Source organism: Coffea eugenioides, chromosome 4 (genome assembly GCF_003713205.1).
Source record: "Coffea eugenioides isolate CCC68of chromosome 4, Ceug_1.0, whole genome shotgun sequence".
Lineage (NCBI taxonomy): Eukaryota > Viridiplantae > Streptophyta > Magnoliopsida > Gentianales > Rubiaceae > Coffea > Coffea eugenioides.
This window is the reverse complement of record NC_040038.1, coordinates 17051996-17124084: the sequence shown is the minus strand read 5'-3', so window position 1 is coordinate 17124084 and position 72089 is coordinate 17051996. Positions and strand designations below refer to the sequence as shown.

The 72089-nt window shown below is 34.6% G+C and overlaps 3 protein-coding genes across 7 annotated transcripts in view; all 3 read right to left on the bottom strand.

Moving 5' to 3' along the window:
- LOC113768681 (protein MOS2-like) overlaps nucleotides 1–8342 on the bottom strand; it is a 10908-nt gene extending 2566 nt beyond the window's left edge. For 2 of the 4 annotated variants that reach the window (XR_003468109.1, XR_003468110.1), the window contains exons 1-4: nucleotides 7924–8342; nucleotides 6991–7067; nucleotides 4817–4855; nucleotides 1975–3685 (exon numbers count right to left, since the gene is read on the bottom strand). Coding sequence is in view for 1 of the 4 variants with exons in the window: in XM_027313134.1 (XP_027168935.1) it covers nucleotides 2104–3540 (1437 nt within the window). In the remaining 3 variants the exon portion in view is untranslated. Of the gene's footprint in view, nucleotides 1–1908; nucleotides 3686–4816; nucleotides 4856–6990; nucleotides 7068–7369; nucleotides 7388–7923 lie in introns of those variants that run through there. The other 2 variants (XR_003468111.1, XM_027313134.1) reach the window with 2 other exon arrangements.
- Nucleotides 8343–35707: 27365 nt separating this feature from the next.
- LOC113769480 lies at nucleotides 35708–38177 on the bottom strand. 2 transcript variants are annotated; one of them, XM_027313933.1, is made up of 8 exons: nucleotides 37741–38177; nucleotides 37561–37657; nucleotides 37153–37231; nucleotides 36931–37060; nucleotides 36684–36835; nucleotides 36430–36550; nucleotides 36091–36319; nucleotides 35708–35998 (listed from the first exon to the last, which is right to left on the bottom strand). In XM_027313933.1, the coding sequence occupies exons 4-8, from the start codon at nucleotides 37006–37008 to the stop codon at nucleotides 35868–35870; spliced, it is 711 nt and encodes a 236-aa protein (XP_027169734.1). In that variant the 5' UTR covers nucleotides 37009–37060; nucleotides 37153–37231; nucleotides 37561–37657; nucleotides 37741–38177; the 3' UTR covers nucleotides 35708–35867. The 2 variants fall into 2 exon arrangements, with proteins under 2 accessions (XP_027169734.1, XP_027169736.1); XM_027313935.1 differs by having other exon boundaries at nucleotides 35708–35995.
- Nucleotides 38178–39339: 1162 nt separating this feature from the next.
- Nucleotides 39340–41376, bottom strand: LOC113769152. The gene is made up of 2 exons (XM_027313625.1): nucleotides 40247–41376; nucleotides 39340–39883 (listed from the first exon to the last, which is right to left on the bottom strand). Exons 1-2 carry the CDS (start codon nucleotides 41374–41376, stop codon nucleotides 39340–39342), a joined length of 1674 nt encoding a protein of 557 aa, XP_027169426.1.
- Between the last annotated feature and the right edge of the window lie 30713 nt (nucleotides 41377–72089).

Here is a 72089-nt window from a genome sequence, read left to right as displayed (position 1 = left end):
TCTAAGATCTCCTCCCCCCAAGTCATGTTCCATACATGAATATAGGTTGTAATAGCTTTAGGGCAGATTGAAATGAAATGAAGCAATTTTCAAAAGATGCTTCCCTTTCTATCTCTCTCGCTCTCTGACATAATGCATGAGTTCTCTGCCTTTTCATCTCCTTCCTCATCTTCCTCTCTAATTTTTGTACCAACACTTGAGTCTATTTTCTGCACATAATAGACACCTAAAAGATCCAGTGTGCTCGCATATAATCCACACCTAATTTCATTGCTGAAACCTAAAGATCCTGCATCACAAATTCTGTTAACCCTCCCCTGACCCTAGCATTATAGTAAGGACTAGCATAATGAACATTAGAAACTTAAGCAGCTCATTGAGGATATTTTCTAGCCATGCTGCTTTAGTTCCCGCACTGTATCTTTAAACATTTGAAAGCTAAGATTACTCTCTCCACTTGAATTTTTTTTGTCTTTTAGCTAATACATATTTGTCACTATTCTCCATGCCCAAACCCATGCACCTGCCAATCCCACCCCCCCCCCCCCGGCCCCCCAACAAAAAAAAAAATTTTGGGTTCAAATCAAGATTCCAGAATTTGGAGTGCTAAAAAGCAACAAGAATTAGCACCAAGAAACTACACAACTTACAAATCTCTATAAATGTTTCAGTCTCATCGAACCACATGTCTGTTATACAATCAGTAAAAGGCAATAGTTATTAGAAAACTGCTTGCTAGCTTCAACTAGAAGAAGACAGCTGATTCATTATCATATCTTCCGAAATTTTAAGTTATTACCCAGCATATAAAGCACACTCCTTAAGGATTGCAAGCAAAAATTCAGATACAAACAGGGCAAGGATCTGGCTCTTTACAGACAAATTGATGGAAACATTTCCACGTAACATAAGGTGGAAGAAACAATTTGCGTATGCCATAGATAACCATCATAGTCTAGTTCACAAAAGTCAAACCAAATATGACAAGAATTACCGTCCTTTTCCCTTTAGCAAATCAGTTCGCTTCAGATGTAGTATCACAACAAAAAAAAACATTACTAGCCTTACATAAAAATTCCTCCTTTGGCATCTTAACTTGTAATTACATTCATAACGATCCTCATAAGAAAGTCTAGATCCCAAGAAATTTAGTGACCACCTTTTTGATGATTGTACAGAACCCAACATTACCTAAATATGAACCAACAAGCAAGCATTTATTTCTTTAAAATGAAGTCACAAAGTATCATATCCATAGTACCATGTAGGCTACAGATCAGTGTAACTATTATCGCAAACTAAATTCACGGCCAAAGAAAATGTCAAAAGCAAAAATGCACCAGTTCCAACGAAAAAAGAGTAAACAGCATAATTCATACAGCAACAACTAACAAGCTGGTTTGTTGTTCCCATATGCAAGTCCACCAGTGAAAAAGCAGCCGTCCACAAAACATTAACTCAAAATTTAAGCTATTAAAATCAATAAATAAATGGAGAGATCTTTCCCAACAATACCCTGCACCTTGCTGTTACCATCATTCAAATGCAAATTGATAAACCCCAACTGAGATCTAAAGCAGCACCAAAGAAGATCAATAACTATAACAAATGGTAAATGATGAAGTTAGCTAAGTAGAACTCCACATGGTGAAGCAAACAGCTACCTAGAACTGCTATACCTATCTCTACGAGAGAGACACAGATTTCAGTTTCAGACAAAAAACAACTGAGTCCCAAACCATACTTAAATCATTTGTATGCAAATACAATTCTTAATCTTTACACGGAATATATTTGAAGCCTACAATCCTAATTAGTATAAAATACATAAGCAAACCACTTCTAATTTAAACATTCAATAATTATGCTGAAGATGAGATTCACATTAAACATTACTCTAGTTGAAAGTGCATAAAAATTCTCTCTCACGCTTAGAAACAAAGGAGACAGCAAAAGAATGTTGGCAAAAAGTACCTTGAACTTTGAAACACAGTATCAATCAAGAAAATGTTGCATCTCATGATGCGAGTCAATTGATAACCAATGTAGTTTGGAAGCACATTACTAATCAAGCAAATGTTGCATCTCGTTACTAGGAATCAACTAATAACCTACGTAGCTTGGGTCGCCAATATACTCCGCAATTTGCTCAAGGCGAACATTAAGCAATTCATGTGAATCAGCATCCCTAACCACACCTGTTTCCTTCTCTGTATCCCTTTCCACTAGACTTCCATAGACACCCTTATGTTTACCATACAAAACTAAAACCGGTCCTCCACGCCTTGGAAGTGCTGTCTCCAGTAGCTCCTGATCCACCTCTTGTATCAACTCCCTGTTCTCATCCATGGATATGTCACAAGTTGTTGGCCCAACCACATCCACGACCTCCCCTTTTTTCAGGTACAATCTTCCACCTTTTAAATTCTTGCTTATAATCCTCACTCTGATATGGTTAGTCAACCAGGATGACTTATCGCTACCCTTAATCTCCCCCCTTCCCCTCTTACCATCCTTCTTCCTATCTTTCATTTCTCTATCTCTACTATCCGTCCAACTGCTCACCAAATCTTTATCCCTACCTCTGCCAATTTTCTTATCACTAACATCACTTTTCTCTCTAATCCTCAACTCCTTCAGCTTCCTCAAACACCTCTCCTCCTCAACTGATCCCAAATCGGCTAAATCACTAACATAAACACTTACATCCTCCTCACTCTTTAAAAGCCTCAAAATCGCAACTTCCGCACTGTGTTTCACCTCAAGTATCCTACCTTTCATCCCAACTTCCCTTCCACCCACAATCCTCACTTCTTTCCCCACATAAAAGTCCTTTTTTTCCCTTCCCTTCTCCTTACCATCTCTGTCACTTCCTTTTCTCCTACCATTATTAGTCCCACCACCATTTTCACGATTGGCTTCAGCTGGTAATTCCGGTAATCCACCAGTAAACCCTAACCCTTCCTTGCCAGTTCGTTTCTTTAACACCACTATGTCCACATCCTTTTTTGCATTCTTTCCGATACCCTTGCCTTCAACCCAACCATACCCACCTAACAATGCCCGACCAAATCCCTCAACGGGCATATCCTCAAACTCCTCAAACCCAGCATCCTCTGGTAACCTCTTCAAATCCTCCCTCAATTTATGCAACACGGGGTCTCCGTTAGATGCCGAACCAGGAAATTCCTGTGGGTTCGCTCCAGCCCCATTACCCGAATTACGCAGGTTAAGGCCGTAGGACATACTCTCAGAAGTAGGGTCAGACGAGCCAGATTCAACAACTTCAAATTGGAGCATTGGTTGATCTTGAGCATCAGATTGGAGTGGTAGCTCGAGGTTCTTCATCCTCTTAGTCGGCCTCCATTCATTGGGCTTAGGAGGAATTACCCGATTATCCCGATTTTTGGCGGTTGGGGCCTTGGAGGAGTCGAATTCGGTAACGAATTCTTTTGACTCTTCGGAGTCGGTGGCGGCGGCAGAGGGTTTCTTGAGGGTTGAATTTGGGGGCTTTGAGGAGAGGGAGAAAGAGAGCTTCATCTTAGCAAACAATTGAAAGAAGATTCTAAACTAAATTCTCCAATCCCGCAAAAACCCCCAAGGTCGAGGCTGCCAGAAAACCTGCAAATAAAGGCAAGGACTACCTGCCGATGACTCTCCGATGCAATTGATGCAGTAATTTCGCCTGCAATTATATAGGGCTTAAGCAATTTAGGTATTTTCTTGGCTAACCAAGAGTGAGAGGAGGGAATAAAAAACTAAAAAAGAGAGAATTGGAGCAGTAGCAGCTTCGTGGATGTGCTTTTTCTTATACTAGTTTTTTGGGCCACGCGCTTCGCGCGAGCATGCTCAGGTCCAATTTTTAATAAAATCAAATAAAAACATGTAATATTAGCAACATATTGGTTATAAACTCTCTTTATCCATAATACATCGAGCTATTTGAAATCAAAATCACTAATTAGTAAGCACATGATCGGTTACTTCAAGAATCAGTAGTTCAAAGTTCAAGGTTCCAGTGGTAATCAAATTCTAGTACTGAACAAGTTTCACCTGTTTTCTGCTGCCTCAAATTGCACTCCATCACAAAAAAAGTGTTGACATTAGTTCAAATTGCAAAAAAGATTATTAGATTATTCAAGATACAGCCATTAACATGCACAAATTTTGATACAAATTTTGTGCTCAACTATCTCAAAAAAGGGAAAAAAATATCATCTTAATTGTGATTCAATCAACTGACAACCCTTAAACAGCATGTCAAACCAAAACCATGCAAATCCACAATTTTAAAACAAGAAACTCTAACTTGGGCACTTGAGATACAAAATGTTCAAGTCATTGGCCACGCATACTCTTTACTAGGTCATTCTTTTCAAATGGCCAAAGAAGGTCTTTCAAGGCCATACTGACCATCCAATCAACATTAAAATGACACCTAAGACAACTAATGCAAGAAAAATAGCAGGAATTCCCTGAATCTGTCAATAAGCTGCGTAAAATAGTTGCAGCATAAAATCTAGTACGATAATACACTTCATTGCAGAATCTCTATCAGTTCTAACAAAAGAACAACAAACAGAAAAGCCTAAACATCCACACATGCACAATGTTATGCGTTCCAAATGCAATAATAAACAAATCCAGAAAGAAGAACAAAAGAGAATTAACGTATTCACCGCCACCTTTTAAACCAATGAAGAAAGGAGAATTGCCAGAAACCCAAACACAAGTTGCTTTGCAAACAACAAATAATTCAGAAGTATGCCTAGTACAGAAGTGGACAAAAGTTTCCCAATCCAAGAACAAAACAAACCTCAGGAGATCCAGGGGCAATTCCAATGAAAGCCTGCCACTGTTCAGAAGAATCACAATTTATAATTGATCAGATTATTGGATAAATTAGCTATTCTGTCTAACATCTTTACAATAGTCACTTGCAAAGAAATGCACAAAAACTAACCAGAATTTTCACGATTTTTTTTTAAAGTTTAGCATGTATTTCATGTAAAAAATGAGGACCAAGAAAAGCATGTCATCCAATGATTAATGATGTACGGATGTCCGGATGACCAAGCCTGACATCTTTGATGCTTCAAACTAATATGCAAGCTCAAGTGCTTCATGGCCAGAGCCCAGATTAAGGCAGTCCAAATACAAGTCAAGTGTAGATTTTTCCTGGCTATATATATAGCATGGTAAATTACATCTCCAGTAATTCTATACTACTCTAAATGGAGCACTGATATACACAGAAAATATACTTAGAAAGCTGACCACTATAGCCATTTTACTGTTGAAGAATTGCAGTAGCTTGATCTGATTGATCCAATGACTACCTTAGGAAATCATAAAATATAGGAATTAGGAATCCCCATTTCCGCAGGAATGCTATTATCAATAACCTTCACAGCTTTCAGAATTTGATTGGCTTGTGGCACAAGTGATTTCTTGACTTCTCCAAAAGGTCTCCAGAAGAAAACACATGAGAGTAGTAGTCACCGCATTTCTTCCTTCTACAGAAATCTTCCTAAATGACCCTAAACCAGCTGACCATCCTGGCATGCCTCCTTGTTCAGCATAACAAAAATCAGTTTTCTCAAAGTTGTCATTATTTCCTGTCAACTTAGGTGTTGGATTCGACACAAATAGAAGTTTGGTTCAACTTTCATAGATCTATGTTGATTATAACAGCAAACAGCCGATTGTCTTTAACAAGAAGAATGCATCAAGTTTTCTCATCGCAGCGATGTTGATGCTTATGTTTGACCAATCATCCTCAGGCACCATTCACATGACATTTACTTAGACTTGAACTACAATGGTCGTGGCTTCTAACTATTTTGCCACAGTAGTCTTAACAAACATACATCAGATCAGTCCTTTAAAATCAAACTTAATAACTGTAGTAAGGGTTGTTCTAGAACTATCCATACACTAAGCCAAGCCTCAAATTCTCATCACAAATGGCCCGTAGGAGAGAGTAATTCTTGCATCTAAATATTAGAGATTCACAAACATGCTCCAGCAAACTATTTTTGCCACACACTATTCTCTATTTACATACTCCACTTTCTGCATTCTAACTATTAGCTGCACCACCCATAGACATCTAATTCTGCCCAGGCACAAATGGCAAAACTGAAATGGAGATAGTACACCATTGATGAGCATAGTAAGTGACAACAACTACACCCTCATGTAATGAGAGAATGGTTAAAGAGAGAGGAATGTAATAATAAAATCTTGTTTGCTGTTGTAATTTGCATAAGATACTTACCATTTGAAAAAGATGCACATTCTTTTTGGCCTATTTGAAGCAAAATAATTATGCACAAAATTCGTGGCAAAACTAACAATATTTTGTATGATGATGTCAAGACTCAAATCCCACCCCCCCTTCCAATAAATTTCATAAACTTTCATTCTTGGCTATAGAAAGTATTGAAAAAGACTTAGTGGAAAAGATTTGGATTCAATTCCAATGCCTACAACTACTGTTTTTGATTTATTATATTCACTGTGAGGTTTTTTGTCCAACCATCATATGTTGGTATTCATTGCTCTTAATCAATCCTTCAATTTTTCATTTAAAACGTCATATCCTTGGAACTTGTGTTTGGGATAAATAACTGATGATATCATATATTATATAGCTAAAATCATTATTTCATCCAAAATGGTGCAAGCTTGAAGAGTCAGAAATATATTCACGCTAGTACGATATTGTCCTCTCGACATCTTAATTCTTAACACAAAATACTGCACAACTATCAATATAACTTTTCACCATAAGAAAGAAATTATCAACTGATGGAAGTTTCATGCCTAAGACAACTCTATATGACATATCTAAGATAATCTAAAATCCAGATGATAGTTATATGCATGTGAAGTATGAAGCCATAGGTTGATATTTTTAGCATTTAAAAAATTTCAGATTTCAGAAACATAGCACATTAAATTACGCAAATTGGCAAGTTTACTTACCAATTTTGAAGGTCAATTAAGAATCACCGAATCACCAAAGGTTGCTTGAAGCACATGCACTTAGAGATTTTCAAACCCTGCATAGATCATACCAAAATGCTTTAGCGCATAAATTGGTCAGAACACAAATCATGGGATTAAACATTCAATCAATTACATACAGGTACGTGCGATTAAAGATTCATTTAATCACACACAAGTAAAGCTTCAGTATGTGTTTAGATGGTCATTTTTAGGCATTTTTTCTTAAAGCTACGTAATTCCATGGGCAATGCATATCTCTGGCAAAACTGGTTTCGTAGACAAACTTCAATATTATACTGAAAAAGAAGTACGTTTTGAAAAAGGAAGAGTAAGAAGAGTGAACAAGCGTACAAACCTTGCCAATCTCACAAAAGATGGTAGCCAGGAAGAGAGAGGGATCGACCAGTATTGAACAGTGGCAAAAGATTTTAACCACCAAGAACACGAGATGGTGGAGGACGAAGAAGGCGAGGGGAGGGGTGGGTGCATACCAAGAGTTTGTGAAGGAAGAGGCTGCCTACTACGTTTATTCTCAAGCGAAGGGTGCCAAGTGTCAAATAATCAACCAACGCTTACTGGGAAAGATGTCCAAATACTTAAAATTTGCGGGGAGCTTGCACCAATATACCTACTAGCTAGAACCTAAGAACAATCAAGTGAAAGTCTGCTTAATATTCAAAATACAAATTGACAAACAGCTAACATGCACAGTACTTAGTAGACCAAAATCTTCAATCTTACAACCAAGAAGCTACAAGAATAACCAAAAAAAAAAAAGTACTCTTAAACAACTACATCAGTGAAATTCATATTCAGCAGAAGATAATTGTAACAAAAACAAAGAGTGATAGCAGCAAACATGGAATCAAAATTCAGCCTTCAAAATGAAGATTAGATATACACAAATACCTCATCAACAGTATATAGAGAAACCTCTCTAAAACCTTTTGTTTTATGCTGGACCATCCACCGATTGGATTAACAAAGAAAGCTCAGCTCTTCCCTCCCTACATTCCTTGCAAATAAACGGGCCTAAATGGAAAACACAGAAATTCAGGTACCCTCAGGTCCACTACATTAAAGTGGGGAGCAAGCCCGAAATGGCTGATAGAATGCCCTGTAGTAGGAGTGGGAGTTGAGGAAAAGATTAGGCTAAGAACTAGAGAATAAGGGGGCCGCCGGGGGGGGGGGGCAAATTGTGTTGAAGCAGGGCAGTTGACCGAAAGTGGAGATGGCAAGAGACGGAGAGGAAAAGGGAAAGGGAGAGAGGAGGATGTCGCAAGGTGCTGCTGGAGGAAGAAGAGAGAAAGCGGAGGCAAAGTAAGGAGGCTGCTTGTATTTTGGTTGGTGTCCACCTAAGGATTCAATGCCTACTTGTCGCAAATCTGCCCAAAGACCATTCAGCAAACAAATGCCACCAGAGTTCAACAAAATTACAAAGTAACCAGTCCAAACTCCTAATAAAAAGTCACGAAAGTTCCTCTAAATTACCAGATAACTGATCCCATTCCTAACCAAATGCCACTCAAATTGATCAATATCATAGCAATAACCGGTCCAGAAACAAATGAGAATCGCAACAGTAACCGAGCTTGGTACTTTTATATCCTACCAGTCTTTTTCGGCCTCGCTCAATAAGCGAGGGTGAACCACTGGACTTGGTTTAGTGGCCATAAAAAAAAGATTTAAGGTGGTGTTTGGTTTAAGGGTATGAAAATTAAGATTTGGAATCATGTCCAATTTTTATGTTTGGCAAATAGGTATGGGGTTTGAAATTTTGAAATGATTTCTAAAAACTTGGTAACTTTCAATCCCGAGCAAGTTGGGAGATTTTGTCAAATCCTCTATCTGATTCCAAAATAAGTTTTATTAAACCTTGTTTTTGATCGATCACCTTCCCTTCTCTCATCTCTGAGTGTCTCCTTCCTCCTCCCTTTCCTCTCTTCCCCCGCCTCTCTCTTCCATGGAAGGCAAAACCTCCCCCCCCTTCACCCCCAGTAAACCCATTCCTCCTCTCCTCCAAAAATTCCCCTCTCTTCTCAACTCTAGTAGGCCCCTTCTCCCTCAGATTTCTCGTCCTCCATCCACCTTTAATATTGATCAGTCTTCCCTTCAAGACACCACTTCTCCTCACTCACTGTCAAGTCATCCCCAATCCTTACCCCAATTGACTTCTTCCTTTTCCTTGTGAAATCAAAGTGATGGCTCATAGCAGCAATGAGTTGTGGCACTAGGTGGACAATATTGGGGCTGCTGGGGATTGAATCTCGATGGAGGACGGAAATTGCTATTTGGTTCCTAGGATAATTTTTGGATTTTTCTACTCTTATGTTCCAAGTGCCAACTATTGGCAAGGAGAAAGGTAAAGACGAACTTGCCAAATCTTCTATTTGGGAGTTTATGCTGTTGATTGGTGATTCGAGAATGAAAAACCAAAAAAGTGCTCAAGGAAAACAAAAAATTAATTTTGAGTCCCATTCCAATGGATTTTGTACCAAGCACAATATATTGGAATGATTCATCTCATTCCAAATCCAGAATGAATGATCCCGAATCCAAATCTGATTCCAAGGTGTGAACCAAATGCCACCTAAGTCCCTTCTTGGATTATAGGTCGGGGTTCAAATCTCACCTGCAGCGAAAAAAATTCAAGAGTGGTGCCAAAGCACCCCTTTGGTCTAGTCAATTGTTATCGTTGCTCGGAAAAAAAAATGGGCGAGGGTGCCCAGATCCTATTTAATCAAAATCAAATCATAGAGAGTTCTATCAGCACTACTACGGCCATAAACTATGTTATAAAAGTACTTGATAACTATCGAGTATTTGAAACTAAAATTACTAATTAGTGATTATGGCATTGTTCATCTCCTCAATCACCTCTTCTAAGTTCAATCGACATTAGTAATCAGATCCTTGAAGTACTAAATAGTCTTACTGAGAAGAACAAAATGTCATCTCATTTTCACAATGTATGGCGGTAAAAACTTAATCAGCACGAAATTGATCCTACATGAGCTAGCCACTATTTATCTCCCTTGTGGTCAAACCTAGACTACTAAATCTTGATTGTCACTGGCAGTTTTAGAAACTACATCTGCTTCTACCTCATATTCTCCTTCACCTGTTATGCACATCAGAAGACTCCTAAGCTCAATAATTATACAAAAAGGAGGTAGGACAAACTTAGGTATTGCTTGTTAGAACATTAACCAAAAAGAAGACTAGTTAAAAGTGATCAGCTGGAATCAAAAGGAAGAAAGAAGTCATTCAAAGAAAAGGTTACAAAATAATCAATTTTGAGGATATCAATTAACTAAGTGATAGCATATAACCAATTATTTGGCCTCTTTGTTCAGATACCTATCGAATTCCTAAGGTCAAATACACAATTACCAGAGCTCCAAGTCCAAGGTCTATATGAGTTTATGTAGTTTTAATTTCCAAGATGATGTAAACTCAACCACCAAAAAAAAAAAAACTTAGCAGACTCTGTTCACATAATTGTGTTTTGCTTGAGCAAGAAAATTACTAACAATAGAACAAAAATGCAAACCTGCAGTTGTACCTTGTTTGGTTTTCACCCTAATGTGTCCTTTGATCCCTTGTTTTCTATGCTTAGTCCTACTCATACTTCCCTATCAAAGTTACCTCACCCAAATTTATACTTATGCTTAGAACTCCTAAATATAAGAAAAAAAGGAAATAAAAAAAGAATAAATTCTCTATTCCTAGGTGCAAATGGAATAAGTAATCTGATTAATGATCCTGTCATCCCCAATTAGAATAAGATTAAAACATGAGGCCAAAGGTGGAAAAAAAACGTTAAGTCATACAGTACAACCTCTCAAAGCCAACTATACATCAATTACTCACATGGTCTAGAAGGAAAAGAAAAAGTAGCCAGCATGGCGATGAACAAAAATTATAGCTTCTATGTGGAAATAGTCAAGGCTCTATCTCATTCGATATGATAAACTTCCTAGAAACTTTCTACTTTCTACAACATTATTGGATTTTGGAACGGGCAAACACACACTCAAAAGCTATACAACATTGGTCAATGACCTAAAGAAAGTCATGAACTCGGCCATTGTGAATGCACACAGATAGTGACTTGTCCTACCATGGTCAATGAGTTTTAATCGAGTCAATCTAGAGTTATGTTTCAACAATGAAACAGGACTGGAGTAACATGTGGTGTTACAAAATGTAAAGAATTAGTAGTAAATTTGTTCAGAGGGCAATATCAGCAGAGGAGGTAATTGCCTACTCTTAACCACACCACTTCTTCTATATTAAGACTACCAATTCTAACAGTATTTTCTCAATTTGAGTTTTGATCTAGTCAATCTAGAATTATGTTTCAACAATGAAACAGGATTGGGGAAACAAACATGTGGTCTTACAAAATGTAAAGAATTAGTAGTAAATTTGCTCAGAGGGCAATATCAGTTGAGTAGGTAATTGCCCATTGTCAGCCACACCACTTCTTCTATATTAAGACTACCAATTCTAACAGTAATTTCTCAAATTGTTTATGAATATATCAATAGTTTCAGTATTTCAGCGTCTATTTGTCACTCTCAAGAGGCAATAAGATCCTATTGAAATGGTATTGACTTTTGAGTCATTAAAAGATGCAATTTCATTCTTCATATGTTCATGGCTTGCAATTACTCTAAATGCTACCAAAAACAAACAAACTAATGACATAAAAAAAGAAAAAAACCCAATTTAAGAAAGAATTCCACAAAGCCATTCCAAATTCAAATAATGACATACGTAGTCAAAATAATCCCAATCTAAGATCTCCATTCACCATCCATATAGCTAAACAAATGCACGTAGCTAGTTATCTAAGTGCAAATTTAACATACATAAATAGTTTTCTTCATTATAGAAAACAGTTACCTATCTAAGCAAGCAATTAGTCAAGTTTTTGCTCATTAACTTTTCAATATTGTATCGTGTTCTCACTCATGCCTTGCATGCAACTCATATAGATCCTAAAATGAAGCTAAATCACTAAATAGGACAAAGGTAGATACTGAAGTTCCATAAAAGTGCTCTCAGAATATATTCCTTAATGATTTCAAATATTCACAGTTGGATAGCTCCTACATATTAGCTATTTCCCAATAAAATCAAAGATTACATTTACATCCATTAGAAAATATTCAGGAATGAGAGAAATGACATCTGGTGAAACTATCCCAATGGAGAACAATTTCATTCCTCATTGAGAACCAGTGAAACCAAGTTAAAAAAGAATGAGTTGAGGTAAAAATATTGGAGTGCAAATTTACCATACATTAACAGTTTTCTTCATTATACAAACAGTTATATAAGGAGGCAATTAGCCATGTTTTTGTTCATTAACTGTTAATTGATTTTCTATCATGTTCTCGCTCATGTCTTGATTGTAATACATATATATATATTAAGTTGAAGCTAAAGTACAAAATAAGACAAAATTACACACTGAAGTTGCATAAAAGTGCTATCAAAATATGTTCTTTAACAGTCTCAAATCAAACAGTTGAATAATTACTCCAACATATTATCTATTTCTCAATCAAATCAAAGATCATATTCACAAATTGCTAGAAAATATTCAGGAATGAGAAAAATGACATCTGGTGCAACTATCCTAAAGAAAAATAATTTCATTCCTTATCAGGAATCAAGAAAGCCAAGTTAAAACAAGAGGATTGAGGTGAAAAAAATTCTACCAATAGCAAATCAATGGAAATCTCGTTGAACTCACAACGCTCGTCCAAATAAACAGAAATAATCTCATCTTTTTTGGGAGGATTTTCAATAATCTTCCACATAGATGACGGAAGAAACCTTACTTTTCAATTTTACCTCCCTTGAAAATGATTCAATTTCATAGAAATCCAACTTCAATTGAAGAAATAACAAGAACAATGGAGCTCGGGGATTACAGAAATAATTATAATTTCATAGAAATCCAACATACACGTTCAGAATGATATTAGAATATCCTGTAATTGGATCAACATATGCTCGGAAGAGACAATTTCTCTCCACCAATGGTATAATTTTGTTATAGAAAATGGACTAACCGTGTGGAAAGAGTAGCTATACTTAAAAAGTAAGATGTGATAAAACAAGAGTGAAATACCTCCTACTAGTTCTCAACTGCCTATAGTAGTATTCAGCTGTACTACTACAAGCATAATAACCCAACAGAAACTCACATACTTCAGGATTTATAGATAGATTTGTACCCTCTCATGCACAAAAATGAGGATCTTAACAGAAGAAGATCAAGTTATTTCATATAATAACTAATAGAGGAAACTTCCTAAGCTCTCCAACAAAAACAACTCCCAAAGATAGAAAAGACATCCAAAACTGTCACATCAATAAACAATTCCAAAGGACAATTTTCTAGACTACATTCAGTTTGAATCAGAAAATTAGTTGCAACATGCACACTCAACCAGCAAAATTTTGCTAAACCCAGCTGTTTCCTATGCTCTCTACTCTCCACCGGAGATGGTGCTGATGGGACTACCATAACTTATACAAGCCTACTATATCTCAGAGAAATTAAACATCTTTTCTAGTTGTTTCTTCCACGAGATAGATCTTCCCACTTCAAATTAAATGAGTCTGTTCATCATTATAAAAGCTATCATACAATTGATTAAAAAAGTGGATGAAGCATACCACACCTAAGATATCTTAATTATCAATTGCCACTTACAACAAATAAATGGAACTTTCAGCTATTACCCAGGGTCACATAATAGGAAAGTTCAACAACTTATAAAGTTTTGATGTCTTGCATGTACCCTTTAGCTATCATTTTTCATCAATGGAATTGGTTTGACTAATACAATATGCGATTTCTCTTTGCTCTACTTGTTATTCCTACCCTTAGTATATTTTCATTCTTTAAGTACTCAACAAATGGTGGTCTGACAATATTACAAATACATACATTTAGTTGAAGATTTTGCTTTGCTATTTTTACAAATAGGTTTTGGGCATTAGGCAAAATAGAACTTACTCATTTCAAGCTTACCCGAACTTCCAACTAATGTTTCAACAACAAAGAAATTAGAGAGAAAACAACAAATATTCCAGCATTATTACCCACTAAACTCACAAACAAGAAAATAAGATCATGAAAAGCATTTTAAATTGGAGCATAAAATTTGAATTAAATGTTGGTAACCACCAAAGAAAAAGTTGACAAGGAAACTTCACCATGCTTTTCTACTAAAGAAATTCGGTATGACAGCAGCGGTGGCAGACTCCGGTCAACAAATAACAATTCCTCCTTTCTCCTTCGACTTTCCTTTTTTTTCTAGCTTTGCCTTTACTTTTCTTTTCATCTCTGTTTCTTCTTTGCTTATTATGGGATGGGGTTAGAGAATTTAAATAAAAAGTACAACAACAACAACTCTTCACGAGCTTACTATGTCTGAAAATTAACCCCAGACGGAAAGAAAGATATAACCGGTCACAAAATAGTATTTGTAGGCAATGGAGCACCACAAACCATTTTACACCGCTCCATCCAACCTACAATAAAGCAACACAAAATGCCCTCAAAGTTGCTCAAAATTACGTTATAACCAATCCATGGGTACTGTAGCAATTCCAACTCGCGCTTTTAGGATAGTAAGGACTAGTTTTTGGTAGCCACGCAAATGTGTGGCAGTGCCCAGAAGGATTTTAAAAAGTGCAAAATATGAAGGTACTAATTATTCGTTTCTAATTCTAGTGCTTCAATATGAAAACTTATAAGACAAAAATAGTAACCTGCTAATCTCTTGGCTTCGCTCAAATTGAAGAATTTGATGAAAGATTTGAAATCCATTCAAATTGCTATTGTTGTTTAGATTATTCAAGAAAAATTGATTATTTATAATGACCACATAAAACTCTTAATTGCATCAACATGATGCTATGATATATCCTAAATCAAGAAACCACAAAGAAAATCATAGGAATTGAGAGAGGGGGAATCAGTTATTTATGTTGTAGCTCAGATGATATAAACAAAATTTACAACTATTAGTCATGGAAATTTACAAGGCCAAACTTCTTAATAATACTAATTTGCTGTTAGTCTAAGTATTTGAAAATTCCAAATAAGTACAAAAAAAAAATTGTGAAATGTTAGGACAATATTAACAATACCTTCCCCTCCATGCATCCTTATCATGTCATATTTATTACATTAAGTAGATTTCCTAATGTCAAACTACAATTCGTAAAGAAGGAAAAAGTTTCAATTAGATAAGAATACAAGATAATTAAATTCAAAGAAAAAAGAACACAGAGCACAAAATTTTCACTGTCAATTATGCCACGTTGCATATATCTCTAGCAAACATAGTATGCTAATCGAGAATATAATCTGTCATTGCGAATCAAAATCTATACATCTAAAAATCAAATATCCATATCTCTATATCAGTTGTTAAAAACAATTTTAAAAAAATACTCTCTAGGTTCTTCAAGTACACACCTACGAAAAAATATTTTTATTTCATGGACAGAATACATGGGTGCATCACATTTGCTCTCTTAATTAGTACTTTTCTCCTTCCAATTAATTAAGAATAAAAGTATAAAATGTGCATATGTAATTTTTATATCTAAAGTGTGATGCCAAAATTTGACATTTTAAAACACATCCATTGCAATTTGAATAAAATCAATATATGTAAAATAGCTTCAATTAATGGAGAAATTAGATAGTGATCTTTGCTAATTTACTCTAATCCACACGTTACTCATAACACCCATTAAGATTTTTAGACTACCTAGACTTCAACAAAGGAGACAGAGGCATTTGTTGAGCTACTCTGTTAGATTTAAATAATTTGCCAAGATAAATTTTTAATGATGAAAATCTATACACCAAATAAGACATGCTTACAATAATGCACTAAAGTAAGTAAATAAATTTACAATAAGAGGACACAAATTGAAAATGGCAAAATCTAAGAAATATGGATAAACCAAGGTAAACAGCCAATTAGATGTTACTAACTGTTGAATATACCTAGATACGTGTGATATATTATACCTCAATTATAGCGATTAGATAGCCTAATTATTAGCCTGATTATCCTAGTCTAATTATAGGAAGTAGATAGCTAATTATTCTAGCTTGATTTTAGGATCTTGATAGCTTGATTTTAGGATCTAGATTATTTCAATCTGGTATATATATGTCAGTTGTACTACTCACAAGAAAGGGTGAAGGAATGTCATCCCAAAACATCTTCCTCTATTGCTTCTTCTCTTACATGGTATCAGAGCCAGTAAGAAAAAAAAAGAGAGAAATTCGTTTTCTAATCATCCCACCCGGTGATTTTTTAACCCAATATCATTATGTCTACATCCGATACATCTATAACATCTACATCTAAAACCACAACTCCTCTCGTGGCCAATCCATCTATTACTGGTTCTACTATTATTACTACTGAAAAACTAAAAGGCAGTAACTTCTCTACTTGGGCTGCTGACGTTGAGCTATGGTTTATGGGACAAGGATATAAAGATCATCTTACTACTAAACCTGATGATACTATGACTGATCCATCCAAGTGGGAGCGAATCGATGCTCAATTGTGTAGCATGCTTTGGCAGACCATTGATTCTTCACTAAAGCAAATTTTCCGTCCACATAAGACTTGCTTTAGTGTTTGGGAGCAGGCCAAAGCATTATACACTAATGATATATCTCGTGTTTATGCTGTTTGTTCTGATTTGATGAGTCTCATTGCACCTCGAAAACTTGATATGCCTATGAGTTCTTACTTAGGCAGAATTCAAGGGGTCCTTTCCGATTTCAATGAGTTGCTACCCCCTGCTGCAACTCAGCAGGAACAACTTTCTCAGCGAGGTACATTTTTTACGCTTTTGGCTCTCTTTGGATTACCTGCAGAATATTCTACTATTCGTGATCAGATTCTTGCTAACCCCACAATTCCTACTTTGTCTCAAGCTTTTTCACGGCTGTTACGGCTCCCAGATGAATCAAAATCATCTTCGGAGACTATCATTGTTGATTCATCAGCTTTGGCATCTCAATCCAGCCAAAGAGGAGGTCGTGGACGTGGCCGTGGTCGAGGTCGAGGTGGTTATAATGGTAACAAAAATCGACCCTACTGTGACTATTATAAAAAGGTTGGTCACACAGAAGATCGGTGTTGGCTCTTGCATGGACGTCCTCCCCCACAAGTAGCGAATATTATTCAATCCGAACCTTGCGCAAGTTCAGAACCAACTCTCAAGCCCGAGTATGAAGATTTTGTGAAATGGTTTACAGCCAAACAGTCTTCCACACCTACTGCCTCAGTTGTACACACTAGTAATGTTAGCGCATGTGTCTCTCAATCTCCATCTCTTGGCCCATGGGTTTTAGATTCTGCTGCCACAGATCATATTTCTAGTAATCCACAACTTTTCTCTTCACTCCATAGTTCTACTTCTCTACCCAATATTACTCTTGTTGATGGCTCACAAACCCAAACTAAAGGGATTGGCAAGGCTAACCCTCTACCTTCTGTGCCTTTCGATTCTATTCTTTTTATACCCAATTGTCCTTTTAGTTTAGTATCTGTTCGTCGTTTGTGTGGTTCTCTTAACTGCTTAGTTATATTTGATGAGGAATCTGTAATTTTACAGGATCGAGGTACGAGGTGGACGATTGGCACAGGGCGTGAGTCTCAGGAACTTTACCATCTGTCTTTACCAATACCAGTATCTTGTTCTACCGTAGATGATCCTCTGCTAATCCATAGTAGTTTGGGTCATCCAAGTTTAAATAAGTTTCGAAAGATGGTGCCATCTATTACTATGTCTTCCTTAGAGTGTGCATCATGTTAGCTTGGAAAACACGCTCGTAGTCATTTTCCGAAAAGGGCTAATAATAGAGCTGAATCTCTATTTTCTTTGGTCCATACTGATATTTAAGGACCGAGTCGTGTTATTTCTACTTTAGGTTTTCAGTATTTTGTCACTTTCATTGATGATTACTCTCGTTGTACTTGGGTGTTTCTTATGATAAATAGATCTGAAGTGTTTTCTATTTTTCAAAGTTTTGTCTCTGAAATTCAAACACAATTTGGTGTTTCCATAAAAATCCTACGTAGTGATAATGCACATGAGTATTTCTCCACCTCTTTCAAGTCCTTTATGGAGTCTAAAGGGATCATTCATCAATCATCATGTTCTCACACCTCACAACAAAACGGGATTGCTGAAAGGAAAAATAGACATTTGGTTGAAACAGCACGTACTTTACTTCTTCATGCAAATGTTCCGTTACGTTTTCGGGGGGATGCCATTCTCACTGCATGTTATTTGATTAATCGCATGCCATCATTTGTCCTTAAGGATCAAGTTCCTTACTCTCTTGTATATCCTAATGCTCTTCTATTTTCTATTTCCCCTCGTACATTTGGTTGTACATGTTTTGTACATGATTTCACTCCTGGAAAAGATAAGCTGTCTTCATGAGCTGTCAAATGTGTATTTTTTGGGTACTCTCGAACACAAAAAGGGTACAAATGTTTTTCTCCTGATCTTAGACGATACATCATCTTTGCAGATGTTACGTTCTTTGAGTCTACTCCTTTCTTTCAGCTTAACAAGTCTGAGCATTCTACAATCACGGAGGATATTCCTGTTTCTACTTATTTTGTTCCTCTTACTCATGACACTGACATTAGTCAACCTACTAAAGAGTCTTTACCTTCACCCGCATCACTACCATTACTCACTTACCAGAGACGCAATGTAAGGAATTGTCCTACTACAGTTTCAGATAATGGTGTTGGAGAATCTGCTGATGTCCCTGATGCCTCATGAACTATTCCAAGTTCGTCACCTACCACGATCTCCTCTCTAGCTAGCCCATCCATTGCTGTCCGCAAAGGTATTCGTTCCACTCGAAATCAATGTCCCAATTATACTTGTCTCAATTATCAGCGCGTGTCTTCATCCTATTATGCCTTTTTGTCCTCTTTGTCGTCCATGTCTGTTCCTAAAACTATAGGTGAGGCTATATCTCACTTTGGGTGGCGTCAGGCAATGATAGATGAAATGGCTACTCTTCACTCCAATTCCACTTGGGAGCTGGTCCCACTCCCACCTGGTAAATCAACTGTTGGTTGTCGTTGGATTTATACTGTTAAAGTTGGTCCGGATGGTCAAATTGATTGTCTTAAAGCTCGTCTAGTAGCTAAGGGTTATACTCAAATTTTTGGTCTGGATTATACTGACACCTTTTCTCCAGTGGCCAAGATGTCTTCTGTTCGTCTCATCTTATCTCTTTCTGCTGTTCATCATTGGCCTTTGCACCAATTAGACATCAAGAATGCATTCCTTCATGGTGCATTACAGGAGGAAGTTTATATAGATCAACCACCTGGTTTTGTTATTCAGGGGAAGTCTAGTGGAATGGTTTGTCGACTAAAATGTGCACTCTATGGTCTCAAACAATCTCCTTGGGCTTGGTTTGGACACTTTCGTGATGTTGTCCAACAATATGGCATGATCCGTAGTGAGGTTGATCATTCAGTGTTTTATCGTCATTCTCCGTCAAAAGGTAGTATTTATCTTGTCGTTTATGTCGATGATATTATTATCACTGGACAAGATCATGATGGAATTGCTCAGTTAAAGAACCACCTTTTTGGCCATTTCCATATGAAAGATTTGGGCAAGATTCGTTATTTCTTGGGTATCGAAGTTGCCCAATCCAAAGAAGGTGTTGTTATTTGCCAACGAAAATATGCATTGGACATTTTGGAGGAGGCAGGCATGTCAAATGCTAAGCCTGTCGAAACTCCAATGGATTCCAATATTAAATTATTTCCAGGACATGGGGAGCCACTTAAGGATCCTGGAAAGTATCATAGGCTTGTGGGACGATTGAACTATCTTACAGTAACACGTCCTGACATATCTTTTTTTGTCTCAATGATCAGTCAGTTTTTAGATTCCCCGTTTGATACTCATTGGAATGCAGCTATCCGTATTCTCAAATATACCAAAGGAGCACCTGGCCAAGGATTGTTGTATACTGATAAAGGAAACATGCAAGTAATTGGTTACACTGATGCAGATTGGGCAGGATCACCTATTGATCGTCGTTCTACCACAGGCTATTGTATTCTGGTTGGTGGCAACTTAATATCTTGGAAAAGTAAAAAACAAGATGTGGTTGCTAGATCCAGTGCTGAGGCTGAGTATCGAGCCATGGCTATGGCTACATGTGAGCTAATATGGCTTAAACAATTGCTCAATGAGTTGAATTTGGGGACTAGTGACCCAATGAAGTTGATTTGTGATAATCAAGCTGCACTCCACATTGCCTCCAATCCAGTCTTTCATGAGAGGACTAAGCACATTGAAGTTGGTTGCCATTTTGTTAGAGAAAAATTAATCTCCAAAGTTATTGAGACGGGTTTCGTTAATTCAAGTGATCAACTTGCATATTTTCTTACCAAGTCCCTAAGAGGTCCTCGTATAAAATATATATGTGGCAAGCTTGGTGCATATGATTTGTATGCTCCAACTTGAAGGGGAGTGTTGAATATACCTAGATACGTGTGATATATTATACCTCAATTATAGGGATTAGATAGCCTGATTATCCTAGTCTAATTATAGGAAGTAGATAGCTAATTATTCTAGCTTGATTTTAGGATCTTGATAGCTTGATAGCTTGATTTTAGGATCTAGATTATTTCAATCTTGTATATATATGTCAGTTGTACTACTCACAAGAAAGGGTGAAGGAATGTCATCCCAAAACATCTTCCTCTCTTGCTTCTTCTCTTACACTAACAAATGTAATAATTCCAAAATTGCTAATATGCATGCAAAGGAATCAAAAGACATTAATCCAATCCTTTAAATCCATGATCATTTTTTTCTCTTTCTTTTTTTGTTAATTTGGTTTGAAGAGAAAAAATATGCAAGGGAAAAAGAAACCATGCACAAGTGGGGAAATCCAATTATTCTAAATTCAAGAATTAGCCACTTGTGTGAAATTTCATGGGTGACTTGGGACAAAATTTGACTTCCTTTCCTGGAAAAAAGAGAATGAGAAATTATACATTAACCCAACAATCATGCTGAACGCTTTCCTGAAGTGGTCTGAATTTAACATCAAAGAATCCTTGGAACTAATTTCACTGCCATGGCATATTTCTAGAGTCTAAGGTTGCTTAGGCTCGAAAAAAAAAACATAGGTAATTGTCTTAAAAAAAAAGCACAACATCCTTTCTTAGCTTTACATTGCATAAATTCAGGGCCAACAAGTTGATATTGTTAGACCACCATTCATTTATTGAAGTTAGGAATAACACCTAGACCAACTGCAATAACCTTTCACTATGTCTAGAAAACCACCTATATTTTTCTTGTTACTTGGTTTTGGATAGACAAGTTAGTTATAATGCCTTTGGAATACAAATACCTTAATGTAATTAGTTTAGAATAGTTTCTCTCGATAACCTAATTAAACTCATTTAGTTGTCCAGGCAACCTTATATAAACTTTCCACCTTAAATCCATCTCTTTGACGGCACTATCTTACTGCCTGCTTGCATTGCCGATGATTATTGTAGAATCTATAATCAAAAATTGAAACGGCACTAAACATGAAAGATGTTGTACTTTTCTATCCCCTAAACATCAATGCTTAAGCAAAGCTTTAAATTGCTTAAATTATTTTACTAAACGTGGGAGCTGCTGTATTTTTCTATTCCCTAAACATCAATGCTCAAGGGGAAAAAATGTTAGCATCCTTTCTTAGCTTTAAGTTGCTTAACATAGGAAGATGACCCATAATATCATAACAAATTACGAAAAACAAAAGAACAAGCAAATACCAGACCATAATCGAAGCATGCACGATGAAATTACACTAGACCAATCCAAAACATCAAGCAATTTTCTGAAACAGAGAAAAAGAAACACACAATGATTGTAGATGTTAAATGAGGACATAAAGCGAATACATGGTATGCACGTCAGATAAGTTTGAATGACCTACCAAAACATACAGCTCCTAATGATCAAACGAAAGACATTAGCATAACAAACAAACCTTATCAATGTGACCTTCAATTATGACCACCAAATTGATAAACTCAAAACCAATAAGTTAACAGAAATAGAGTGAAAAGTTCATCTTTCAAAACCACCAAAAGTTCACTGTGCTTTTCTGGTGAAGAAATTCAGCTATGACAATGGCGACGGCGGTGACAGATTAACTGAAAAACTGCACAATTGTGCATAACTTGTTTATTACCACAAATAAAACTTGCAATTACTGATAATCAAATTTTGATATGATTTTACCAAACACAAAATCAATATGGACATTAATGGAATTTTCAATTCAATTCTTCAAAACATTTAGATATTTTAAGAAAGTAACGGGAACAAAAAAAAAGAGTAGAGCAAAAATTTGAAGAAATTGAAAGACATACCTTGACTTGAACATCCTCAAGTAGCAATAAAACATATGGGAAGATAGGACAAAAACTATATTCTTGTGGTCTAAGTGGTGGGTGTTTATCGATGGCGAACGAAAGTTCTCAGATGGAGGGAAATAGCAGGATGAAGGGAGCAATAGGTACCATTGGATAAGAGATTCTTGGAGAAGAAATTCAACTAAGCCAATTCTTTTAACCTAATCGGTAAGGTCATGTAGAGGTCAAGACCTCCCACCAGAGACCTATTGTGGATTTGTCTATCTCGGCATCGTCTTGCGCTGCGAGAGCCTGGTGGTGCTTTGGAGGGCCTTCCAGGATTTGAACCCTGGTCTCTTGGATAAGGAGTCTTAAGGTTGGATCCTGGTACCACTTGAGATACTTAAGCCCAAGACGGTGCCGAGGTGACAAACCCACGATAAGTCTCTAGTGGGAGGTCTTAACCTCTACAGGTCCCAAGATGTTTTGTATGTGCGTGTGCGTGTTTTTTTTTTTTTTTTGTGAAAGGCAAAATTTGTGAGTTAATTGTTAAGGAAGAGGAGATTTAGAATAGGGAAGTGAAGAAGAAGATGAACTATGGTCAATATTGAAACGGTGCTTTTGTTTGTTTTTTCATAGCCGTCTCCCAATGTAGGCCAAACATTGGGCAAATTGGACAGCCAAGATTGCGACACTACATGATCCAGTGACTAATATAAGAAACCAGAAAACTTTCCACTACTCCAACCAAAATGCCCTCAAAGTTGCTCATAATTACTGGATAACGAGTCCACGTGCATTGTAACAACTCCAACTAGCACTTTAGTAAGGACTAGGTGGTAACAACGCGGTGGTATACATACCCAGTTAGCCTTTAGTTAGTAATCTTGGCGAGAATGAAAATTAGCAATAGAAAATTGAGCTATATTATATAGGAATATTAGCGAAAAATTAGTAGTAGTGGAAAGAAGCTGTAATTATACAGGCATTGTAAATATGAAAAGCAAACAAGTTTAGTTTTCATCTCGAATGCTTAGGTCGTGGAAATTCAGCTGATGAATACCTAAAAGATCATTCAAAAAGTATGAAGTTACAATGTTGAATGCGGGTGTTTGAGACAGCCTGATCGGTGAAGAAGGAGGTTGAATGCAGTAAATAATTGTTCTTCCGTGTAATTTTAGTGCAATGAGGCTGACAATGTTCATATTCTGTTTGACAGTCAAAGAAGAAAGAATAATGTTATTTGTTACAATGAAAAAGGAGGTATAAAAATTGTTTGCGTAAATAAAGGGAATAAAAAAGTATTTGTTTGTGTGCATGATAAAGTTCAGCTGTTGAATATCCAAGCAATTTTTCAGCTTCAATATCCATGGCCGTTGCACAGAGCGAACCAGTTCTATCAGAAAGAGAAATTGAAATACATGCTCTGCAAAGGGAAAAGTGATAATAGTTATAGAAAAATGAAATTAGTTGGATTATGAATTTGAGGATCTATGAATAACGGAAGAGTTTGTAAAAAACCTTGGCAATAGTTGAACACTGCGTTTGCAATGCTGACAGAATGTTCGTATTGCAATTGTGGAATAATGAGGCTCTTCACAATTAGGACATGTCATACAGTACATTTTATGATCTCTAAAGTCTATCTCAGTAGAACCTCTAATCCATGCTGTGCCAAGTTCCTATTAAGTAGGGATATGAACGGTGTATAATATAATTATTATTGAATTAGATGCGGGTAGAATAGAATTGAATAAAAAAAGGGTATGAATTCTCACAATTTGTTTTGCAGTAGCAATATCCATGATTTGATTGTCATCGGGAGGCGGAAGAAGCACATTGGGATTAGTGTAACCTTTGTTGGTTAGCAGTTGTGTTGATTGGGTAGAATTAGTACAAAACCTAATTCACATCGTAGAAATATTAGCCAGTGATTTCAATAGTAAAAGTAGATAATAAAAAGTTGCAATTGGCACCAGTCATGTAGGTCTGCTGCCTCTTGAACGTCTGGATTTATGAGGATCACAGATGATGGTTGAGTTGACAAGCCAAGATCTGGTGGGATGGAAAAAAAATTGCTATGTGAAATGAAAGCCTATAAAAATATTTAAGAAAGAGAGGGATATGTTTGTTTACACTTTTTTGTTGTGACTTTGATCCTAATAGCAATAAGAATCCGAAAGGCTTCATGTTGGGAAGTAATAATAGATCCATGGCCCTCTTCAATTTGATTGGAGAGTGTGAGAAGTAATAGACGGAGACTGTACAAGTACAAGAAAAGGGAATGATAACTGGTAATCTATAGTATGGTTGAAAGGCATTACGAAAAATGTGGTGAAAAAAAATGGATCGTAACCTTTGATCGGCAGTTACATAATCTCTACTTATGGTCAGTTTTCCTCGAACAGTTGTTTCTGTTTTAGGTAGGACATGCAGCACTTTTCCCATGATATCTATTGCAGTTATATGTAAGAGAGGATTTAAAATAATCGATAAAAAAGGTGTATATTGTTTGGAAAAAAATTAATTAAATAAAATGGAAGTGATCCGTTTACTTATCAAATGATTTGTGTTAGCAATTGTGTCCAACATGGTAAAGGGGTGCAAGTTGAAAGAAACTGGAAGAGAAGGTCGTTGGAGTTGCTGTATTTGCTGAATGCTGGTCTTCCTGGCGGCAACCCAATAGTATGGGTAATCTCCTAGAGGGATATGGGCAAGGGATGGTCGTACAACTGCATTTGAAATGTAGTATGTTTTAAAAGGTAAAAGAAGGCTGGCAAATTGATCAAGATAACCTGCAGGTACATGCATGCTGACTCTAAGTCCCTGCATTTTAGCATTGTTAGCTGTAGGCAAAAGGTAAATGAAGAAGAAAACAATAATATGAAAAAAGAAAAACCGTCAAACCTGTGGATCAGCAAGTGCATATTGCTGATAATGAGTTTGAGGTCCACCGAAACGCATGACATGCATTTTTTCAATAACCTAGACAATTGTTGTCCAATTTAGCAGATTTGGATCAATGGCTGAGAGGGGAACGATAGTATTTTTCATTACGGGAAAACCTGTGGTAAGATGGTGTTATTAATCTGAGCAGCTGTTAAATTTTGAAATATTTTCGAAGCTATGAATATTTAGAATTAGATTATAAGCAATTATTGTATAGAAAAGTCATGCAGCGTATAGAATTAGTAAGGAAAATATTTAAGGGAAAAAGATGTATAGGGACCTTTGTTTTTGTTTCAGTGTGATTAGCGAATTCAGCAGAGAATTATCATTAAGATGTATATATTAAAATATCACAAAGAAAGCAAAAATCAGATAAGCTGATAAGCATACACATTCTTCTGATAAGGACATGGAGAAAGGTAAAAAGAGAGACAGGGAAAGTAGAAGAAGAATAATTTGAAGGGGAAAGAAGTTTACCTTAATAGTAAGGGCGTTGTGGTGGTAGGGAGAAAGTCGGAGCCGGAGATGTTGTTTGCAAAAAGCAGCCTTAGAGAGTTGGGAAGAGAAGAAGTTTATGAATTGTGTTCTAAAGTGATTAATAGAGATGCAGTGCGGTACAGGAGACAACTAAGATAGAGTGGGTGAGAAAGCGATTCATGTAGTTACATGTATGTATATTGGGAATGGATAAACAATAGAGCACTGGTGTATGAAAATCTCTGAGCGCATACACGTGAAAGTTGAAATTGTACAGTAGGGGTCTTTATGTAGATGTTTAGTTGTTCTCAGTTGAGGGCTGGTAATTGAATAGCGGGGTGGATTGCTGAACTGGTTTCCATGGTATTATGAGAAAGCTCACGAATGCAGAGCAGGGGCGAGTGGTAATTTGGTTGGCAAAAATCCATTATTTACTTAAAATTGTGCCGATCCAGCTTGCTGATTTTAAAGGGAAGTTTGTGCGAAATTGTACTATAGGTTAGACAGATTGGATAATAATTTGTGACAGGAATAATAAGAAGATAAAATATACCAGCTCAAGAATTAAGGTTCATTTTATAGGAGCTGTTTTTAGTGCATTATCAGAAAAACCTTTTTTTTTTAATTTAGCTAATTCATAGTCAGTGTAAATATATATATTTTTTGTGTTTGTTTTGCTATTCTGCGCTTGTTTTGTTATTTTGCTATACAAAGAGCGAACCAAACTATACATGTGCACTAAAATATCTTTCTAGTAATGGTTGTTTTTTGTTATGTCATAGTTACTATCGGTCGTGGCTTGTAAAGCGGTAAAAATTTATAGATTTAACTTAGGAAGACGAGCACTGCTATATGTAAATGACTGCGGAGTTCTTTAGACAAAAAGAAATATAGAACATATATAGGCAGACAGAAAAGAAAGATAAAAGAGATTCTGGAAGGGGACGGGCTAAAACGGGATTGTTGTTTCAAATTCAAATGATCGAAGCATCGTCCTTGTGTCTTCCGCAGCGTATTTCTCACTTCTATTTTGTGCACAGATGATGATTTGATAGCTGAGCATTCCTGTTGGGAGGAAGAATAAGAGTTCATTTGGTCTTGCAGGAATTTGTTGCAGAAAGTCCATCCATGCTTCCATAACACTGTTACTATTGCATTGTAGGTGAGCATGGATTTTTTGTTGATGCAAATGAATGACTAAAGTGTAGTTCCTGTGCTGATCCGTCTTGGCAATTTTAAAGGGTAGTTTCTGTGAAAAGATACTTTAGGTTAGACTCGTTGGATAATAATTTATGATAGCAATAATATAAAGACCGAATATACCGGCTGAAGAACATCTGTAAGAGCCAGACGGTGGTAAAATGCTGGAAAAACTAAATCTTGTGTGAAGTCATCTGATAAGCCGGTGATAACTTGTTGATAAACACAGTTAGTCTTATCAAAGTGCATCCCTAAGAGGGGATCTGACTGTTTTTTTTGTGTTAATTGTGTAGTCCAGGGAAACGTTTGCTGTTGACAATTTTTGGTGAAGATTGCCACGTTGAATTCCATGTTTCTTAAATGCTTAAACAAAATGGTGTCACTTGTGTTAAGTTCATGGTCTGCTGCAAAGTCGTTCCAACCTTCACCAAATCGAAAATTTGTCAAGGAGATAACCCAATGTGTTTTTTTTGCTTTCACGGTCAGAAATGGCTGCCTGCACTGTTGTATCACTGGAATAAGGTCATGTGGAACGTGTTGTGGGATCAACAGTAGCGTTAGGTATAGTTGGCAGAATATTGTGGAAGGGAAAAAGTGATTAGTATGCATTAGGAAAATACTAGTCGTCTATTTTTTGTAAAAGTTATGGTAAAACAACATGGCTGTGGAGGATAAATATCAGGTATAAACTCAGGGAGAGGAGCATTTGAAACAATAGTGATTGAAATAGCAGGTCGTCAGAAAATAGTAGAATGGAAAGGAAAAAAGTATTAAACTGGTTGAATTTGTAATCAGCTAGTGGATATGGGGAAACGAACATTAGGACACGTTCTAACCACTTAAGAATGGAGATAGCATTCTTAAGCTCGAGAAGGCCAACATCTTCAATTAGAGCTGAATGTTGTTCAATGAATGCATCGTCATATTTATAGGTGTAGTGTCTTGCATCTCGTTGTAAGGCTGTAGCAGCGAGCGTTTTATGGCCAGTGGGAGTAAGTAAGTAGTATTTGTACAATTTTTGTCTTTGTGGTGTAATATGGACCGCTAATGTCCATGAAAGAATCACATCATTGTCCATGTAACTGAAAAGAATTTAAAGTGTTAGAACAAATTGGTAAAGCTGCCATATTTGAGTACACATGGGATATATGTAGATGGACGATCTATTAAAGGATATAAGCTGGGCTTCATATACGGTGGTGGAAAGTAGGTTAAAACTGAACGTTGAAAATGTTGAAGAAGCAAGAAGTTGTGGGCAATACGGAGAAACAGTGCGGAAATAAGCAAAGGATTGGATAGTTTGCAAGTAGAGGGTTGATCTATCAACGGAAAATATGCTAAAGGTTCATGGAAAGTTACCTGGTGTTCGTCTGAAGGAGGAAATCTGTTGCGGTTTCACCGTTTGGAAGCTTTTGGCTGGTGAAGGATTGTAGAGGACTGTGACAGTAAATTTGCAAGCAGAGGAACGGCGATATACGTTCTAGTAAGTGGGTGTTGATGGAGGGCTTTAATGAGTATTTATTTCTTGGTGAGAACGAGACAGAGTGGACTGTTTGAAGGTTTACAATTTATTTTGGAAGTTACTGAAGAGGTTTTTTATTATTGGGCCTTTCAAATATTGTTAATGCATTTCCAATAGAGTCTTGGAAAGCAGCACATACAGACCGAAGGGGTAATTTCCTATAGTCTATTTGGAGTGTAATAGTCATGGTTAATTTTTTTTGTTCTGTTTGAACATAGTTATGGAGGTTGTAATGCAATGGTTAAATTACACTGGTTAATCCCAAAGACAAGTTATAATATAATTCAGGGAACCGAAATTTATGTACAGTGCAGTTGATCAGGCTAAAAGCAAAATTCTGTACAACGTGTTTCACTTTATATATATTATTTAAAAACTAAAATAAAGGGCAAAAGACATTGTGAATTTGGAGTGTTATTGAGGTCAGCTGACATAGATATGTTCAAGGTTAGTTTGGAAAATGAGGCTAAAATTGCATTTCTAGCTTATTTTTTATCGTCCCAAGCTGAATTAAACTTGACAGCACAGTTTGTGTTTTTAGCGATAATTGAAATTGACTTTCTTCATTATCTAAGACATAAAGTATAGCAGTTGGGAAGTAGTCAACATCTGTAATTATTTAGTGAGGAACAGCGGAGAATTGTATGGGGAATGAATACTGAATTAATGAACTGCCAAAAAGTGAGAGAAGATGGCACTGACATTGTCAATCAAAATAAGGTTGAAGATCAAACTACAAGGAGAGATTATAAATAACATTTAGACTGATATCTGAATATATTTTACAAACTGGACATTAAAGATAAGAATGGACATAGTAGTTATGATACCAGGGGAAAATTTTTTCGGCTCCATCTGTCTTGTAGACCTGCACGGTAAATGAATTAATGGTCTCTGGTATGAATACCAATTTTTCGTTGAGCTGTAAATCATGTTGCAGAACAAAAGAAGGCCAGTTGTCGGTGAAAGCCCGGCCGTTTATGTTTGCTTGAAAAAGTCTATATCTGGCTCTGAGAGTGATCACCGGCGTTGTTGTTTCATTTATGAATACGCTAACGAACTTTGGTATTTTCTAAAATGGAAAGAAAATGGCAATAGTTAAAATACGTAATAAAATAATAAAAACAAAAAATATAGAAGAATGCTACTCACAAATTTGTGCCTGTTCTTTTCATTGTAAACCTGGTAAAAAGATATGGAATTCATAATATCATGAGTTATATCTGGTTTGATGGAAGGGCATACATGCTGGTATAGAATATATGCAGGCTTGATATCACCTGAGATGAAAAAGCAGCGAGTAAAAAAGGCAGAATAAATTTCCAGGTAGCTTAGGAATGAAACAGCATAGCAGGTGTACTGACCATGAATATTTGCATAATACTGCAATTGGAGAATATTAGCAAGAGGAACTGTCCAACTAAGATAAGTGTGTATTTTAAGTTCTGTGAACTGAATAACATCAAATTCTAAGTTTTCGATATGAAGTAGCAGTATATAGCTATTTTCGTTAAGCAAATTATTTCTTTTGAATTCTGTCCATCCAGCTTCAAATTTTTGGCCTGTAACTTCAACAGTCCAACTCTCATGTCCCTGAATGATAGTTATGCTACTTTTGTTACTTTTGTTATGCAGTTGCAGCATATAGTGAAAGCTGGGGGCTAGAATCTGCAAATGGAAAGTGTAAGCGATGAAGGTAATATATTTACATATGGGAGGGAAATTGTTACCTTTCTATGCTGGTTGGACCTGAACAAAAAACAACCTTCGGTAACATTGCAAATATCAGGCGACTGGTTGGAGGAATTTCCGCTGTGAATGTTTGTTGCCATCGATTTTAATCCAGGTCTAACAAAAATATCGCAGGAATAGTGTTATAAGTAGCAAAGAGTTTAGTTTGATTCTTTGTTTTATGAGTGAATGAATATATGAAAGAGAAAGGTTACCACTTATATGGGGTGCGTTGATTGGAATGTACTTGAAAGTGTATTAAGAAATGCATCTGGTAAATATGTAGTACAGGAAAGGTATGAAAGAGGAACATAGAATAATGTGTAGAACACAGGCTTCTTGAAAGACTATACAATTGAAATTTGTGCAGGAAGACAGTAATAGTAGGTTCACTTACTTATTTATGAAAGACAACTGAATTGAAGTGTGTTCAGACTGACACTAATAACTTGTCACATTGAAGTATCTATCAGTTTTCATAAGCAAAGAGACAAAAAAGAGTGAAAAGAAACAGTGAAAGTTCCTTATAAGTAATGTAGCCGTGGATAAAGGCCTGGGGAAAGAGACAATCGGATTTTGGTAGGTGGACTATGCCACTGGGGGAGAATTTTTTTTCTGTTGAGTGCGGAGGCCTAAAAAAAGCGTGCATGTTAAAGTAAAAGGGGGCGAAAAACTTGTTTTTTTATTTAGTGTATACTGCAGACTGAACACAGAATGGTTTGTCACATTCAACGCGAGGATGTCTAATTTATATCCATGACAATTTAATTAAATGAAGAAAATATATATTCCAAGGTAATGAAATGACAGTAATTATTCAAGGTGGGAATTAAGGCTGTGTTGGAGACAAGAAGCATAGGATGTTTTTTGAAAGCAATATAACAGGATATAGCAATAGGCTTGATAATGCATAGAATTGCCACGAAAGTATCAGCTAGGTATGAATGTTTAAAATATAAAAAGGTAACATTGAAGCAGATGTAGCAAAAACGAGCTGTAACAAAAGCAAAGTGCAAAGAGAAGTTCAACATGCAACAGGTTATGTCCAGGCTAAGAGAAAAAAAGCAGGATGATTCATCTGGAATGAGATAACATGTAATCAGAGGTTGTTAAATACAGCTGTAACAAATGCAGAGGGACAAGATGTGACGCCCCCACTTCTCCCTAAGGCGAACCAAAGGGTATCCGCGAGACGCCTGCCCAACTCTCGTCAGGATTCAAGCAATTCCATTCAAGCTTATTACCAGACTACACGTCACAAGTAAAACTTAAATACAGTAAATGCGGAAGCGTTCAAGCATAACAATCGTCATCCATTATCCAACCCGCATATCGGGTGTTCAAAATATATCTTAAATCCCAAATATACATCACGCCTCAAAAGTTACATTTCAATTCCAAAAGTACAATCCAAAACCAAGGCATAGCCAAAACATAATAGAAACCCTAAACAAAAGTACATCAGGAGGGTTTCTCCAATACATCTCCGAGTTCAATCCTATTAAGGAAAACAAATCTAACGGGGTGAGCAAAAACGCTCATGAGCCCAAGAACACACATGCAGGCACATAGTTCAGGTAACAAGCCCAAGTAACAGTTCAACTGATAACTTGCAAGTAATTAATAATGCCAACAAAATGTAAACAGAAGCAATTCGAGGATATGGTAACTCTCAGGAGCTAAGTTCCACTTGCGTTGCCAGTTCATTCGTATATCTTCCCGCGATAACTCTCCGTCAACCGGATTGATATTTCCAAACAATAGATCACCACTTACTTCTCATCCGTCCACCCTACACCGCTTCGAGCCCGCACGACATTTATAAGACTATACTCCACGAGTATGCCAAACAAAATCTCTCAAATAGATCAGGCTTATCATGTGATTCTCATGACTCACCAAGGTTCCCGACCAAATCCATGCCGGCTCGAGTTCCAAGGTCAGCCTATGAGTTTGGGCATCCCCCATGTATGATGTAAGTGTCGAGGAGATTCACTCCAACGATGTATGCAGCCATAGCATACCATGCCATGTAATAAAGCATTCGACAGGTTTAAGCATGTATTTCAGGTCATGTAAACCAGACAAAACATGTTAAGCATGAGTCATTTGTTTCAAATGAGAATGAGTGCGATAAAGTACACACTCGACTCCATTTTTCAAAACCAAGTAGGCTAAGTATGTAATCAGGTAAGCCAAGCATGAATCAAGCCCATAGAGTTCAAGTAGCCATACACTTGACACTCACCGAGCAAATCAAGAAGAAATATTTTCTGGAAGTTCAAGTGTTCACTGTAGGATCCTCTTGAAGGTCCTCGAGTGCACCTGAGCAAAATATAATGTATTATCATTCACGTGCCCCAATTATTAAGGAAGATTGTATGTTAGTACAATCTAAGAAAATTTCATGAAAACGAACCTCAATTACTCGTAAATCGAGGTTCAATTAGATTTTCTTAAAGTACAAGAGCGATCGAATTTTCATTTTGGGAAATCAAGTAGAAAATGTTCAAGTAATATCGAAGGAATAAGGAGTGCTTGAAAACTCCCTTCCTTTGGAATTCGGAAAATTTTCGATTTTGATACGATATTTTGAAAAATCGTATCTCACATTTTACATGTCAAAAATTGAAAAACTTGATACCGTTGGAAACCTCTTTGAAAGCACTAAAATTTCTTAGAAGACACCTTTCCATGATTCTAAATGGAAGACATTCAAAATTGGGCTCAAAGTTACTGTTTCAGGGTACTTAAGGTTGTGTTGGGGTTGGTTTTTCGCTAACTTTGGAAATTCAGCAAAATTCACACGTTACGAGCTAGCCTCTGAAATCTATAACTCAATTAGAGTTGCAAGTAATGTTTTTAACAGAAAAAGTGGATCAAGAATCGGAGTTTCGAGCACCGAGATACGGTAGCTCAAAGTTAGGGAAAAATTCAAAACTGGTGAACAAATTTCCAGATTTGAGCTTCCAACTTTGGCACTTTAGTTAGGTATCGAAATGGACTTGGATTGATACAAAATTTGGCAGTATAATACTCCTATATAAAGAGTATTTCCCTATCAAATTTCATGGAAAAATACCCTCGGGAAGGTAGCCACTCAAACAACCAAAGTTTCGAAAATACTAAGACAAAACTGCCTTGTACCTTTTGTTTTCCATTTCAAACATTTGGTCAAGGAGAAATTCCTCAAACATTGTTCATTAGCGTAGGCAAAGCCTAAGGAATATTCATGGTACATTTGGTAAGTGTTTAGCACCAAAATATTCAGTTAGCAAGTCTATACCAAGTCTTGCATCAAATCTGTCCAAAAGTCAGGGTTTTCAAGAGCGGGGCAGGTTCCGTATTTTGATCACAAATCACTCAAATTAACTCAGAATTGGGCATGGTTTATGGCGTTGGAAATACATTCATAGAGCTATAATTTCACAGAAGAAATCATTTTGAAATTTGGCACACAACTAGCTTGAATTCGAGCCACAAGTTGCAGCCTCAGCATTTCATTCCAGTAAAATAGAGAAACAGAACAGCCGACTTTAAATGGTTGGTTTGGCTCACATAGATGGAACCAGAATGTTAATTTTATACCGTTGGAAAGGTTGGAATGTCTAGTTTCAAATGCCACTGACGGCACTCGATTTCGACATCGGAGCACAAAGTTATGGCCGAAACACGAAAACTGGTCAGAGCATTACGGAAACAGTTCCAGATTTACTAGCTTTGTGAAATCGATTCATTTGACCCACCAAACCTCAATATTTTTCAATGAAATTTTTTACACCATTTATACAACATATAAATATCATATATAAGTCATTACAACTCCAAAATTCCACAGAAATAGATACGTTCAAAGCAGGGGCAGAATTGGAACTTTTCCTCTCATGCATTTCTTGAAGTTCATACTACTAATACACCATTAATCTACCATTTTGAGCACTAAACCAACATTAAATTCATCATCAATCATCACATCAGCCATCAAGACAAAGGGTGGGAGTTCATAGAGCCCACCTTCCAAATTTTCCAACAATAACAACCACCCATATGAATATTCAAGCTCATAAGTGTAAATTAACTTCCATAGGACAAGAATTTGAGAGTGGATCATTACCTACTTTGGTTGATGAACTTAGCAGAATTTTGGCTCTTTTCTCAGCTCAGAAAAACCGTGGAAAGCTCCTCTTTGTTGTAGCTAAATGAACTTCCCAAGTGTTGAGCTAAGTATAGTTAAATTTTAGTTGAATTTGGTGAAGGTTTGAGCAAGATTTGGAGATGAAATCTGCAAAACTTGGAGTTGTTTTGTTGCAGCTGATGGTTCAGCCAAAATGAGAGGGAAAGAGGCATGTGATATGCTGAAATAAAACTTCTAAAGTAAGCTTAAAATGTGTGGCCACAATTCGCCGAAAGTCAACTCTCCCTCGCGCGTGTACGCGCGCATTTTGGGCTCGATTTCTTTCGAGTTTATTTCACTAGTGCACTAAACCTCTAATGCACTTATATTCATTTAAATATTATTCACTCTTAATTATCCCAAAATAATGGTCTAAAGTCCCTCAATTAATCGCGCGCGTGAAAACGCGTATTTCCAATTTAGGCGCAATAACGCGAAACCTCCAAAAAATCCTTATAACGATAATACTAATAACTATCACTTGAGTATTTAATCGTTAAAATACCTAATTTACGTCCATTGTATAAGTCTTTAATATTCCAAGCCTATTGTACTCTCAATCGGGTAAAATTTTCAAGCACTATTCACTGTTCTCACTAAACGCGCTCCCGAAAATTAATTTTTGAAACAAGTCATTTTAAAAATATAATGAAGCTATATTTCCACGTAATTAGGTTCAATAGGTCTAGAAAATAATACTCGGAATAAATGAACAAGTAAATAATTAAATAAGATCAAAATAGGGTTTTAATAGGAGTTTTACGAGTCCTCACATGAGTCGAGTATTAACTCCTCAAATCTCCAATAAATTTGTATCCATGCGTCTTTTGGAAAACTATCCACGCGTGAGTAGTATATGCTCACTTAGAACTTATTCACCTTTAATTCTCGATTAACTTTTCTTAATCTGCTATTCTCCGTTCTTAATTTTGCCAGGATAATCATACTCTCGAATATAATATCACTTTGAAATACTCGTGTTCATTATTTCTCACCTAAACAATCCTCCAAAAATTGAAGTTGTTAACGGGACGTTTTAAAAGCATAATGAAGACATTATTCCATACGAATGGATTTAAAATGGTCGTAATCAATTATTTGGTGAAAACAGGTAGATAAATACTTAATTAAACCATTAATATTCGATAAAAATAAGAAATTTTTCGGGTCCTCACACAAGACAAGTTTGACAAAAGCAGAGGGACGAGACAAGTTTATCTCCATGGTAACACAAAACAAGTAGAATTGTTCATCAGGGATGGTGAACAAAATAATAAGGCAGCAGGATTGATGGGGCAGTGAGCATGCAGCTCTAAGATAATTTTGCTCTTTTATGCGAACTGGCATCTTCAAGTGGTGATGCAGATGAACAATCTCCTTCTGACTCTTCAAATCTTTTAGCAAGGCATGATTTAACTCTTGAAGAAGAAGCATCATTTACTGCTATATAAAAAAAGGCAACATGGATTATTTAGATTATAATGAGCTGTGATATGTAATGCGAAAGGTGGAATGCACAAATGTAAAAATACGACCTGAAGCAATTGAAGCACTGTTTGTAGCTTCATTATAGGTTAAAACATGATCAGGCATTTCTTGGATATCCAACAACTGAGATTCCAGCTGATCAGTAGTTTCACAATAATATATAATTGTATAACGCTGCTTTGCATCGGCCAGCTGAGACTGAACAGGTCTAATATGAGCCAAAAAAAGCTTCTGTTTTAGCTCAGCATGACTTTTTTCCAAGGAAAGTTCAATGTTCTGGTAGTTAAAATTCAGACGAAATAGAGCATTAGAATTACGAGTATAGAAAAGGACATGAAGGGAAAATATGTAAATATATACACAGTATTGTATATGCAGATGTCAACCTGAGTGAAGTGGTCCATTGCTTCCAATCCGGTGAAAGTAAGCAAATTGTCTGCTAATTCACCAAAAATGGAAGCAGTGACCGTGCCTGTTGTATCAGTCAAATCAATGTCGAAGCGACATCTGTATATATTAACAAAAGCTAAGCAAAAGAAATACAAAAACAAGAGGAAGAACGAGCAAGAAGAAATTTTAGCATGAAAAAGTGGGGAGATAAAAAAAAGGGGGGGGAGTAATGGAGCGTATAACCAAAGACCTTGGTTCAGCTGGATGTCTTTCTTTGCACGAATTGCATGTAAAAACCACTCCACGTGGAGCTGCTATAGAATGGAAGCATTTTTTGCATCCCATATACCAGAATTTCTGGAAGATGTGCTCAAATGAGAAAGACACATTGACCCAAGAGCTCTGGCATAAAAATAGTAATGGAAGAGAGTAAAGAGGCAGTTTTGGTAAATGCATGTGAAAATGTCAGTAAATTGTATAATGCAGAAAAGTCCTACCTTTTGTGTAGGTTTCAAAAGGATAATCTTAGTTATCTTTTGATCTGGTTTAAGAGCCATATCAGGATTGTACTTCATGTAAGCTGCGTCAGTAACAAGGTCATTGAGGAGCTGAGCATTTTTCCTAGCTCTGTGTAAAAGGAGAGGAACTTATTAATAATTACAAGTGGATACGATGAGCATGTCTAAGACAGAGACAAAACAAAAAGAGTAATTAATAACCATTTCTTTAGGTTTCCAGTTTCTTCTATAAGTGGATCAATAAGAATTGCTGAGTCAAACCAGGTAGATAGTGCGACTCCTGGAGGAAAACATGGCCAGTTGTCAGGGGAAAATTAAAAACAAGAAGATATATGGAGAGTAAACACTGAGTTTTTAAATATAAGAGACATACTATACAAATGTTAAACAGCATACCATTGTAAAAGCTAACTTTTAACCTACGACACACAACAACAGGTTGATTCTGGATGTTATGTGTCATCTGATAGCCTTTGTTAGTTACAAAATCATCCCACAATGACAAGACAACAGTCTGTGCACTAATACAGGGAAAAGATCAAATTTTAAAAAAGTAGGAAAATGAAAGTTATGATATAATAAGCATGAAATCTGTAAGGAAAAACTTACTCTTTGTTAACAATGACGAATTTTTGAACGACTGAATCTTTTCCATTTCTGTTGATATGTTTGACATCCAGTGCTTTAACTACTACATCAAGAACATCTGGTGCAGAATAATACAATAGCAATGAGGAAAAATGAACATAACTGGTGAGCAAATGGGAAAATTACAATGTTGAAGCTTACCAACTGATTTTTCTTTGTCATCCATAAAGCTCACAAGATCACTGAATTCTGTACACGCAAACTTTACAGGGAGTATATCATCATCATTATTGGCTGGTTCGATAACTGTTCGGCTGGTGATAACCCATAGTATTATCAGGTCGGAAGTTTGATATTTTTCTGGAATCAGCCTTATAATGGCATTTGAAATGAGATACTTTTTATAAAGCTGAAGGCAAGGGCTGATCTTTGGGATGTCATTATTGAATATAATTCCCTCTACCTGCGATCCCTAGGCACATACAAAATATTCACAAAGTAAGCAGCTATGCATGCACTGAACTGTTGATAAAAACACAAGATGGCCTAATGATAAGGGAAATTTAAGGAGCAGATTAATGTGATATTTTAACAATGAAATGTTTAACCACATAGTATGAAGAAGTATATATGAATGGCAGCAGAGAGAAGAGCTCTGAATCCAGCAAAATAAACTTTTGTTTTTTGGTCGGTGTCATTGCTGATCCAGTTATCTACTGCTTCTCCTGCACAATGACTTTGCAAGTCCAACCTTCAGAGCCAGGCAGGATGTTTTTTACTGTGATAACGTCCTGCATCCTACATTTTTTTTGAAAAAATAAAAATGCACTGGGAAATTAGCAAGAGGATGTGATTTTCTGAACGATAAACTAATAAATAATCAATGGTATGACTGATCAGACCTCATATATCATATGTTAGTGAATCGAAAGATATCGTGAAAGACAACATTCCTTGTTTTACAATCAACTTTGACGTCATCAGAAGTACCCAGAGCAATTAAAACTTTAACTGCGGAAGAATTTCTAGCTTTAGAGAGAGCAACATAAAGCTGGCCATAAGAAAAGACTGGTTCACGGAAGTAAATTCCAACATAGTCAAGAGTCTGACCCTGAGATTTATTGATTGTCATTGCGAAGCATAAACGGACAGGAAACTGTATCCGTATGAATGGAATACCATTTTTTTCACTATCAGATGTCTGCAAAGGAATTTTTGGGATGAAGACCTTTTTCCCTTTATGAGGACCAGAGACAATTTCGGCAGAAATTGTGTGTTCAGCCAATTCTCTACAGATTAATCGGGTACCATTGCAAAGACCGTCCGTTGGATTCACATTTCTTAGAAGCATTATAGGACAGTTTTCTTTGAGCAAAAGTTCATGAGGAGGCAGATCTTTTGGGTTCAAAGAATTCAAAAAGTCTTGATAATCTGCTTGGTATCTCCTATCAATAGTTCTATCACAGCTTATATATCTGTGAAGGCTTCCAGGAAATTTTGCAATGATCATTTCATTAATTTCATCAACTGAACTATTTTTTGGACAAAGGACACATCTATTTATCATTTGATAAGGATCACATGAGTACGGATTTAGATCAGGAAATACGGTCCCAAGTAACCTGGAGATTTTGTATGTAATTAGAGGAAGCAATCAAAATACTTGGACAGAATGAAGTACTAATAATACACTACAGAATTATAACCTGTCAAGCGATTCTTGTTTGTCATGATAAGGAATAACCATATGAGGTGGTAGACATATCTGACCATGTTCATCAATAGGTTCAACACCTTCTCCTACTCTAAGCCAAAAAGCTGAAAACCTGGATCTAAGGCAGCTCTCATATTCGTTCCTAGTTGTAACTTACACATATGAGACCATAAATGCGAATATAAAAGAGTTGATTGAACCAAATGTGCTGTAGGTAGATGTTCAATAACTGGCAGGGTTTGGAGAAAATCGTCGCCAAAAACACTAGTTTTTCCTTCAAAGGGCAGATCAGATTCTATTATATCTATAAGAAGACAATGAAACGCCTCTATTGCTTCTTTTTTTGCCATTGAAGCCTCATCCCACAAAATTAATTTAGCATCAACAATGAGCCTTGCAACACTGCTCTGCTTGCTTAATTGACAAGTTTTTTGTTTTGAAAAATCCAAAGGAATCTTAAACCGTGAATGTACGGTTCTACCACCAGGAAGGAGTGACGCCGCGACACCAGATGTGGCAACTGCAATTGCCACATATCCTTGTGAGCGAAGAGAAGCGAGAAGCGCGCGATATAAGAAAGTTTTACCCGTTCCACCTGGATCATCTACAAAGAAAGCTTGACCTTTTGAGCTGGATATTGAATCCAGAATTAAATCAAATGCATATCTCTGCCCAGAATTCAATTTTTAAGGAAGAAGCAGATCTTCTGGAGCAATAGGTATGGCTATTTCACTTTGAATTTCTTTGGTCAGCTGGCCACCGTGATAGGATGTAAAGGAATATTCAAGGAAATGATAATCATCAAGGTTTTTTCTCATGTTCTCCAATGTTAGATTAATATCCAGAAGAACTTTTCTTTTAATCTCTAGCGGTGTGCAGTGACGATGTGCTAAACTTCGTTTGTAATTAGAAGATAGATGCTCTTCAAATGATTGCCAAAGATGTTTGGGATTTTTTGGAGAGTAATAGAATAGAAGCATTGCAAATAAAGACCTTAACAAATAAGGCATCTGGAAATGAGCAGCTTCCTCTAATGCCTTTTCTATATAGGAATCAGATTCAAGTAAGCCTAACTGCAAACAGACTTCTCTAAAAGAAGCGGTTTTATGACCTCTAACCATAAGTAAGTCATCAAATGACGTTGGTTCCAAAATATGAGTGAGTAAAAGCCTTAGGTAGTATTTTTCTCCTTCCTTAGGCTCAACAATAACTAGTCTCCCTATGACCGTTCGACGACTCCTCTCTAACCATGTCTTTGTTTTTGCCGTCCATACAAAATGCTGAGGAAAATCTTTATATAAACTCTGAGCTGTAGCATTGATTTTGTTCATTTTGAAAAACTCAGTCAGCATTGTCTTTGAAAAATCTATTTTCCTCAAAAGATACCACAAATCTGAACTTTTACCAAAAGAAACAAATTGTTGGTCGGGAAGATGAACTTGCAGGGTATAAACTGCTGGGTTCATTTCTGTTAGGTGAAATTCGTATATGCGCCACAAAGCTTCTGGAGGCGAAACCCAACGTCCTTTTTGGATGCGATTAATTTCATCAGTGTTACCAACAGATTCTTGATCAAGAAGATTAAAGCTGATAAGATCATGACCTTTAAAAATATATTTATAAAGGTACTTAACAAGCTTAACAGTGGAGCAGATTTCAACATTGATGTGGCAATCAAATAAAGCTAATAAGTATGGGCTGTAAGGTATCACCCATTGGTTGTCGAGCTCATGCTTGCGCACCCTTATTTTCCGGCCATCATCTCTTCTTCTATAACATGCATAGCTGTCCTCACCATGAACTGTATAAGGTGAAAAATTCTTAGGATAATTATTTTTGCACCTACCACCTCTCATGCACGGGCTCTGCTTATTCTTATCACCACACGGGCGATGAATCATATGCTTAATTACTAGGGAATATAAATGCCTATTTTTTTCAGGGTTCGGTATTTCAGCACAAACAATTCTGTCGTATGATTCAGGATTCAATAGTTTGGAGCCAGATTTAAGAATAAGCAACAAATGAGCATGTGGAAAACCTCGTTTTTGAAATTCAATAACATAAACACAGGCTGCAACCTCTCCAAAAATCTGTTTCTTAAGAAGCTCGACCTTTAACATTTCAAACTTAGCTCTAAAACTCTAGCCAGCAAATCAGGCCTATCCTGTGGTTTTTCATGGTATTGAAGATTCTGCTGAATTTCTTTTCACATCGGATTGCAAGTCATGGTAAGAAATATGTCAGGCTTGTCGTACCTCTGAACCAAGGTCATTGCATCAAGATATCTTCTCTTCATGTCCCTCAGGCCGCCAATAAATGAAGCTGGCAATACTATTCGGCGGCCAACTCTAGACCCATGCGTTTGGCCTATTGCAACACTGTCTATAACCCTCTGAAGGATCTCTGTTCTAATTTCAGTTTGCCGCTTCCTATGAAAATCCAGTCTAGATGTTTCAATTTTTATATATGTACCAACAACAAATTGCTGAAATAATGTCAGGCTATGAAGTAACATAGAATCATCATTGTCTCTTATTTGCAGCTGATAACAATAGTACTCCCTAGCAGACACAGTATAATCCTGAGAGGTTTTTTGCCGAGCAGCTAAAAGGGGAAAAAGAGAGATACATTATGAGCAAATATATAGAGCATTACAGCAGAAAGAGTGTATAAATATAAGAAATAGACATGCCTATATCTTTAAGGCTGAATAAGTCTGAAGGATTCTGGGCAGAAGAGAAATCAACATGAACTTCCGGGTCATAAGTATCTGGTTTCTTCCGTTTTGAGTATACCCTCTTGATCCCACGATGCCAACCAGATTCACCTTTAGGGAACAAAAGAGGATATTGAAGCGGATCGTAACACGCATAATATGATTGGACCCTATAACTTGCGCTTGAATGGCTATAAACCTGAATATGGGGGCTCTTCTCAACTAACTCATCATTTGGCTCGGTCCATATAGCAACCACTTGAGAGGCAGTAGAAAAATTAAAGACACGCTGATCTAGGCCAGGATAGCACTTAAGAGCTATAGTATGGGTCTCAAGGGCCGGAACATCTCTAAGATCTTTAAAAAATCTTGTATAAGAATTTTCTTGCAGAATCGTCATCAGTAACTTGAGGGTGGCCGGCCAAAGCATATCAGAATTCTGAACTTTGTTTGTGAGCTCTTCATCAGTGTCAAAAAAATATAACTGAACTCTCGACGATTTATCAGACGGAGATATTAGACCATCCAAGAAATGATAGACCTGGCCTTGGACTCGAAAGGTATAAACCCTTTTTGTATTTTTTGTTAATTCACGATCATATTTAGCACCATAAGACGTGAATGCCACATTATTATTATATGTACGGGAGTGCTTCCTAAAGTGCTCGCATTCCTCATCATTATCAATGAACAGGCGCTTAAGAGCAAAAGGCATAGCAGGAGCAACAACAGAGATTTCACCCTCGGAGCAACAAAAGGAAGGAGGTTCTGAAGGGAAGCGTTTAGCACCACAATGCTCACAATCTGGAGTAGCAGGAAGAATAACAAACTGAGCTGAAATATTGTCTAGGCGAGCTAATCTGGAAGGCACATGCCGAAGATTCCTTCCTGGAAAGATCCAAAAAATATGATAGGAGTATATACATATATGGCTAATGGGAATGATTATTAGCAGGAGGAGGCAGGTGGTTCCTTTCTAACGCTGAACAGCTAGGGGTTTTTTTAAAAAAGTGACAAGGTTGAAGGGTTAGTCACGATATAGAATAAAACAGAGTTGACACCCATGCAAATACAAAATCCATTTTCTTGACAGTTGACAATACAAAAGGTTTCTGCTGATAGTGAAAAACAGGTAAATTCTCAAATGGCACAAAGAGAATTTTGAAAATGAGGACCGGTACGGAGTACAGATGGGTGGAAGGCATGGAATAAAAAGGCACACGCATTTGTATGCTATACAAGATAATCCTGATAGGGCAAAATAGGAGATAAAGCAAACGAGTTCTCAATAGGTTTGAAAAAAAAATTAAATATAAATAGATGATATAGAAAGAGCCACGGAAAAGGTCGCATCAAATTGATGGCCAAGCAAAGCATAAGTATACCTTGAGAAAGCAGTGGCGGAATGCAGGTTGACGTAAGACAAGAATCTGAAGCAACATATTCTGATTGATTAAGCAGCAAATTTTCCCTATTGTCATTTAAAGAGGAGGAAGTTGGCAGGGAACTATCCACATCGTCAACCAAAAGAACACCAGTCTGAGTATAACCTAAAGGAGTCGCAGTAAAATAATCTCGGCTATTCTCGGTAGGCCTCTGAAAACGAGGTGTTTCAGCAGAAGAACGCACAGTAGTGGCTCTCTTTTTTGCAGCGTTCCGTTCACGACGGCGGCGGAGCAAGTCAGCTTTCTGACTATGTGGCATTTCCACATATGATTTACGTCTCTTAGCATTTTTATCCATCTTTGGATAATATGCATTTGAAAGGTATCAAAATAGAAATCACAAAGGTATTTCTTTGCAAGGAAACACGCAGAAGGCAGTATATAAAATCGCACACAAATGATCAGAAGAGTACACATCACAAGCTAAGCGTGTAAAAAGGAAGCAAACATAGCATGTAATTCAACAGAACAATCGAAGCAGTAAAAGAGGGGGGGAGGAAACAGAGAAGCGCATTTCTACAACGGTCTCCTATGTTCGGACTTTAAAAATCGTATGAAGGCAAAGGCGGCGAGTCAAGAAAACCATAATAAATGAGAAATTCAGCACTGCCTTAATCTCGATTAAATTTCAATTACAATCTCATCTGTTAAGGCTCACAATTGAACAGCTTAATGGGTTGAAGAACAAGTTAGAACCAAAGGCAGAGACATATAATGGAACTATTGTACTGTGCTAGGATGCTGAACTATGATAAACAAGAATAATGAGGCAAGCAGGAATCTTGAAAAGGTAAAAATAGCGGATAATCCATGGGGGTCTGCATCAACAGCATTATGCACGAATGAAGCCACGCTCTACCGAAAAAGAAAAGAAAGATACGATTATAATGAAACCAACATCAACTGAGCTTGTTAAAACCTAGAAGTCTCCAGAGACGCTAGATTTCAACATCAAGGCAAAATTGCCCTTCAGAGCATGGAAGGCTAATGTGCATTCCGAAGGTATAAAAAATAGGAATCACGGAGGCATTTGTTCGTAAGAAAATGGGCAAAAGGCAGTATAAAGTCGCACACAAGGGATCAAAAGAATACACATTGTAAGTTAAGCGCGCAAAAAGGAAGCAAACACAGTATGTAATCCAACCGAACAAGCAAAGCAGTAGGTGAGAGGGGGGAGAGGAAACAGAGGAGGAACCAATAACAACAACAACAAGAGTAGAAAAAACACAATAGACTGATGCGAAAGCAAGTAGAAAGGGAATTACCTGAAGTAATAGACAGAAAACCAGGGAAACAAGCTAGAGGAACCAGCTGAAACGGGCGTGCATAAGTAAAAGGAGGTGAAAATTAAAAAAGACGTGCAAAAGAAACCATATGAAAGATTGAGAAACAGCTGTACAAAGGAAGAAGCAACAATAAGCAATTTTTTGGTAAAAGAAAGGCAAGAAAATAGTGCAACAGAAGCATTCAAAAGGCATTTGGGGGGAAATTATCAGAAAAAGCAAAAGGGAAATAGGCACCGATTCAATAAAAAATTCAAAGGGGAGGGGGGCAGTGCAGACGAAACCTGTGGTGGAGTACATCTAAACAAAAAGATTTATTTGGTCCGAGGTGTAATGGACAACAGTCGCGAGAAAAAGAAGATGCAAACAGCAAACCGGCGGCCAGACGGTGGGTCAGACGAGGAAAGGGAAGGGAAACGGGAAAATGAGGTAAAAGCAGCTGAATAAAAGAGTATGAGAGATTACCTGGCGTAGCGGAATGGGCAACCAGAGGGAGCAGCAGCAACAGTAAAAAAGGAACGAAAGAGCAAATGGTCGATTGTGGGGAGTAGTAAGGGGAAGAAACAACGCGGTTCATGATGGCAGCCACCTAATCGGTCAGCTGGCAAGAGGAGACAGCGAATGGAGAAGACGTGTAAGGGGTGGGAAAGGAATAGTAATTTCTGAGGGGAAGCGGCTGCAAGGGGTTGAGAAGGAGGGGGAACAATAATTTTGGAGTGGAAAGAAAAGCATTCTGGGGTGGAGGAAGAAAGGGAAAGAAAGAGAGAAGGAGGATGGAGCCGGTAGAGAGGAGCTTGAGGATCGAGGAGAGAAGGTACTGACGGCCTCAACCTAACGCATGCAGAAAAGTACAGTGCAGGCAAACAGGACAAAGGAAAGATGGGTCTTCGAAGGGGGAAGATGTGCAAGGGTAGAAAGTAAATAGTAAGGTGTAAGTGGGAGCAGCCTCAGGTTGCGGAGGAAACACAGCAACAGAGAGAAAGAAGAGTGCAGAAGGAGAGAAAACTTCGAGTGGCTGGAGTCGGTACAGGGGAGACTGGCGAACTGGCAGAGAGGTGGGTGGCGAGCTCAACCAACCGCCTGCAGAATAGGGTAGAACAGTGCTAACGAAAGAGACAGAAGCAGGGCCACAGCTGAAGGAAGCATCAGGTGCAACAAGAAAGTAAATAGTAAGGTGCAGAATAGGGTAGAATAGTGCCAACGAAAGAGACAGAAGCAGGGCCATGGCCGAAGGAAGCATCAGGTGCAACGAGAACAGTTGGCAACCAATGCATTCGGTCCACGTCACCATCGAACCAATCCCGCCTCGCCACGCGGAAGACAACCACGTCCGACGTAGATTCCGGGCGTTCACCTTTAGTCTATATGGTTAATAAGGATAAGACTAGTTGTTATTGTTGGATATTTTAATAAAAAATATCACATGTTTATTTTGAATTCAAACACAATAAATTACAAATTGTTTAATGAATTTTCAGCTACAAATAAAATCATTCAAAAGTGTAACTTATGTCTTTAAAATGAGATTTATGTCTTGAATCGTGTAACCTATGTAATGATTAGGTTTATGAATTCAGTTAGTGAATGTTTTACCGTTATACAATGAACCTAAACTTTTCAATTTGTAGTTGAAATATGAGGTGTTTATTCCTCTTAATATTCGTATTTTAATATTCTTAATTTCTTAGCCTATAAGTAGAGGCATCTATCAACCAATCTGATATACTTTGTCATCTTTAGACTATTCCTCTCACTATAATTGGAGTTTATAGGGTAAAAAGTAGTGTTGTGTGATGTTTTTATCTTAGTCCAATAGTGTAGATTGGAGTAGACTACAGTGAGGAAAAGGTTGGGTTGTTGTATCTTGAAGGCAATGTGTTAAGACCTACTACACCGGAAAACACTCCGTAGGGGAGCGAATTATCTTAAAGAGAGCGACCAAATCCGCGCCTCAATCCACACCAAATTAACTTTTATGGTACAAATTATTTGCATTTTTTAATGCAATATTAAGTTATAAAGTTTTTGTTAATTTCTTTGTTAAATTTTATTAGAGAAATTATTGTTACTTATATGATTATTTTGGCCAAGAACCAACAATTTTAAGACGATAGCCTCTTGTTAAGAAAAAGAAAATATATCGCCATCTACCATACAGTATGAATCTGAAGATATGGAATTTGCCATAGTGTAAGACCGGTTTATGTCAATTCTAACTATAGATTAAACTAATTGGAAGGTTGAATTCTAGTATGCAATTTTCTTACATGTACTAGCATGTGCAATTTGCCCACTCCTTAATACATTAGTGATTATTGGTTAATACTTGGACCATTGCATTTCATAGAATATCATGTATTTGTTTGTTCAAGGTAAACATGATGACAGAAAACAAGTTACTTGCATGATATCTTTGAATATTAGTAGACCGAATACAATAACATTTTGTCATTTTTGATTTTTTAATATATGTTGTATAGAGCAACTATTTTCCCATAAGCTTGTAATGTTACATAGTGAACTTTCAATGTCTCTTATATTAATAGGTTTATTCCAATTGAAAATTTGGCATTGACATATAAATGATTAATTTGGTGACAAAGATATATGTCAACAAATATCGTTAGCCAAATTTAATTTGGAATGGAAATGTACTTCAAATTGTTAACCAAATATATATATATATATATATATATATATATATAGGGATTTCAAGTTTTTGTGGATATAATAGTTTTGGCTATTTACCTACAGTTATATTAGTAGGAAGCTATCATCAAAATTTAATTGCTATGCAATGATACTAGATTGTGAGATATAGTGGCGGCTAATGTTTACTAAAAAATTAGTCTACACTTTTAGTAAATAGATTATTTTCTGACTTTTTGTATGCAGGTGTTAATACTATGCGATGCTAAGCTACTAACTAACTAGATGCATTTCCTGTTTAGTTGTCTTCTATGAGAATTAAGTGGGGGCACATGTATTGACTAATAATACTTCGTGACTTTGAATTATAATTACTGATTTCTCTTATTCGAAATACCGTACATACGAAAAATAAATAAATAATATAAAGGAGCTATTGCTATTTCTCAAGATGATCCCTTTAAAATTATTTTTGAGTGGAAGAACTCTTGCTTTGGCATTGAATATGCTACAAGTTATGTGCTTTAGTTTGTTGAAAAACGTGTTTCCATGTACTTATATTAGCTTCAGGAGATTGTCAATATTTTTTGTATTTGATTATGACATTTAGATCCTAAATAACCAGGTTACTTATTGCAGACTACTAGTCATCTAAAATAAATGCCCTCTATACCATGATCCACTCAATGTGGAATTTGCATCACATCTTATAGAAATATGATAAATAATGGGAATAAGTAAATCTCTGTGACTAGTATGAAATTTGTTCTTAAATGCTGCAAGCAGTACTTTTGTCAAGTGACCATCTCATGTTATTCCTTAAATTATTATTTATTGTTGGCATGTGCTGATGAAAAAGGAAAAGTTGGAACTAGAGCATTATGAAGTGATAGATGCTATATTGGTTGGATTCTCTATTTTTCCTCAAAGAGGGTTAAAAATGATTTTTGTGAATTAGTGATTGATTAGATGATCAATCTTTTTGTTGTTTAACATCTACTGATCAAGTCTAATTTTTCTTTATTACTGTTGATAGTGCTTTATTTGTACTAAGTTGAAGTAACCTTACCAATTTAATACTATTTGAGTATTTTGGACTATTCTTAATCCTTATCTTGAGTTGTGCAGACTAGCACTCATTGGAAAGTGGAAAGTATGACCTAATGATAGTCATGGAGTTTTTTGAGAATGGCTTCTAGTGAGCTACTAGATTACTGGCCATTGAGAAAAGATTGAAAAAAGTGAATATGAGCAAATATATGTCTATACTATTTGGCAAATATAAATAGATGAGAAATTTTCTCACCAAATATTGGTTTAATATATTTGGACCACTAAGAGAGATTATTTGCAAAAATTTGAGAACATCATATCTTCACTATTTTATTATGTAAAAGATAAATCTCAAGTTTGAGTAAAGGATATGATACACATTGAGAGGGATAAGACAAAAGTCCAATATCTGTTAGAAGTCATCTATGAGGATACAACCACCTAAGGACTGGAGATCCCAAAAGCTAGGTTGGAGACAAATGAATCATAGAGTGGTTTGATTGATTAATATGCACTACTTTGATCATATTGTCTATCCCTATGATGTAAGTGCATTTGTGATCCTACGACGATAAGCGAGGTTGGGATTTTTAATTCCTGAACTCTATAGCCTTTATGGGTGGGATGTCTTAGTCATAGGAGCATTCTTGATAGACTCACTTATATCAGTGTGGAAATGGGGCCGCTTCCTATGAGAATTTGGGTTGGTTCTTTAGAGCACTCATGAAAATCGGGATAAAGCACTAGGTCATAAATGTGGTGACTTATGAAACTTATTTTAGAACACTGAAAGATTCATGTGTGTGATATGATTCCACGTGCCCTCAAATAGTCATGGTTTAAAGGTTAAATTCACATTGACTCTAGTATGGGAATTGTTGAGTACTAAGTGAAGGTTTAAAGGCATTGACCCCTTCATCATGCCTAAACTTTTAATCTTTAAGCTATTAAGTGTTAGGTTTTGAGTATTATATTTTTTTATTAAAATAAATGGGGGATTGTTGGATATTTTAATAAAAAATATCACATGTTTATTTTGAATTCAAATACAATAAATTACAACTTATTCAATGAATTTTCAGCTACAAATAAAACCATTCAAAAGTATAACTTATGTCGTCAAAATGAGATTTATGTCTTGAATTGTGTAACCTATGTAATGATTAGGTATATGAATTCATTTAGTGAATTTTTTACCGTTATACAATGAACCTAAACTTTTCAATTTGTAGCTGAAATATGAGGTGTTTATTCCTCTTAATGTTGGTATTTTAATACTCTTAATTTCTTAACCTATAAATAGAGACATCTATCAACCAAAACTGATATACTTTGCCATCTTTAGACTATTCCTCTCACTATAAATGGAGTTTATAGGATAAAGAATAGTATTGTGTGAGGTTTCTGTCTTACTTCAATAGTGTAGATTGGAGTAGACTACAGTGAGGAAAAGGCTGAGTTGTTATATCCTGAAGATGACGTGCTGAGACCTACTACACCGGAACACGAATCATCTTAAAGAGACCTAGTCCGCACCTCAACCCACACCAAATTAACTTTTATGGTACAAATTATTTGCATTTTTTAATACAATATTAAGGTATGAAATTTTTACTAATTTCTTTGTTAAATATATTAGAGATATTATTGTTACTTATATGATTATTTTGGCCAAGAACCAACAGTTGTGCCTCATGCCAAGGCATAAGGGTGCCCAAAGGGAGAGTTTAAGATTGTTGCATATGCATAAAAGTAGACTATAAATACCATAACTTGAAACGGTTTCCAGTACATATAGTGAGCTAGTCATTGCTATATATATAAGTCACTCTCATGCATACAAATCAAAATAAAATTACACGGTAGCTATGATAGTATTACCAATTCACTTAGGTAGAAAAGCAGAAGTGAATGACTCTCAAAATTGTGATATTCATCCTCCAAATGTATTATATATGCCTTAGGCGAGGTTACTTCTCTTTTATATAGTCTAACATTTGCTTTTTTGTTATGTACAAACAAGAACGTAATGTATTAACTAAAAAAGCTTTTGCTAGACTTCCAAAAAATTCACCATAAAGTAGTGAGTTACATCTCATAACAATTGACCAAAAAAATTAGTTAATTGGTTTGGCTCTTTTCTTTTTTTGCAGAAATTAAAATCTTTTAAAGGGCATGAAAAGATTAACAAAGAGGAGCAAAACATATAGAATGACAAGAACTCTAGTAATTGGTCCAAATAAGGGTTCATGTAGTTATTGAGTAGAAGAGGAGGGAACATATAACATTAAGCCAAAAAGAAATCAAACTAACAGCAAAATGCGCCCCATTCCTGAGCATGTGTTCAAAGTGAAACATGCATTAGTTAAAAAGCTTTCCAATTCTACTTTTACTATCAAGTCTAAATTTCTGGAAATATATAATTACAGAAGGAATAAGAAAAGACCCACCAAATGAAAAGGCATATAGTTTAGCACTTTTGAAACAAAACATATAGTTTTACACTTTAAAAGAAAACTATACATGCAAATAAAAGTACCAGAGTAGACAGTTACTTATCCACAATCATCACAAATCATGTCATTCCAACTATTGTCATTGTGGTTCTTAGCTCTAATACACTTCTAGGGGTATATGTCACTGAAATTTGTTCTCACTATCAAGTTTCAATTTCTGGAAATATATAATTATAGAAGGAATAAGAAAAGACCCACCAAATGAAAAGGCATACAGTTTAGCACTTTGAAACAAAACATAGTTTTACACTTTGAAAGAAAACTATACATGCAAATAAAAGTACCAGAGTAGTCAGTTACATATCCTCATCACAAATCATAGTCATTCCAACTGTTGTCATTGTGCTTCTTAGGTCTACTACATTTCTAGGGGTATATGTCATTCAAATTTGTTCTCGACATTTAGAGTTTTTTGGTTCAATTGTAAAACTTTTTCCCAAGGAAAACATCTTCAGTGAAAATCATTCTCCTGGAAAACAAAAAAAGAAAAAGTTGATTTTCCTTCATTTTCTGTTTGCTTGCTGCACATTTAGGGTTGCAAGTATTGTGTGCTTGAATTGTGTATGAGAAAAAATATAACCAGCTTAGCACCATTCGTAACTTCCACAATTCAGCAAATGCTTTTTTTTTTTTTTTTGGAATTCTACATATACTTTCTATAACTCTTATGGAAAAAATTTGATAAAGATTATATTTGGTTTTAACAATTTTTTTTTTGCTTCTATGGAACATGACTATTCCATATGGCAGTCTAGTCATTTTTTTAATAGTTTTCTACTGAAATATTTACACCATATTAGCTTCACAAAACATGAAAGCAAATATTTAAAGTAAAAAAAAAATTCAAGAATCATAACATCAACCAAGTAACAAAGTAATGAGCAGGTGCCAATTGCTTCGCTAATTGAATTAAGACCTTCTCAACCAGTTTTTAAAGATGAATGAGGAGAGACTGGTCAAACTTGAAAAGGTTAGGGTTCTAGCTGTAAAATCATATCAACTACTCAAATTAAAAAAGTCATATCTTTAAACACAAAACAGAAAAATGATAAAGTACTTGGTGAATCCTGAGACAGGAAGTTAAGAATAGTTTCGAAAATATATATTAAAAAAAAAAGCTGATCTTAAAACCCTTACCAAAGCTGTTGAATAGGAGGACACAGAAGTTGAGCAATTCCTCAAATCTTTTGTTGCCTTTGTCAACATAAGAAGCCAATTTGTGGGGAAATTGGTAAGTTGATCCAAGATTTGTGTGACAATTTTTGGGATTGAAAGCAATAAAGAGAGGAAGAAGAGGAGTGGGCAAAGAAAGGAAGGCAGTGGCTTTTCCTTCTTTTTTTTTTTATCCTTTTGGGGTCTCCATTGAATAAATTAATATGCTTGTAAACAATTAAACAAGCAATGTGAATGTTCGGACAAGATTGAGGATATAGTGATCCAATGACTAATAAAAACTAGCAAAACTTCCAATATTGTGTTTGGATGGTAAATTATTTGGAATATTTTTTTGAAAAAATATTGTTACACTTTTTTGCTGTGCTGATATGATATAAAAAGGTGGTTGAAAAATACATTGATGATATAAACAAATAAATTTTAGCAAATAATTCTCTATCCAAACAAACTATTGTTTGCTATTGATCCGATGTCAAATATTTATTTGCCAGAAAAAAGTGTTTGTTTATAGTGATCCAATGTCAGTGTTTGTTTGCTAGTAATCCAATGTCAGTGTTTGTTTGCTAGAAAAAGTGTTTGTTTATAATGATAGGGTTGACCAAAATTAGTCATCAAGTCAGTGTTTGTTTGGCAGGAAAAAGTGTTTGTTTATAGTGATAGAGTTGGTCGAAATTGCATTATAATTGGCCAAAATACTATTGACAAGTCACTATTCATTTTTGCATTGATGCTTTTAATATGCAAGTTAAGAGAAGATAAGATTTTTAGGGTACAAATACAAAGTCTCCACCGAAACATAAAAGAAATAGTTTGCTACTACATAGTTTTTTTTCTTTTCCCTTTTTTAACTTAAACTTTACCCATTCATTGGAGTAGAAATACTTGGACATTATTTGAAATATGTGTATTTGGATAGTAATATTTTTCTCAAATATTATTTTACCTGCATTATAATTATATTTTCAATCAATTTTTTTTATCTTTCCAACAACTTTTTTATTTCACATACATCACATCACAAAAAAGTGTTATAGTAATTATTCAAAATAATATTTCAAATAATCTCTTACCCTTTAGAATAATTATTATAACACCTTTTTTAATAATGTGATATATATATCTGATTAAAAAAAGGTAATTAGAAAAACAAAAAGTTGGTTTAAATATTTATTAACATTTCATCCTCTTAAATAGAAGTACCCTTTTGAGGAACTAGATTCAAATTCTTCTCCCTCTTTCCTAATATTACCTTTCCCCTATTAAAAACTAAACTAAAATTCAAAATATCTATTATTTTATATTGATTGTCATGTTTTTGTCTTTGATTAGTGGCAATGAATTAAGTCAAGAAATTTGGAAGAAATGAAAAAAAAACAAAAAGAAGAAAGCAAAGTAAGCTATACAGAAAGTAAATTATACTACTAAGATTGGGATGAGAGAGCTCAATTAGTACATTTTGAATAGGAGATTATTCGGCGTAACTCAACAATTTTTATGACACGATACACATGCAATAATAAAATTAGTGTATTTGGATAGTAATGTTTTTCTCAAATATTATTTTACTTGCATTATAATTATATTTTCAATCAATTTTTTTATCTTTCCAACAACTTTTTTATTTCACATACATCACATCACAAAAAAGTGTTATAGTAATTATTCAAAATAATATTTCAAATAATCTCTTACCCTTTAGAATAATTATTATAACACCTTTTTTAATAATGTGATATATATATCTGATTAAAAAAAGGTAATTAGAAAAACAAAAAGTTGGTTTAAATATTTATTAACATTTCATCCTCTTAAATAGAAGTACCCTTTTGAGGAACTAGATTCAAATTCTTCTCCCTCTTTCCTAATATTACCTTTCCCCTATTAAAAACTAAACTAAAATTCAAAATATCTATTATTTTAATATTGATTGTCATGTTTTTGTCTTTGATTAGTGGCAATGAATTAAGTCAAGAAATTTGGAAGAAATGAAAAAAAAAACAAAAAGAAGAAAGCAAAGTAAGCTATACAGAAAGTAAATTATACTACTAAGATTGGGATGAGAGAGCTCAATTAGTACATTTTGAATAGGAGATTATTCGGCGTAACTCAACAATTTTTATGACACGATACATATGCAATAATAAAAAAATAGTTAAAAAATATGTCTATGATGTAATTTAAATAATATTTAGAATAAAAAATCCATATCCCAATAGACCCAAAATTGTTTCATGGGAAACCAATTTGTGAGACATAATTAGATGTCACTTATTCGCATATAGAATCTAGGAATCAAAAAATCAATTGACGTCAAGATGTAAATATAGGTCAAATTTGGTGTGCTAAAAACTATAAAATTATTGTATTTGCGAGTAATTAACTCCAACCTTTTATGGGGAGGGTTGAGTTGATTGGTAAGGTGGGAGGAATTATAAGTAATAAGTTTTGAATTCAAGTTCTCTTACTTACCCCAAAAAAAAGTCCCAACTTTAAAATTGTTTCACTTCAACAGTTATCTACTTGAACTGTTCAACTTTTTTTTTGTAACATAAGAAGGAATGCAACCAATAGAAAAATGCAGACCATTTATATGTTGTTAGTAGTATCTCTCTTGCACGTGTAATTTTTTCAAATCATCCTATTTTTCTCTTGTATATATTCACCTACTCTTTTGTTGTCATGGTACTCATTATTTTTGTTTCATCAATTCATTAGATACTTTCACTTCTACAAATCTCACCATTAGAGTCAACCATATTGGTGCTGGTCTTTTTTTTTCTTTTTCTTTTCTTTTGTGGGTTGAAAAGAAACAATTTGTATTTGATTTGCTATCTAATGTTTTGTTTATTATTGATCAACATATGAAGTTGATCATGTTTTCTTTTTTGTTTTTCATTTTTTCCCATGTAAGATGAAGATTCTTCTAAAGTGTAATATTACTTGTGTTTTGGAAGTCGGAAAGGAAAATAACATTCAATCCCTATTACTAATTGTGTTTTGGTTCATTTTTTTTTTCTCAAAATTGGATGTTGTTTTAGGAATTATTATAAATTTCTATTTTCTTGGGTGGAAAAGGATCTCTGCTTGTCTCTACTAGTGATGCGCATGATCCCAAATATACCATGTGTATTATGTATAGGGAAAATCGTTCAAAATATCCCTTACATTTTGTAAAATAATTTTTTCCGTCCCTCACTTTTAAAAGTATAATTCTACGTCCCTTATAAATTCACATTGATCAAATTTGATCCCTACCTAGGTTTCCGACTAGTTTTTAGTCAGAATCCACCACGTACCTTGCACGTGATTATTTTTGAGGGGCAAAATTGTCCAATCAAAGTTTACATAATCTGAGCCATAATTCCTCACATTTCGCAAAATGAATTTTTTCGTCCCTCACATTTCACAAAATGAATTCTTTCATCCCTCATTGACCATGTGTATGAATAAATTTTTTTTATCCACGTATATATCTATTTGATTTCACATGAATAATACGAATAACATGTAATATATCTCTATTTGATTTCACCTAAACAGGTTAATTGTTGTTGTACACATGTTATTCAATAGATATATTTATTTGATTTCACCATGTGAATTTGTTCAATATTTGTAATCTTTTCTCTTTTAGTAATAATTTATTTATTAAGTTGTATAATAAGGTCATCTAATTATTGCGCCCTAGCTTGAATTCTATAGTTATACTAACGAATTGCAATTTAAATTTGAAATTTCTACTCGCAACTTTTATGACCAACAATTGAATTACTTGCCTTGTGATTGTCTTAAAATTTGAAAGTGCCAATTACTTACTTCTTTTTGTCATACTTTTTCTTTGATTTTTTTATTCAAATTTAATTCGATATAAACATTCGACAATGTCCAAATTATTTGATTTTGTCTAAACAGGCTAATTATAATTGTACACATGTTATTTGTATTGTTCAGGTGAAATTAAATAAATACGTATATGAATTTAAAAAAAACTATTCATACATATGATCAATGAGGGACGAAAAAATTTATTTTGTAAAATATGAGGGATGAAAAAATCCATTTTGTGAAATGTGAGAGACAAAAAAATTTATTTTGTGAAATATTAGGGACTATGGATCAAATTGTGTAAAATTAATTTGATAATTTTGCCCTTAAAAAATAATCACGTGCAAGGCACGTGATGGATTCTGGCTAAAAACTAGTCAAAAACCTAAGTAAGGACCAAATTTGATCAATATGAATTTGTAAGGGATATAAAATTACACTTTTAAAAGTGAGGCACAAAAAAAGTCATTTTACAAAATGTGAGGGATGTTTTGAACGATTTTTCCTTTTGTATATGTATTTTTGAATTAAAAAATAAAAAATCATTGAATCTCGATTGAGCTGGTTGAATCGATTGGACCCTGACCTAGAAACTTGACCAGTTCACTCACCGATCCGATTTTAAAAACATTGCTTTCAAGAGACTATCCAACTTCTTTCTAACCGTGATATATTCATGTGCTTGTTATTTCAAACACTACAGCAATTTGTGTGTATGTCATTTAACGTTTTCATAACAAACTAGAATTTTACTCGTGCCTCAGCACGGTTTTTTTTATTGTGAATTTATATAAATATAAAAATTAACAACATTTATACATGTTCATTCATATTAATTTTAAAAAATTAATATATTTTAAATGTTGAATTATTTACTAATTTTTAAAAACTTTTTTATTTATTGTGAATTTATACAAATACCAATAATTTAAATATAAAAATTGACAATAGTTCTACATGTTCATTAATATTAATTTTAAAAAGTTAATGTATATAAATGTTCAATTATTTTCTAATGTTTAAAAATTTGTTTACATACTTTTACTATAATATGATAGTATACATCAAATAATGTACCACATATCAAAAAATTTGGTAGATATTCTTTTTTATAAATATTCTTTTAGATAATTTAAAGTTTTATAATGACCATAACCTAGAACTATACATTCATATTTAACAAGTAGAAAAAGATCTAGCAATCCATTTTTCTTCGTCAATAAATATTCATTTTCCAATAATATTGATAAATTTATCAGTACAGTTAATTCTTTTTTTACGCTAAATTAATTCAAAATTAAGAGAAAAGATGATGAATAATTTAAATACTAATTAATGATATGGTGGTGAAAAGAAGTAATTTATGGGACATGTAAGATTTCAATAATTGTGATTTAAAAAGATTTTATTATACTTCTATGTAATAATTTGGTAGAAAGAAAATATCATTAAGATAAGATTATGGTGGAGAAAGGAAGTAATTTTTGCGAATATAAAATTTCAATAATTGTGATTTAAAAAGATTTTACTATACTTGTATGCAATAATTTGGTAGAAAGCAGATATCATTAGAATTGTGAGAACCCAAAAATTTTCACATTTTCTCAGCATTATTTTATTCCTTTGCCTACATTTTATACTTTCCTTGGAAATATTAAACTTTCTATGCATTTTTACAAGCAAGTACAGTTTAAATTCATTTTCCTAGTATGAGTTAGTGTACAATAATTTGAAGTGCGTTATAGACGTGGGACCCGCTAGTGCGATATAAGTTTGGTGACTAAGTGATTTATGTGCTAAGTATTATTATTTTACAAGGTGCTAGAGTTAATTGCAAAGATTAGAAGTTGTTGGGGGCCATAGTGTCAAGATTAGCAAAGTAAGGGTACTAGTAATCTAAGAGCTTCTAGGCTTTTCTTATGCTCAAGTTTGATTGGTGGACAAAAAGCATACTTTGACCATTGGTTTAAATATCTTCTAAGCTAGTAAATCAAAAGAAATACAAAGCAAAAACTAAGAGAAAATAGAGAGAGAGGGCTGAACCTCTTAGGGAGAAAAAAAAAAGAGAGAGCTTCAACTTTCATCTTCCATTTCTTGCTTATAGCTTGAAATCTAAACCGATTAATCAATAGTTTGAGAGTTTAGGAAGTTTAAGGAACCAAAAATTTCAAAGAGTAGTGAAGGATCACTCTTGCAAGGCCTTGTCTTGAGGTATAATGGCTGATCACCCTTTCTTTTCCATTAATCATGATTAAATTGGGTATTAATGTTGAAATTGTGCTTGTGATGCTTGTTTGAAATGGTTTTGATGATTGGAGGGATGAATTTTGAGATAGGGTTGTGATTTATTCACTTGTAATTCTTGTTGGTTAGGTGTTATATGGTGTATATATATGGTATATAATCTTGTAAAGGAGAAAGTAGTGGTGGTTTTAAGGTAAAAATGTGAATTATAGCTTGATGTAGCAAAATTCCAGATTTCTGGAAATTGAAGCTTCAGTTCTGTCCGGTTCTAGTTCCCTATGTTAGAGGCCGAATTAGGCTTAGCACAAAACATAAAAGTTGTAGAGAATAATGTTTTATAGTTGCCTACAAAATTTCAGCTCAATCGGAGTAACGTAGCCTGTGAAAAGACCGAAATACCCATGACTACCATAGGTTTAGTCCAATGGACAGTTTTGACATTTCATCAATCTGATCGTGTCTTTTCACCTTTATACATACTGAACTAGCATTTATCCAAAACACAAAAGTTGTAGTGCTATGTCTTAGCTTTCCAACACCCCTAGAATAACCTCGTTTGGACTTCGGTAGCCTGAGTTATGGTTGTTTATGTAAAGTACGATTAACTAGCCCGAGTGTGAGATTCTGGTTCTATAATTTGACATTTTGACTTAGATACATTGTAAACTGGACTGAGTGGTCTTCATCAAAGTTGTAGGCCTTTGTCTTAGCTTCGAAACGGACTAAATTTCACCCCAATCCGATAATCGTAGCTTTGGTTGTGTCCGTTACGCAAAATAACATCAAATCTGTCTTTTGTTTCTTGATTCAACCTTCATTTCCGCACATGTTCCTAGCTTGATTTTGTACTTGTATGACTTGGAGCCTATGGAATGGCTATTTAAATGAGATGATTTTGTGTATGACTTTGGGATTGATTAACGAAAAGAATGAAGCCATAAATGGCTGGAAAATAGGTAAATACAAAGGGCGTGCTGCCCAAATTTACACTCGAAAATTAGGTAACGATTTGAGAGCGAATACCATATGAACCATCTAGAATATTTGTGTCTTCTTTTATTGAGGTATATAAGTTAGAATCTGGCCGAAACTTGTATCCTTGGAAAAATGAAATTTTCGACTAATAGAAATACGTTTTCTTTATCACTTCAACTCAAATGGAGATTTTAAAGTTTTACGAGTGAGCCTAAGTGTTACAAATATTTTACTTATATCCTTTGGTTTCAATGTACTCTTCTCACTACCAAAACTTATATTTTGTACTAGTACGTATTCGAATTTTCTTTGAATCACTTAAATCTTTGATAGTTGAACCATAATGTGTTCTTTTGATTATATTAGGGTTCCTTGGTGATTAAGGGTAATACCCGGAAGAACACTTTGGACGTTGTTTTGCTTAAATAGGTGAGTGTTCCTTGTTTGTTATATTTTCATTGACTATGTGGCTTGTTCTTGATTATATGATTTGTTATGAACGAATGATAACATGTTAAATGTTTTCAATGATTGCTTCAAATGAGTTTTCTAGGCGAGTGTGTACTTTATCGCACTCGACCTAAATGAATATGAAATTTTCAATGATTAAATAATGAAATGCTAGTTGCGCATGATGTAAGCCTTTTGACTGAATTGGGCCCTGCCCTTCGTTACCGATCGACTCGAGCCAGAAGCGGACTCGGTCGAGCGATATGGTGACCCAGGGTGTGAACGTTTGGTATACTCGAGTATTACCTTGTTGTCGGGTGGAGCCTGGCCAACGTCCAGGAGGAGGTGAATGAAATGGACGAACGAACGAGGGTTTTACTTACAAAAATGCATTTTCAAATGATTGGAGGAATAAGGGGAATGACAGGAGAACGAACGAACGAACGAACGAATGGCTCCCTGTGAGCCCGTATCCTTTTAATGTATGTGTTATATCGCTTTCCATTGTAAATGTTTCTTGAATTATTGACTATTGATGGTTAATGCATTGAACTTATTGTTTGATTATGTGTTCGGAACCTCACTGAGTTTTTAGTTCATCCCTTTAGGTTTGTTTTCCTTAGCAGGGGAAGGCAAGCAAGGATGAGAGCTCGGTATAGACTAGTTTCGACTGGTTTCAGCTTTTGGTAATGGTTCTCGCCCTAGCGCTTGGTTCAGGCTGGATGTACGAAGAATTGAGAATCTTTTTGTATTCGATATTTGTACTTCCTTTTGAGATAGAAATGTATACAAGTTTCGCTTTAAGTTTTGGATTGTTTATTCCCGTGATTTATTCCAGTTTTAAGTGAGGACTGAAGTGAACGACTGAGTCTCGGCGAGAGCTGGGCAGGCGGTCCGCTAAACCCTTTGGTTCGCCTTAGGGGGAGGTGGGGCCGTCACAAGAATCTAGTTTAATCTAAAAGGGAAGGAATGGAAAGTCTACTTGCCTTAATCCTTGAGTATTGGATAGAAAATGGTTTAATCTTAGACTAAACATCTCACAAGACTTTAAACTTAGTATACACGAATATTTCTCTGGTTTGAGTTGATTAAATTGATAAGTCTTGAAGTGAAATGTGAGATAGGTTGCTGGATTTGTTATATCTTGTTTTATAAGCCAAAGCTTGACTTTAGTTGTTTAAATCATAAGGTAATAAATAATAAGTGACCATATACGAATTGTACATTCACTTTAGAGTTATAAGCTTGTCTCAAGAGACAGTGGTGTGCAATAAAGTAACCACGAGATCGAAATGTAACTTGTGATTAGGGTGAGTGTTTCCATATTTTGTGTTTAAATTGCCTATGTGTTACTTAAATGATATTTATATGATTATGTCAGTGCTTTATTATGAAATATTTTCAATTGTCCCTCGCCTTCTAAGTCGGGAGTGTACTTTATCGCACTCGACTTAGTTTAAGCTTGAAAGTTGATAATTGATCAAGTGTTATTATAAGTGTGCATGACTGTAAGTCGTGTGTATACTTTACCATACCGACTGAATTGGGCCCCAAAACCCTTTGTTCAACGGACTATTCGAGCCAGCAAAAAGGTTTGGTCGGATAGGACGGTAGCTTTGGATAAGTGTATTGGTATGCTCAAGTATTACCACGGAGTAGCAGATTATTGATATTGGTATGACCATCTAAGTGAGGAAAATGTTTATTATTTTGGAGGTTATAAGGAGGAGTTCAGTAGAGTGTGTAGTGCATTGAAGTGACTCTAATGCGAGTATCGTATCCTTTTAAAAGTGATTGTTCGGTGAAGTGTTCTCTAATTCATTCAGTGAAGTGTTTCCTTAATTGTTTAATTTTGCTACTTCTTTAAGTGTTTAATTGATTGTTACTTGTGTGGATCCTCACTGAACTGTAGCTCAACCTTTTAGCTTTGTTTTCCTTACAGGAGTTGGAGATTGAAGAGTGATTGGATTGAATTAGAAAGTTATATTGGGAAGATCCGTTACTGTGTGTATATATTGTAGTCATGATTTCTTTTGTATTTTGAGACGGTTGAATCTTTTGTTTTGAGTTTGGTGTAATATTAAGAATGGATGTTTAGAACATGTATTTTATTTCTTTTATTGGACAAATTTATGTTTCAAGTTGATTGGAGTTGTACTTAAGAGTGAATGTTCAGTTGTTCAATGGTAATGTTATCTCTGAAGTTAATGTAAAATATGCAAAAATAAAGAGGGTTTATCAAATATTATCTCTGAAATTAATATAAGTGAGTGAGCCCTGGCGAGAGTCAGGCAGGCGATCTGCTAACTTTTAGGGTACGCCCTAGAAGAAAACGGGGTCATCATAGTAAAGGTTGAAACAGGATCAAACAGAGAGTGCTCATCTGATTTCAACCACTGATAATAAAGGTAAGGGACGTAAAATGAAGAAGTATAAAAAAACTGCAGGTACAGCACCTCAAAAGAAACAATAAAAGAAATCCGTTGATCCGAGAAAGAATAGTTGTTTCTTCTATGGAGTTGAAGGGGATAGAAATAAGCATTGCATCAACTATCACGCTTGGCGTGCTAAGAAAAGTATGTTTCTTAATCTGATTTGTTTTGAAATTAATTTAATTTTGGTACCTAGACACACATGGTGGTTAGATTTAGATGTAACAACTCACATCAGTGTGTCTATGCAGAATTGTTTGAATTGCCAAAAGTCTAATAATAAAGAAAGATATATCTACGTGAGCAAAGGCAAAACTATTCAAGTTAAAGCAATATAAATTTTTAGATTATTATTAAAAATCAGATTTTATTTGGATCTTAATAAAACATTTATTGTACCATCTTTTGGACGAAATTTGATTTCTATTTCTGCTTTGGACAAATTTGGTTATTTTTGTTCATTTTAAAATGAAAAGTTTAAATTGTTTCATGATTCAAAATTGATATAATTGCCCAATTTAATGAATATCTATATTTGAGTACTAGAGAAATAAAGAAAAAATTAATTAATGAAAATTTATCTACATTATGGCACAAGAGATTGGGTCACATCTCTAGATGAAAAATGAAAAGATTTATGTCAAATGAAATTCTCGACCCTTTAAATTTTACAGATTTTGATGATTGTATTAACTGTATAAAAGAGAAACAGACCAATAAATAGAGATTTGAAATCAATAGGTTTTTGGACGTCTTAAAACTTATACATACAGATATTTGTGGGTCATTTCCTATATTGATTTGAAATGGTCAACAATATTTTATAACGTTCATAAATGATTTTTTAAGATATGACTGCATATATCTCATTTCTGAAAAATCGCAGTAGCTGGACGTGTTTAAAATTTTTAATATTGAAGTTGAGAATCAACTCAACAAAAAGAATCAAAAGCGTCAGATCTGACCGTGGTAGTGAGTATTATAGTAGATATGACGGTTCAACTAAATAACGTTCAGAACCATTTGCTAAGTATTTAGAGGAATACGGTATCGTCGTACAGTACACTATACTGGATTCACCCACTATAAATAGTGTAGCTGAAAAATGAAATAAAACGTTTAAAAATATAAGAAATATGATATGTCATTCTATTTTACTGGAGACATTTTAGGGAGAAACACTTAATACTGTAGCAGCTATCCTTAACAGAGTTTCAACTAAAGCAACTATCAAAATGTCTTATGAGTTTTGGATAGGAAAAAAAATCTAGTTTGAAACATTTACATATTTGGAGATGTCTAATTGAGACAAGACCTTATAGGCCAAATAAAAGGAAATTGGATTCAAGAACAGTTAGTTGTTATTTTATTAAATACTCTAAAAAATTTCGGGGTTACAAGTTTTTTGGTCCCACGACTAAATCGATTTTTGAGATGAAAAATGCTCGATTCTTTGCAAATGTCGAGTTTGGGAGACAAGATACAGTTAGCTTGTCTTTAAAGAGAAATATGTCAACATTCCCACAGGTGTCATTGATCTTATTCAAAATCTCATTTCTGACCTTGGTCACAACAAATTAAAACAATATCGAAAAATAAATTGGTATAAACGAATAAATTTTACCTCTTCAAGAATCAGTATCATTAAGAAGATCCATTAGATAAAAAAGAAGTGCAGTGCCAGATGATTATATTATTTTTCTCGAAAAACATGAGATGACATTGGATTGATGGAAGATGATTCAATCAACTTCTGTCAAATCATGAAAAATTCAAAATTTTAAAAGTGGATCGATGCTATGAATGAAGAAATTAAATCCATAAAAGACAATAGGGTTTAGGATCTTATCCTATTGTCAGAAGGAGCGAAATCTATTAGTTGTAAATAGATATTTAAAACTAAGAGAGATTCAAAAAATAATATAGAAAGATACAAAACTCGTCTTGTCGCTAAAGATTTTATATAAAAAGAAGGTATCGACTATAAAGAAATTTTCTCTCCGGTCTCTTCGAAAGATTCTTTGAGAATTATAATGGCATTAGTGACGCATTTTAATTTTGAGTTATATCAAATAGATATAAAGACAGCGTTTCTGAATAGTGATATTGATGAAATGATCTATATGACGCAGTCAGAAAATTTTCTATCGGGAGATCCAAATAATATGGTTTGCAAATTTTAAAAATTTTATCTATTAGTTCAAACAAGCATCTCGACAATGATATTACAAATTTCATCAAGTGATCATCTTATTTGGTCTGAGACGAATTTAATTGATGATTATATATACCATAAGTTCTGTAATAATAAGTATATTTTCCTAATATTGTATGTTGATGACATTTTGCTTGCCAACAATAATATAGGACTATAACATGAAACCAAGAGATTTCAAACTAAAAATTTTGAGATGAAAAATCTTGATGATGCATCTTTTGTATTAGATATACAAATATATCGGGATTACTCTCGAGATATTTTGAAACTATCACAAAAGGGTTATATTGAAAAAAATTTTAAAAGATATGACATGCAAAATTACAAATCAGGTGATACCTCTGTAATTAAAGGAGACAAGTTTAGTTTTGACCAATGTCCTAAGCATGCTTTTAAAGAGAATGAAATACAAAATATTTCTTATGCATTAGCAATAGGGAATCTATTGTATGTTCAGACTTGCACGCATTCGAATATTGTGTATATTATTGGGATGTTGGTAAATATTTAAGCAATTCTAAATTAGATCATTGAAAAGTAACCAAACGGATCTTGCAATATTTACAGAAAATAAAAAACTACATACTCACGTATCGGAGGTCAGATAAGATCGAAATCATTAGGTGTATTGATTCCAATTATGTTGGATGTTAAGATAGTATGAAATCAACATCAATTATATCTACTTGCTAACTGGAGGTGCCATATCTTGGAAGAGTGTTAAACAGTCTCTTATAACCTCTTCTACTATGGTTGCAGAGTTTATAACTTGTTATGAGACATTCAATCATGAAATTTAGTTACAAAATTTTGTCACAGGGTTACGTGTAGTTGATGGTATCGAAAGACCACTAAAATTATTTTGTGACAATAAGTCAGCAGTCCTATATTCCATTAACAACAGGAACTCGACAAAATATAAACATATAGATATCAAGTTCCTGACTGTTAAAAAAAGAGTATAGAGTAAACAGCTATCGATACAGCATATCGGGACAAACTCTATAATTGTGAATCCGCTTATTAAGGGATTATCATCCAAAATATTTCATGAGCATACTGCCCGTATGGGTGTCATGTTAATAAGTGATGTTCAATTTTAGTGGGAGTTTGTTATTTTAAATACTCTTACAATATTGTATTTTTTGTTATTAATTTTTAAGGATATTTTTATGCATAAATAAAATTTAAATTTTTTTACACTCTAATTTTGGTATGATTTGATCTCATGAAAATTTAAAATAGATCAATTGAAAATAGACATATTATGATCATGTTGCATGAAATTTTTATACTACGCATCAACGTCATGATTCATGTTATTCAATTATATCAATATATATGACCATTAATGGGTCGAGTTATGAAATTATAACAAAAACTGCTTTAATCCTATATTAGTGTAATTGATTGACCGAATTGGCAACAGGTATGCTTGGTAATGGCAGTAAAGTTGAACTCATACGATTGATTGCAAAATATAATTATAAGGTTACACATATAGTCCAAGTGCAAGATTGTTGGATCCTTAATCCAACGTTGGACTTATATGATAATAACTATGTATTGCAGACTATCAAATAATGTTAAGCCTACTTAAAGTGATCAATTATGATTTGAGATTTAATGTATCTAATAAGATGTGAATCTTTATGTGTAGAGACTTAAGAGTAATTTCTATTTTTATGATGGGATGAAATAGAAGTCCAAAAGATAATAGGAAAGTTATCTATAAATAGAGTTATGGCCCCCAAATCACACGTATTCTTATTTGTCATATTTTTAGTACCACAAAATAACTCTTTCCTGATATCCCATCGTCAGGAAAGATACCAAAAAGAAAGTAAAGGCATCTCTTAAGGGATTAGCGAATATGTGTTGACCTTGAAGGTCACCCCAAAATCTTTGAGGATTCAAGTACCAGTTTGTTAACATAAATTCAGGTATGCTTCCACGTTTATATTACAGTTGTATTCATAATCTAATATTGGGATCCTGAAAATTCCTACATAACATTTTTTTAATTTGAATTTCATTTTCTACCATTCCTCTTTACTTGTCTATTTGAATTTTTTGAACTTTGAATGAGTAAATGTTTGAGTTGGTTGAGTTGGAAATGGTTGACTTGTTGGCTATTGACTTGCCCCTTCTTTTTATGCAATCTTACTCTTTGCGATTTCATGAGTTTGTGACTGCTGACTTGGAGATGCATGAACTAAAGGCTATTGACTTGCATGTAACTAAGTTCGAGACTGTTGACTTGAACGTGCCTGACTTTCAGGCTATTGATTTGTATGTGTCTCGAACTATTGTATTTACATCTCTTTCATCAGAGGTTGAATTACCTTGAATTTCGACTGGTTCTCTCTTATTTCCAGTAGGTTCAGTAGAAGCATGTTCAATTTCTTGCTAATTGCTATTAATTTCAACTGTTGAGCTATGATTTTTATCCACTTGTGATTCACTCTCAATCAAACTTGAATGCAAATCTTGAGCAAATATAGAAGTATCACCTCTCCTAATAGCTCCTTGGTCTGATTTTAAATATCCATTGGCACTATCATCCTTCCATTCTAAAGAAGCAATTGTTTTACAAATAGAACCTCTGTTTCTAGCAGCTTGAATACTGGTTTCCTTTTTACTAATACATGATTTTATTAGTTGCTCTCTAACTATTTCATCTTAATCAGCAATCTCTTCTAGTATTATTGCAGTCTTCTTCCAAAGTGGGTTATCCACGAAGATCTTCTTCTGAAAATTATGCAACTCTTCTAGTAGCTCGTGGTCACAAAATACTTTCATCAACTTTAACTTCTCAACATAATTACAAAAGTCTCTAATTTTGAAGTTTCTTTAGCCCATGGTTTATATCACTCCTAGAATCAAGGTAATAATAGAAAATGATAGTATCCTTGTGATCATATTTCTCCACCGTACAGTCAACTTCACGCAGTCACATATCTTTTCCATAACTAACATCAAAATAGTCAATCTCTTTGCCAACATACCTTTTATATATCTCTCTTTGAATTCTACTACCGTGTTGAAATTTAATTAAATATGAACTATAGTTAGGAGCTACAACATGAAACCAAAAAGTAGCATGTTATTGATAATATTGCATATTAATCTAAAGTACAAGTTGCTTTTTTGAATGCATAAAATATCAATATAAAATAAATATAGTCAACAAAACAAGAAAAAGTTACATAATTTCAACTGTTCAGTAAAATGCATGTTATTTGCTATTTTGGTTTTATCTAAAATACAAGTTGATTTTTTGACACAAACCAGTAGTAGTCAACATATGGAGAAAACTTACAAGACTTCAACTAATTAATTTAGCAAAAAACTATATTAGCACAGGATTCCTTGTAACCCTATTGTAATGACATAAAGGAAATCTCTATTCTCATGTCCCTTTTAACTCAGTTCGTAGTATTAAACCCATTAAAGCCTACACTCACACTCTCCAAACACTTCACTTTATTTACTCTTTTAGATACTAGTTACATTATAGGCGATAAATTAATAAGCATATCTTAATTGAAAGGAGTTTTCACACTACTTACCATATGTCATGTATTGTAGTATTCACTTCTATTTTGTTTGATCTAATCCATTACAATCACCAACTTGATGATTTCATCAAATGATAAAGTTTGTTGTCGAATTTGACAGTAATATTCATTCACAAGTGATTTGATTTGGTAGGGAAAAGAGTGTGTGCTTTAGATTGACAGTGATTTAACGAATTGATAAAGTTTCTCAACTGCTCAAGTCATCATTGAACCTTGTGCTTATCCCCAATACTTTTCAGGCTATTTTCTCCATGAAAACCTACACACTCAAGTTAGCTGAATGTCATTTTTTCTGGCGTAATGACTGAACATGGCAAAATGATCCAAAAATTCGTTATAAAGAGTTGAGTGACTTTTTTGTCAAAAATGATTAGGTGCCATTTTAAATAGTTTAGTGACTGTTTTCACAATTTTCTCACACTTATTTGTTTTGAAATTTAATTTGTATTTAATATATTAAGATTCTCGAAATATTCGTTAAGTTTAAATTAGGGTAAAGCAAAGGGCTGGTTTTGGTACTTTAGACATTAATGTGTCTGGGATTGACTAGGGCTTGTCTCATATTACTTGTTCGAACTAGTTTCCTAGTTGAAATCACATTAGCAATGAAGTATGATTTCATTCTTTTTTTTTTTGTTTACAGTTGCTAAGATTTATCCTCGAGTCATCCAATTCCTTGGTAACAAAATCAGCAAAGGATGGAAACTTTGAAATTAACACATCTTACATTAGCCAATTATGTATGTTGTAGAATTTTCTCATAAAAAATATGTATATTGGGGGTAAAATAATTAAAACAGGACTTGCAAATGGAACTTCTTTACAATATTCCTTAAGTCCATATAAGTTAATTCCAAATTTAATCTCACATTTTTGGACTCTAAAGTTGATACAAATATCCTCAATTTTTAACTAAATCTAAGATTAATCTCAAACTTTTGAACTTTAACATTAATTCAACTTCAAATTTAAGATTTATTTATTTATTTGACTAGTTGGCAATAGATTCATAGAACTTTTTATAATAGTTGTTGCTTTCTTCTTTTATGTCTTATTTTAATATCATCTTGTTTAGTTTAATAGTTTGTGATGATTAAGGTTGACTAGGATTTAGGCCTTTTTATGTGTAGTTAGTTAATAAAAAATTAAGAACAAGTTATATATAATTTTACCAATTGTATCTTTCTATTTATGATTTCTATTATATATTACATTCTAGGGAAAATGATCTGTTTTATCCTTCACATTTCACAAAAATATTCTTTTCGTCCCTCACTTTTAAAATGAAGCAATTTCGTCCTTGACATTTAAAAACTGAAATCATTACATCCCTGAATCCAAATTTCAATCTGAATCAAACCACCAACCAACCTAATTACAAATTTTGGGTGTGTAATTGGTAGATCACTTGGTTAACTCAACTTGATATTCATGTGAAATTTAATGAACCTTAAAAGAAAAAAATAAAAAATTATAACATAAAAAAGAAAGATTAATCTTTTCTACATTATCATTGTATACACTGACGGTTTTATGTACCGCCATATAATTTTAATTTAAATTTAAACACCAAATTTTATATTTATAATACACATCTAGATTCGCAAGAGGATATACTAACGGTGCATGAAAAGATTTACCAAAAAAAAAACTCTACTATTCCAAAACAAAGAATGGCCTTTTTATGTTATAATTTTTATTTTTTTGGTTTAATAAATGTCATGTGAATATGATGAAGTTGACTGAATGATCTATCAATTCTATTTTCGAAATTTATTACTGGGTTATTGGATGGTTTGATTCAGATTGAAAATTAGGTTTAGGGATGTAATAGTTTTAATTTTTAAATGTCAGGGACAAATTTGCTTCATTTTAAAAGCGAGGGACGAAAAGAATATTTTTGCGAAATGTGAGGGATGAAACAGGTCATTTTCCCTACATTCTAAATAAATTTCTTAAACAAAAAGCATGGTAGTTGATAAAATATTTGAAAATATTATTCCCAACTATTTTAAGAGTTCAAAGAATATTTTAAAAAATAAACCAAAAGGGGTATTGCATATTCATTTCTCTTTATCCTTATGAAATTAGTTATTATCTTATTTGTTACAGTCGTAATTGTAGCGATCACTTTTTTCACCAATAAAATTGTTAGAGGCAATTCCATAATCAATAAAAGATTGATGATTGGATGATAATTCAGTTACTTATGTTTTAAAAGGTATCTTTAACAAAATTTGTAATAAATTGATTATTTAATATTTCAAAAAGGATAGGTACTAGTGAAAAATTTATGAAGGATAGTAGTTCTTACTTTGCAAAATATTATTTTTCTTGTTACAGGGTTTTAGTTTTACCACTGAGTAAGTAAATGCATGATCATTCACCTTCCCATCTTGCAAGCAACAAAGAGTGGTTAGAATTAGTTTTAACTAGCAAAGAAAACTTCAGAGGTAAACAAATAAAGGATCCAAAGAAGTTTGACAAAAGACCTTCAACATTAGCTCATACATGAGTGCATGAGGTATATGTATAGCCAACTCCAACCGAAAAATACAACAGCTACAGCCCTAGTCACTATCTATATATATTAGTATAATTTCATACTATATGTGATAAATATGAAAAGAACAAGAAAATTGGATATGATTAGTGGTACAAAAGGATACTTTTTCAATCAACTATCTATGAAAACAAAAAATATATATAAACCAGGACCACTCCTGACCATCACCACCAAACTATCCCTATTCTAATTCCAAAATGTGTTAACACACCTTTTGTCAACAAATGACTTCCTAACACACCTTTTGATGGTAAAAGATAAAGACATATCATACATATTATAGTTTCAATCACCAAAATAAAGAACCCATAAAAAATATCTAAATCGAATGTTGAAAACACATATATACTCGAGAAAAAACAAAAGGATCCTAAGATGGCAAAGAAATATTTGCAATCAAGAAAACAACAACGATCCTAAGATAGAAGAACAATATATCTTCATACACCAAAAGGTCAACAAAAACAAAGTATTGATCTACTACAGCCTTACCCATCCAATATAGTAAACAAAACTAGGGAAAGAAAAGAAACTAAAAATCATGGAAGATAATAGACAACCACCATAGTTGAATTTAGTGCATGAATCCTAAGCATGCCTAGGGAAGCAATCCATCTGATCTACTATGCATTCGCAGTCCAACAGAGACTTGTACAAGACCATCCCTTTACCAACCACTTTCCCAAGTTAATCAACTTTAGAAGATGAGATAATATCTAATATCTAGGAAAAAACTCAAAATTACTCATACTCTCATAGGCTTGATGTGTTTTGTTGGTCGGTCCTCACAAAGCAGATAAAATATCTTGACACATCAATACTTTTTGTTTGAAATATAGTTTTTAGCACCAACATACAAACTGAAAAACACCCACCCCATAAGAAAATTTAGGGAAGCTCAAATGTCTTGCAGTTCCATCATTCAATTGCTTATAATATGTGCTATTGATTATCTTCATCTTCCAATCACTCACAATGCTAGTGTAGTAATACATTTTAGTGGCAGTTGTCGAGGCTACGAAATTAGATGAAAGTTGAAATTCCATCTTGGTTTTGTTTTTGGTTTAATAAAGAAAACTTGTGTGTTTTGTGGGAAGAGATTGGGGAAGAGATTAAATGCATTTAAAAGTCTTGTTTGGCAGTGTGGAAGGGTTTAAAGAGAGGAGTGGCTTTATATGTCATAGAATATATCCTGATCATGTACTATGGAACAAGGTAAATACTCTCTACCGTACTATCGGTAATATCCTGAAAAATTATCATGACAAACTAATAATTTCAAACATACAAATTGAATTTTGTACTTTATGTAAATAGTATTGAAATATTAAATAAAACTAATCAAAGTCTTATCATAGATTTGTAAACTTGTTAAGATGCTATCACATGATTTAAGAAATCATTGGTAAGAATACTAGTAAAAGGTAAAGATAGAAAGAGTACCTGCGGATGACACAATAGCTAATCCATTTACTAAAACTTATTTAAAAAGAAAAAACATGATAGTCATGTAGGCTCATTTAGTCTTGAACTTATAAGTGATTGGTTTTATTGCAAGTAGGAGATTGAAAGTGTGTGTATCATAAAGTCAATCAAGTTCTAGGGTTTACTATGCACGTGAACTATTTATGTTATAATAAATGACATCTTTATTATACTAATTGCTCATATATCTACATTTGTATAATAAAACCCTTAGAGTAA

Coding starts and splice junctions, on each gene's coding strand:
- LOC113769480 (XM_027313933.1), bottom strand. CDS start 37,008: ATGAAGTACAATCCTGATATGGCTCTTAAACCAGATCAAAAGATAACT. Junction 36,836..36,930: donor TTTTGAAACCTACACAAAAG/GTAGGACTTTTC, acceptor TTTTTATGCCAG/AGCTCTTGGGTCAATGTGTC. Junction 36,551..36,683: donor AGACATCCAGCTGAACCAAG/GTCTTTGGTTAT, acceptor TAATATATACAG/ATGTCGCTTCGACATTGATT.
- LOC113769152 (XM_027313625.1), bottom strand. CDS start 41,376: ATGTTAAAGGTCGAGCTTCTTAAGAAACAGATTTTTGGAGAGGTTGCA. Junction 39,884..40,246: donor CAGATGCCTTATTTGTTAAG/GTCTTTATTTGC, acceptor TTCAATATCCAG/CTCAAAAGGTCAAGCTTTCT.